General features: G+C 55.0%; 10 protein-coding genes across 10 annotated transcripts in view; 6 read left to right on the forward strand and 4 right to left on the reverse strand.

Annotated features, from left to right (window-relative positions):
* Positions 1-479, forward strand: part of VOLCADRAFT_85853 (uncharacterized protein) — a gene marked incomplete at both ends in the record, with an annotated part of 2,817 nt that extends 2,338 nt beyond the window's left edge. Inside the window, one exon of the mRNA XM_002945614.1 lies at positions 1-479. This exon is cut by the window's left edge and continues 142 nt beyond it. Coding sequence (XP_002945660.1) covers positions 1-479 — 479 coding nt within the window.
* A 5,709-nt stretch (positions 480-6,188) lies between these two features.
* On the reverse strand, positions 6,189-9,083 carry VOLCADRAFT_55531 (uncharacterized protein; the record flags this gene model as incomplete). Its single annotated transcript, XM_002945973.1, has 7 exons — positions 6,189-6,326; positions 6,564-7,115; positions 7,225-7,515; positions 8,053-8,208; positions 8,571-8,720; positions 8,803-8,910; positions 8,988-9,083. Coding segments are annotated over 7 exons (1,491 nt in total), but the record flags the coding sequence as incomplete, so codon positions are not given.
* A 1,583-nt stretch (positions 9,084-10,666) lies between these two features.
* VOLCADRAFT_108821 (uncharacterized protein) lies at positions 10,667-12,233 on the reverse strand (the record flags this gene model as incomplete). The annotated part of the gene is made up of 5 exons (XM_002945974.1): positions 10,667-11,140; positions 11,293-11,459; positions 11,877-11,961; positions 12,032-12,059; positions 12,140-12,233. The coding sequence occupies 5 exons, from the start codon at positions 12,231-12,233 to the stop codon at positions 11,101-11,103; spliced, it is 414 nt and encodes a 137-aa protein (XP_002946020.1). The 3' UTR covers positions 10,667-11,100.
* Positions 12,234-12,609: 376 nt separating this feature from the next.
* On the forward strand, positions 12,610-25,141 carry VOLCADRAFT_115608 (uncharacterized protein; the record flags this gene model as incomplete). Its single annotated transcript, XM_002945615.1, has 27 exons — positions 12,610-12,684; positions 12,909-13,016; positions 13,131-13,174; positions 13,930-13,996; positions 14,345-14,384; positions 14,779-15,015; positions 15,387-15,436; positions 15,583-15,758; positions 16,051-16,169; positions 16,344-16,639; positions 17,017-17,046; positions 17,585-17,737; positions 18,139-18,206; positions 18,831-19,035; positions 19,463-19,554; positions 19,949-20,051; positions 20,638-20,802; positions 21,457-21,533; positions 22,189-22,249; positions 22,421-22,480; positions 22,802-22,943; positions 23,250-23,392; positions 23,811-23,857; positions 24,163-24,217; positions 24,493-24,531; positions 24,755-24,808; positions 25,040-25,141. 27 exons carry the CDS (start codon positions 12,610-12,612, stop codon positions 25,139-25,141), a joined length of 2,808 nt encoding a protein of 935 aa, XP_002945661.1.
* A 1,033-nt stretch (positions 25,142-26,174) lies between these two features.
* Positions 26,175-27,873, reverse strand: VOLCADRAFT_102635 (uncharacterized protein; the record flags this gene model as incomplete). The annotated part of the gene is made up of 3 exons (XM_002945975.1): positions 27,677-27,873; positions 27,447-27,598; positions 26,175-27,347 (listed from the first exon to the last, which is right to left on the reverse strand). Exons 1-3 carry the CDS (start codon positions 27,708-27,710, stop codon positions 26,175-26,177), a joined length of 1,359 nt encoding a protein of 452 aa, XP_002946021.1. The 5' UTR covers positions 27,711-27,873.
* Positions 27,874-29,250: 1,377 nt separating this feature from the next.
* Positions 29,251-40,526, forward strand: VOLCADRAFT_78635 (uncharacterized protein; the record flags this gene model as incomplete). The annotated part of the gene is made up of 22 exons (XM_002945616.1): positions 29,251-29,294; positions 29,400-29,517; positions 30,000-30,065; positions 30,382-30,483; positions 31,213-31,286; positions 31,738-31,825; positions 32,493-32,594; positions 33,791-33,922; positions 34,289-34,381; positions 34,795-34,916; positions 35,236-35,347; positions 35,812-35,963; positions 36,416-36,493; positions 36,874-36,984; positions 37,172-37,326; positions 37,669-37,835; positions 38,138-38,275; positions 38,550-38,599; positions 38,925-39,042; positions 39,135-39,196; positions 39,665-39,791; positions 40,213-40,526. 22 exons carry the CDS (start codon positions 29,251-29,253, stop codon positions 40,339-40,341), a joined length of 2,340 nt encoding a protein of 779 aa, XP_002945662.1. The 3' UTR covers positions 40,342-40,526.
* A 1,911-nt stretch (positions 40,527-42,437) lies between these two features.
* VOLCADRAFT_120146 (uncharacterized protein) lies at positions 42,438-49,049 on the forward strand. The gene is made up of 7 exons (XM_002945617.1): positions 42,438-42,941; positions 44,966-45,523; positions 45,715-45,834; positions 46,297-46,392; positions 46,639-46,794; positions 47,046-47,132; positions 48,206-49,049. The coding sequence occupies exons 1-7, from the start codon at positions 42,675-42,677 to the stop codon at positions 48,299-48,301; spliced, it is 1,380 nt and encodes a 459-aa protein (XP_002945663.1). The 5' UTR covers positions 42,438-42,674; the 3' UTR covers positions 48,302-49,049.
* VOLCADRAFT_115610 (uncharacterized protein) lies at positions 49,002-50,847 on the reverse strand (the record flags this gene model as incomplete). The annotated part of the gene is made up of 4 exons (XM_002945976.1): positions 49,002-49,112; positions 50,101-50,196; positions 50,325-50,490; positions 50,546-50,847. The coding sequence occupies 4 exons, from the start codon at positions 50,845-50,847 to the stop codon at positions 49,002-49,004; spliced, it is 675 nt and encodes a 224-aa protein (XP_002946022.1).
* A 731-nt stretch (positions 50,848-51,578) lies between these two features.
* VOLCADRAFT_85860 (uncharacterized protein) lies at positions 51,579-58,463 on the forward strand (the record flags this gene model as incomplete). Its single annotated transcript, XM_002945618.1, has 8 exons — positions 51,579-51,632; positions 52,421-52,636; positions 52,925-53,068; positions 53,988-54,338; positions 54,711-55,055; positions 55,751-55,903; positions 56,344-56,568; positions 57,075-58,463. The coding sequence occupies 8 exons, from the start codon at positions 51,579-51,581 to the stop codon at positions 58,461-58,463; spliced, it is 2,877 nt and encodes a 958-aa protein (XP_002945664.1).
* A 6,749-nt stretch (positions 58,464-65,212) lies between these two features.
* The window catches only part of VOLCADRAFT_85861 (uncharacterized protein), a gene marked incomplete at both ends in the record, with an annotated part of 6,292 nt that continues 3,398 nt past the window's right edge, over positions 65,213-68,106 (forward strand). Inside the window, 6 exons of the mRNA XM_002945619.1 lie at positions 65,213-65,436; positions 66,067-66,164; positions 66,711-66,741; positions 66,814-66,931; positions 67,718-67,823; positions 68,038-68,106. The exon at positions 68,038-68,106 is cut by the window's right edge and continues 119 nt beyond it. Coding sequence (XP_002945665.1) covers positions 65,213-65,436; positions 66,067-66,164; positions 66,711-66,741; positions 66,814-66,931; positions 67,718-67,823; positions 68,038-68,106 — 646 coding nt within the window. The remainder of the gene's footprint in view (positions 65,437-66,066; positions 66,165-66,710; positions 66,742-66,813; positions 66,932-67,717; positions 67,824-68,037) is intronic.

Here is a 68,106-nt window from a genome sequence, read left to right on the forward strand (position 1 = left end):
CGCCACCACCATCCCCGCCACCGCCACCCCCTCCGCCGTCCCCGCCACCCAAGCCGCCACCACCATCCCCCCTGACAAAATCGCCACCACCGTCCCCGCCACCCAAATCGCCACCACCATCCCCGCTGACCAAATCGCCACCACCATCCCCGCCACCCAAATCGCCACCACCATCCCCACTGACAAAATCGCCGTCCCCTCCGCCGCCCAAAGCCACGTCCCCTCCCCCGCCACCCCTCGCGACGCCTCCTCCTGTTGTCAACTCCCCGCCACCTACAAGCACGGCTCAGAAGTCCCCACCACCGCTTAAAGCCCCGCCCCCTTCACCGCCCCCTTCACCGCCGCCCCCCAAGCCGTCCTCACCACCGCCGCCGCTGCTCAAACCACCACCGCTCAAGGCACCGCCGTCCCCAGGGAAACTTAAGTCGCCCAAATTAGAGCCGCCGCCCACTCCTGATTCTCCAGAACTGGGTGATTAGTTAAGCGACGGCTTCCGTGCCATATTCGAACTTCTCCGCCATTTAAATAGCTTTGAGGACTGCAGAAATGACGAACTGTTGTACACTTCTCGCGGGGTCGTACAGCGTGGATGCATTTCGCCACGTGATTGATTATGCATACGCGCGTATGTGCGCGAGGGAACCTTTTCGCAAGTTCTGGTCCCCAAAGGAGCACCAAAGTCTTCCCCGTTGTCTTCCCCTAGCTGATGGCGGTAACATTTTTGGTTTGCAAGCGAAGTGCATGGCAGGAGCATTACTTGAGGTCGGATGTGCTGTGACACTGAACACGGCCTCGGGCCGTTGCGCGATTGTTTGTAGATTTTTGGTCTTTTTGTTCATTATGCGCGTGAGCTGTACCTCTCGTGCGAATGATATCCAACCAGGTAGTAGGTATTTTACAGCGAGAGCCCCCCAGATAGACCCCAAGGGAATATGTACCCCAGCAATAGGGTGGTAAGGCTGTTGGAAGTCGCGAGCCACAACGGACCGTGCACTGCATTGCTCTGCCCTGCATTGGGAACCTACGACAGAAAGAAAACAACCGTGAGGACATGTGGCCGAGGCATTTGGCAGTACGGAGCTGTACGGAAGCTTTGTAGCTTTGACAGTGCTGCTCCTTGGACATGGATAAATAAATAGATCAGTTGCGAGTCCGCGTCGTACTCCCGTACAAAGCACGTGCTTAAATAGCTAGCTAGTTGAGCAGCATCGTCGCACTTTGTACGGCGGCATGTCACATCATCTATCCGTACAGTCACGTCACATTTTTTCATCATCACCGTAGATGTATCACAGGTGCTTGCATGGAAGCTTCCATCCCGGCCCACGCCCGCATTATCGTACGTACGCCCTGGGATTTCGGGTGTCGCGCTGGTGGTGGTGGGTATAGAAGTAAAGCGGAGAGACAAGAATTCCGTATGTTCATCAATTTGTGCATTGGTTTAAAGAGGCATGGAGATAAGCAATTGCATCGGATCGATACCTCTAGTAACTGGTAGCGGAAAGTAGTGTTTGTAGTGTGGTGGTTACAGTGTTTTTGTAGTGTTTGTGATTTTGAGTCTTAAAATGAAATCTCCATCCGAATTCACCAGTCGCGTATTGGGGTTCCGTCGTGTAGATGCTCCGAAGCTTTATGGCCTGCGATGACTGCTCCTATTCCAAGGTTGGCCGTGGATTGGGTGGGGTGGCAGCTGTGGTATGCATTTGTACCGGGCATCGTCTGTAGCTATCTGGTCATTACCAGTAAGTAGATATCCAGTTTTTACCTTGTCGTTATCGTTGTCTTGGCAGTTGGGAACGCGGTCCGTGTACGACAAGTTTTTACCCTGTGGCGCCAGTTACGTCGATGGTTGCAGAGGCAGCTTTGACGTTGGGGCTTAAAATGCGATAGTTACACGTGTAAAGGTATCGCCGTTGTGCCGTCACTAGTACGGCCATGTAAGACAACGTCTGTAGTACGACCATGTAAAACGTCAGGAGTACGAAAATGTACGACAATGTTAAATCCCTCGCCTGATAATCCTGACAGATTTCTGTTACCTGTGTTACCTTCATATTTTATGTGCTGTTGCGTACGGCTTGCTGTGGCTTACGTACTCCGTACAGGCTGGCTCCGATAGAGAAATTGCGCCCCACCGTCAGACAGGCTGGGAAAGTGTGTAGACAGGTAGCCCTTGCTGACATCTGCAAAACTTAGCGATCTCGGCAAAGGAACGGTCGGCATTGCAAGTTGAAGCCTCGTCGAGGTTGTGCCTGGTAAACAACCCTTAAGGTGCTGCTTGCCATGGCAGTCGCCTTTGAACGATGGATGACAAAGGAAGCCATAAGTCTACCTTTCTGGCAAAGCAGAGGACTGGCTGCACTTGGCAGAGCTTGCTCGTCCACGTCGGCGCCTGAAGGACCCACATGGGGATGCTTGCGGGTGTACGGCTGTGATTCCTTTGGGAGGACATAATTGAATAGAGGGTTTGGCACCATTGGTAAGGCGCGACCATTGCCCCCGGGAGATCCCGGGATCAATACCCGTTAGGGTCAAAAGTCCTTCCGGTGGTGGAAGGCATTGCGCCCCTAGTTGATGGACGGTGGTGACCTGGGATAAAGTTAACCTGCGAGCCGACCAGGAACGGGGTTGCGCCGCTGTCGACCCGGCAGATTCCGTTGGATGCTGGTGGTGGGTGCGGAACCTGAGCGATCCACTGAGAAGTTGACTAGGGTGACTGGATGAGGGTGCCCCGAAATACCGGGGAAGGCAGGGTTTCGCAGGGTAGCTGCCACGGGCGAAGATACACCCCCCTGTTTCACACATCATAATTGAAGGCATAGGTTCAACGGCTTCCACGCCGTGCATTTAATGTAGATATTTCGGCCATTTCGCCTCCTGTCTGGCTGTCTGATGTGTCTAGCATGCAGCCTGCTGGGTCGAAATTAATTGCGGGTGCCATGTACGGCATTGATATTCGGGTCTTTCCACCTGGCCAACTCGACAGCGTGGGCCCCCGGGGCTAACGCAAGAGGCAGAGAACAGCTAAGTGAGAGGATCTGGTGCTCGGTCAGCTGCCCTAGGCTTTGGGTTCGCACGGGACCAAGGGTCGGGGTTTCGAGTTCCTGGTTTCGCTGCAGGACATACGAGTGCCCTTGTCGTCTCTTAACCACACGCCATAAAGTATATATGATGTAACTTTTTGTATCGTGTTTAAAGAACATAATTGATTTCCTCTACTTATGTCGGCTTGATTCGATCCGTCATCGCCGAGGTGCACACTGTAAGGGAAGACTCTCACCGACTTCCTTTGTTTTCAATTGCATTTACCATAGCGTAGGTAGATCATGAATTGATTGGACGACCTCCTGCAACCGTTAGCAAATGGCGCCCAAGCGGCAACAAAAAAGCAAGGTTGAGGACCTTGTCAACCCTGTAGCTTACAAATCAAATTTACAAGCGCTCGGCTTTCTGTAAGGACAGCTTCCTAAGCTCGCGAGCCGCCTGGTGCAAGCAGTGTATGTTTCAATTCTCCCTATATAACTGACTTCACAGGCGAAACTTTGTGGCCGTCATATCGGGCATTGTCGTCGGGATCTGTGGAGTTGTGGGCTGGCATGGCTTTATCTACCATTTTATGGCGCAATTAGCGGTGAGGAAGTCCTCATAAGACAGCATAGCTAGTGATGGTTCCTCATATGCCCAGAAAGTTTTATTTGCTTCGTGGAAGCATGCTTCAGCCGATTTCGACCCGTGGTACTGTCCCTCCCGTTGGCTCCCACACAGTGTGTCGCAGCTATGTTTCTGAAGGGCTGCACCAATGCACCGAACTACTTCGTATCCTGGTACGTGTGTAAGAGCTCACCCCACGACGGGCCTGGCCTGGCCGCCTCTTAGATCACAGGGGGATCAAGCTTGTACTCCGTGCAATAGTGTTACTGGGGCTCTTTCGAAAGACAAAAAGCATCTGGTAACTTGGGCATGCCCCGTATGACTCGGTATGTAGGTTATGTAGTTGACTATGGATTTGGAATGTGCAGGGTATGGCCTGCGCATTCCATATACCCTGACAGACACCCTATGTGGTTCGTTTACCCTCTGCGTTCTGTTCGAGCTGCCTGGGCAGCTGGCACAATGTTTAAGGGGCTGCCTGGACTCTTAAGGGAGAGGGACCTGGTGTGTCTCTCTGACTTGGTTCTTGTGCCCTCCCCTTGCTGGTCTTGCGTCAACATGTTTTCATCTAGCTTCATCTCATCCTCGCCACTCAGCATGCTTGGGTTCAGTGGTGGTGTGAAAAAGTGAAGCAGCCCTTGCTGCTTCCATCCCTGCTTTTGCCGCTACCAACACTTGCTGAGGAGTTCTTGCCTGTGTTTGCTATGCGCTGCCTGGGCGAAGTAAAGCTCGTGGTTACATATTGGCGTTAACGGCTGCGAATGCGAATGCTGATGCTGACCTGCAGGAACACGTTGCTCTTTTTCGGAGTCTTTTCATCAACTACGTTGCTGTCGTACATCCTCTTCTGGATGATTTTCTATAACATATGTCACGTGTTCTAACGCGTACGCGACGCAAGTGATATACTACGGTTGGAGCGGACGACCGAGGCGATGTACGACGTACGGCGATGTGTCCGGGGGTTCCACCACACGGCGCCAGCTTTCCTTATCGCGTTTACAATGGCTGCCAATGTTCACTGGCATGTAACAGACGTGGCTATCGTGGCTGGTTGACTGATGTAGCTTTTGGTTAGGAAGTTGGCTCATAAGCCGTCCTGACTACCGAACACAGGGACTACACGCAAATCACGTGTAAATAAAAAGCCAGCGCTGCTTAAAGGCCTGGGATTGGGGAAACTGTGCTGTTGTATAAGCAGCTTGCCAACCACATCGCCATTTGCTGCTGCTTTTGCTCATCGCCGTGGCAAATGCCGCCTAGGAATACAGCATAAGCGACGTACCACACCCGCACAGCGGAAACAGTTGGCTTTCGCTGTTGGCTTTCGCTAGATGCCGTAATGGTTTGGATTGGGTTATGGATTTCCGTCCTAACTTAAAACAAGCGTATCTCATGTGCAGCTTCTTTAACAGTGCGATTATGGAGCTATGGCGATGATTAGGGGTAGACACAGATTTTCAGCGCGTCCAGCGCGCGCTTATGTACCTACATGTACGACATATATGCGACACATTTAATACCTTACAGGGCCTTAAGAACGAATCCCGGCGGGGGAATCCGGCACAACCGCCAGGGTAATTTTCATGCACGACATATTGGCACGACCGTGCACATACTAAACCAACCGAACGAGCTCTGTGCCCAATGCGAACACGGTACACGCCTCCGTAGGATGTGACACATAAGTGACGCCGAACAATAGAGCCAACGAAACGAACAGCACAAAGGAATGGCCTTTTGCACACAACCTCCTGCAACCACGTGAAAGAAGGCGAAAACCGTGTGAAACGGTACATACGACATCCTAGATGACTAACGGAGCTCCAGGCTACCAGCTCGCCATCTTGGGCCACATCGCAACCGTCCGAACGAAACCCGTCGTGCGTTCAAGGCGCATCAAACACCCGTGATGCGAATACGTCATAGCACATACCTTAGGCCGGCTCGCAGTATCCGCCCACGTTACCTGTCCAACGTGTCGTCCTAACCTTTTACGGTCAAATGCACACATCCGGCATACCATAAAATTATGTATACCTCTATGTACTGGCTGCCTGCAAACAGCCTGTCCAAAAACTAACTCAAAAAGTGGGTACAAGCCCTCAAGCATAACACCGTCAAGTCGGGAGCCTAACTGAGTAAAAACTACCCACTGAGCCTAACCACCATAACGGAAAACAGTGAATCCTATCGTATATCGCTTGCTCTTAACGGTGCAGAGGTGTCAGACCTGGCAGCGCCGACCGCGTTCTCGGCAATAAGGACTGGACCTCTTTCCATATTCCTCCCAAACCCATTACCATCCCCGGTTCCAGCCAACAGGCATGAGCCAAATAACTTCTACACCAAGCAATACATTCGCCAAAATGCCATGCGATCCAAGGCCCCATGAGATCCACCTAAAATCCACAACCCCCAACGGCATAATTGAAGCCGCCAACGGTCAACGAGCGCTGAACACCGGCCACCCTCCCTTGCGACCGGACGACGGCACCATCGCTGCCGTCGACCGCGTCGCTGCCTTCAACACGAAATTACCAGGGCCGCTTCTCGTAGGCGACCATGTCGTGCACATTGCCTTCGGCTTGTGCGGCGTTCGTACGAGCCTCCATTCGCATGGAACCGTTGTACAACATCTCGCGTGCCGTGGAGATCGAATTGGCGCCGAGATCCTGCAGACGGGATCGGAACACGGGAGTGGAGACCAGCAGCAAGGAAGAGTCGAAAAAGAAATCAGTTGGACGCTAAGGATACCTAAACATAACGACCTGAACCGAACAGAACATCCACTACTCCCTGGCTGCGGCATACCGCTACGGATTCACCACTACAGCTCAGTAGTCCGATGACGAAATGCCTGCGCGCGGCCTTGACCCAACTACCAAGCAGCCCTCACTGCAAAACCTCACCTGGAAGCCCTGCTTGACCGCCTGCGCCAGGAACGGCACCGTACGCCGAATGCTGCCCTTATCCTTGACCGCTCCAGACACGCCCTGGGCAATCTTAAGGCTTTGCGTGTCGCTGTGGTACCGTGTCTCGCTGCCTTTGGCCATCGCCTCCAGCGAGCCCATGCCACGGTACTTCTTCACGCGCTGCCCGTTCAATGTAAAGTACTCCCCAGGCGCTTCCGTCGTACCCGCAAAGAGCGACCCGCACATGACGGCACTGGCTCCCAGTGCAAGTGCCTTGGTGATGTGACCCGAGTTTTGGATGCCGCCATCGGCAATGATCGGCACACCGAGCTGGTTGGCAACGCGGGCGACGTGGTAGACGGCGGTGGCCTGCCCGCGACCCACTGCGCAGACCTCCTGGGTAGTGCAAATGGACCCAGAGCCCATGCCAACACGGAGACCGTCTGCACCGGCCTCAATGAGGCGGCGCGCTTGGGCGCCCGTGACGACGTTGCCGGCGACGACGTCCAGACCAGGATGGGCGGCCTTGATGTGCTTGATCATGGCCACCTGCGCGAGTCGTAATCGATCCGGGAAGGCAAAACCAATTCAAGGTTTATCCGCCACAGCTGCTGTGCAACAGCAGCAGCAGCAGCAGCAACATCCCGTTTTCACGTACCTGGTAAGTCGAGTCACCCTGGGAAGAGTCCAGAATGACGGCATCCACCTTGGCAGCCTCCCACAACAACTTCACACGCTCCTTATCGCTGTCACGCGTACCCACAGCAGCACCCACGCGCAGCTTGCCGTTGCCGTCCACAGAGGGCGCACCTGGGGCCGGGAAGCTGCGTGCGTCTTTAAAGTAGCCACGTGTGGCGAGGGCGACGAGCTCCCCGGCGGCGTTCACAATCGGCAGCTTGTTCTTTTTGTGCTTCTTCAAGACAGCTGCGGCGTCCTCAGGGGTGATGCCCTGTGGGTGATTAGGTGGGGAATTGGTAGTTAGTTGAATGCGGTTGCCTGATTAGTTGTAGTTGCAATTAGAGATAGTGGACTGGGGTCGAGGAGCGTTGCGGCAAGGGAAATGTGTACAGGAGCAAGGGGGAGCAGTCGATCGGGACATGATCGCTGCATGAAGTCGGCTTTGGACGGTGAAATATACTCAAACCCTCAGTCACAACGCTGTCAGTCAAATTGCAATGTACACGGGGTTGTGTACTGGGGGCCTCCAGCAGAAGCGGATTTATTTCGGATTTCATCACGAGCATTTCGGAATTTTCATAAGGAGCACATCCAGCGTCAGGCGCCGGGTTGGCCTGGGCTTAGCGGTCTAGAAACCTGGCTGGCGGACGATGGTCCCAGAGGTAACCCGGGAGTTTATGCGTGCTGCTTTTGCCCCTGTCCCTAATCTTACCTCACACCCTAGCTTCCACACTTTTCTCTTCTCAAACATCGGAGCATCTGGAAAACAACTTTAGCTGAAAGAACCCTCTTAACAGCCGCAACCCACCTCCGGCGCCGTGATGAGGTCCGTGGTCATGATCTCGCTGAGGGGTGTCAACCTGTCGTTGATGAAGTCAATATCGCGCGTGGTCACCACGCCAAGCAGCTTGCCGTGCAGCGCGCCGGTATCTGTCACGCAGACGCTGGAGAAGCCGCGTGTGTTCTGCAGGGTGTTGTGTTGGCCCAGAAAACACAGACACGTGTGTACCACCGTCGCCATTTTCCCCCCATCGCGGCTCAGATCATTAAAATACGCACATACACACACAAGCGCGCGCGATGTGGGACGTGGCCCAGACAAAGCAATTGGCGAAAGGAAAATCTTCCAAATGTGTGGCCGTGATACGATGCTGGTATACGGAGACATTCTGAAGTTTGCAGATGCGGATACGTTATTAGGAGACATTGACAAGGCTGTAGTGCGTGCGACTAGGTGAAGGGAGCTTTCAGCTCATGCGTCACGAGAGCATGTGCCATGCTATGCCTGCTGACCTGACGACACGCGTGTCCTGAAATCGGACCCACCTTTAGCTCATATAGCTTGTTGACCGTATCGCTTGGGCTAGCGACCGCAGGGGTGACAATGAACCCGGGGACGTGTGACTTAGCCTTGAGGACCTGCGCCAGCTGCTCCTCCGCGGTGTTGTTGTAATGGATAAATCCCATACCACCCAGCTGCAGAGCCGCAAAAATAGACAGTTAGGATGGAGCTTTCGTGGAGAGGTGTTGCATGACGGTCAAAAAGAGGAATGCGTACCGATGCCATGGTTATTGCCATTTCTGCCTCCGTCACAGTGTCCATTGGCGAGCTGACAATTGGGACGCGAAGGGATATGTTTTTTGTGACGTTGCTGGAAAGGTCGACCTGAATGCAAGATCGTGAGTTATGCTTGCGCACTCTGAAAGGCAATGTCGGGGAAAACGTGCCCCACAACTTCGCACCTCGTGGGCGGCAAAGAAAATATGACCCGGGTGGAAGATAACATCGTCATATGTATAGCAAACGCCCTGGTTAAACAGCTGGGAGGAACTGAAGCCTGCGAAATGAAGACGAAGCCCGTCAGGCAGCGTTGCCGAAAGTTTCGATCAGTACGCAAGCCGGAGACGCTCACCATCATAAATTGCGTCTGAGTAGCCGTTCTGCATTGTGATGATTTCTGTCGCTGGGCAAATTGCAAACTAGGTGAACACCTTTCCACACAGTGGCGGCCCTTACAACAAGTCTTTGAGCACTGCGTAAATTAATAATCATCCACGACACTAAGGCTGGACGATGATAATTGCGAATTGTGCACACGTTAATTAGGGCATTTGCATCACATGTTGGTTAGGGTCGTTAGCGTGAGGGCGTCGTACTCCACGCGGCCGTACAAGCAAGGCGTTTTGCGGCAAGGCTTGGCACAGTGTAGACATCGCTCGGAAAGTGCCCAAGAAAACCTGATTATTATAAAATGCCTGCCTCAACTGAAGCGGCCTTTACTTCAGGGCAACACCGAGGTAGGACGTGGATGGCTTTGTTTGACAACTTATCCTACTGCATCATTGTGGTGTCTGCTCTATAAGGCCAGAAGTGTTATCAGTACACGTCTTCAGCCATAGGTGGAATGCGTGATGGTGTCGGGTTGTCTTCTTCTAAAAGGCATCTTCCGGCAAGCTTGTCGCACATCACTATAGACGGAGATTTTTTCCTTACAGATAGATAGAACAGAAGCATTGAAAATGTCTCAACATGACTGCAGAATTGAGTGTTACATTCTACTCGTACTGCAAGTTTTGCAGTTGGCTTGCAACCGGAGTGCTCGCCAGTCGTTCGATCAGAACGAGCGAATCAGGTCCTACTCTTCATGAGCCTGTGACTAAGAATGTTTGATGAGGAACTCTTATCCCGGCCTGCCTGCGCATCAGCAGGTGAACAGCATCACAAGAATCCTTACCTAAGGGACCTGCTCAGGTTTTCCATAACCCACATTCCCCACACGGTAAGGCTGCAACTAAACTGTTGCTTTACTTACGCTTTACGTCCTCGGAGGCATCTGCTGTCGGCACACATTCTGCAAGATCATAGATCCCCCACGCTATGCCCTTGCCAGTTGAACAGCGCAAACAGCCAGTTGACCTGCGCAAAACCTCTTGCGGCGCAACTCCAAATCGATGACCACCTCCTTTCTCGATGCCTCAACCCAACGATACACAAACGCCGGCTTGTTGACCACACTGCCCAAACCAGACACAGCGAGACAGCATGTGGTGCATGTAGGGCCCAAGCTCTACGAAAAGCACCACTCCTTGCCTACACCTGACACCTTACGGCCTTGCATCTAAGTTTGCACCTCGCACACTGTTAGTATGAGGACGAATGGCCGCGGGGCTCAACAGCCTTGGGTGCTGATTGCAACGGCAATCAATTCGCGTCCGCCGTAACCAGCGTATATCAAACTGTCAAAAGAAGCCCAGCTGCTGTTAGACCAACGGCGGTTTCCAGTATAAAAAAACAATTATGTGCAGCTCACTGGTTGCAACCGCTGATACGTGATTCAAATGCTGTCGACTTCACCTAAATTTCCCTAGGAACTCATCTTCGACCCCGTCCACGACAATCGAACAAAACCAATTGATTGACGACATAGAAGCGGCCTTCAATGAACACAGCAACCCCAGTCGACCATGAAGCCATGGCCGTGCCAAATGCTGGGAGAACACTCACGGAACTAACACCCCACGCCGCGGGAACAACAACACAGAACCTGTTAATCAAAGTGTATACAGTGAAACGGGGCCAAACCTTCCCAAAGGAAGATGCCGACCTAATGTAACTCTCTCCATCGCCCTTTTTCAGCACTCCGAAACCTACACAGGACAACGTAGGACCATATTACACTGCACTCCGCGCCTTCATCCTGCGGTAGGACCGCATCAAGTCCCAACTAAGCGCATTCGAGCAACCAGCCACATGCTTCATCTCCCTCTCTCGTTAATTTGCTCTTCCTAGAAACCGGCACGCACCGGGGGCAAAAGCTAAGTGCGGCAGCTGCAACGCGCAGGGGCTACAGCCTTCTCACGCGTTGGTGTAGTCGGGCCGGTCACTTTCCAGAAGGCTGCAAGCCAATGAAACAGGGCAGGGCACGATCAAATTAAACTCGTCATAACGGGTGTTCGGATGATCCGCATCCATATCGCCTAAGGATGCCGTAAGAAGACGACGCCAGCTTTAGTCTTGCTGAGAATTCCCCAACCAGCATAATATTACCTGCGCGAATGCTTGACAATCGCGCGCCCAATCGCGTTGATCCAATCCTCTTTTTCCTTATCGGTGTCGGCAATGAAGAACATGCTCTCCGCGTGTGTCGAGATCTCAAAAGCATTTGCCTTGTTGATAGTGTCTTCCGCGCCTTTAATGGAAAGGCACTTGTTCACCTGTCGCGGGACAACCCCAACCCAAAACCCTCGATGAGGGATGCCTGTGCAGAAGGACGCGACTCCATCGCAAGCCGGATGCTAAACGTGGTTCAAAAGGCCATCAAACCATGATCGAAACATCGAATTTGCCATGAGAGGGAGTAAAGCTGCCTTCAGGGTCAACCGGGAGGGTTGAGGGCACGCTTCCGGAATGGAAGACCCTTAGCCTCCCGCATGCCAGAGGATAATTCGTAAAAAAGGAACGTGAGCTAAGGTGCTGTCGCGTGCTATCGTGATTAGCATGTTCAGCAGAAGCTGCCATGTTGGTGACGGGTCGTCAACCCAGGCTATGTAGACCAGGGCCATGCAAGAACTGTGTTTTCACGTGCACCCCGTGTGCTCCCAGGACCTTGCGAACGCTACGTAGGTTCTCACGTCAATCACACCACGGGGCACGGAGTCCGGCGTCACGACGTCGCTCTTGAACCAGAAAATCTTGCCCTGCTTCATTACGAACCACCTGGGCAAAGCCATACCCGGGAATTTAAGGTAGCCAGGACGGCCATGCAATGATACAAGTATTATCTTACCTTCGTCGCCAAGTTTTGATGTATTCGCCTGAGAGATGCAAATAGGAAAATATTTAGCAAGGGCTTTCACGCAATTCCGAGTACGCAATATCGGTCCCATGTTCTAACCTTGTTTTTGCATCCAACCACAACGCTCAGGAGTATGCCAAAACTCCACTCCACCATATGTCTCCTTGGGGCCCCTGCCCCACAGCGCCTGCATTGCTTAGGGCCCCGGCTCGGCTAATGAGAAATTTAGAGGTTATTGTCCTTTAATAAAGACAGATAAAGGCAGACGACGAAGCCTTAAGTGTTCGAGAACGCGGCCGCTGTCAGATGGCAGCACGACCTAGAAATCAAAACACTGGGAACGAAATCCGTAAGCACAACCTACTTACTTCAACAATGGCTGCGCGTGCGTGCGTGTGTACTTGAGTAAACGCTGTGTATGAAGGTTATCCAAAGCTTGGCAATCCTCCGAAATCATATTCCGTACAAGTCCTTCGCCTGGCTTGTTTCAGTTCAGAAGCCAAATGCGATTGGACTTCCGACTCAACCTGCACCTCAACAATCCTTTCTGAACTAGCGAAAACATTAAAATGGCTCTTTCACACGCCTTCCCGGGGCCCGGCCCATCACAAGGGCACATAGTACAAGGCTTTGATTTAACACAGGTAACTTTACTTTCGTCAACAATATTCCTGAGTGCGTTGTTATTTGATGGAACAGTCAGACGGTCGATGTAACACCTGTGCATATGGGTCACTGCTGGGTCACTGTCACAGATGAGTGGCCGCTTTGGCGGTAATTAGTAGCCCCAAGCATGATGCTCTCGTCCTTAGGTTTCCAACCCCCGTAAGGGCTCCCAATATAGGACGGTTCACCTGCTTCCTGGCAGGATGACGATGGTGAGGAGGATACGATAGACGCCTTGGAGTTGGTCGGCTCCTTCCGAACCAAAGTTGTTGGCGTCCGTTACTATAATGGAGAGGCAAACAAGGACGAGGTATGTACCCGTGCACCTTTTCACTTTGCACGGCAGCGTGCTGCGCAAGCTATGCATATGCGATGCCCTGCAAACCGTGCCGATATTTGGCGTAGTATTGTGTAACATTTGCAGATGGTCCTACTGGTACGGGAGCCCAACAACCCATATGACAGATGGTGCGTTATTGGGGTACCGCAACCAATGTTGTAGCAGGAGGTGTAATTGTCTCAAGACTTTTCCAGCGTCACCAATTGTACGACGAACAGCAAATTTTTATTACTTATAAAAAGCTAAACGAGCATATTCATTACTTTTTTAGGCATGATATATTCGCTGACATGCTGGTAAGAGGAGGGAAGAGCAAGGGAGAAAGCGAGGGGAAAGAAGGGAGAGAAGGAGAAGGGGGGAAGTAAGCGAGAAGGAGAGGGGAAAGGATTAGGATATGTTGTGAAGCCCCGCCCGGAGGGGGGGTTCGCCATGCTCTTTAAAGCTGATAATGCGCCTCTCGGAGCTGTTGAAATGAGGGGCGGAAGACGAGAGGAGACTGGAAAAGAGGGAGGGAGGAAGAGTCTGCGCATGCCCCGGAACGGCCTTTATTCGCCTAGCTTCGTAGCAGTGAAAATGATGATCAGGCCAGGCCAAAACTTGAACGGTATGACCGGCGGCTTGCCATGTCCAATATTCGTTACACAGTTGCAAAACGATCTCCAGGCCATAATTGCAAGAATCATTGCAACATTTTAGGACGCCAAAATTTCTGTTACCAACTTTTACTGGTATTGCGTAATAACCATGTATGTGGGAACAAATCCCTCTCCTAAGGAGCTTAAGTTCATCTTTATTATCTGCTTTCCCATATGCCTGTAAACGAAGCGAAACGGGATATGCCAGAAAACCAAACGTCTCTCCACTACACACCTACATCTTGCAGGGCAATCAGGGTTGACAACGTGCGGGGAGAAAAGATTGGCCACATTTCCCGCGAGCAAGCAGCGGTGGTGAGTCTCTCTCGCTCCTTGTGACCTGCCTTGCTTTGACCTGGTTAGCTGCTGCCGGGGCTCGCGCCGCTGAAGCAGGTAGCTGAGCATCTACGTACACCACTGCAACAACCTCCCGACACTTGCCTGCGACTGTGTGATGCGCATGCTTTGTTAGAAGTCAAATCGTTATTATCATTATTATTATTATTATTATTATTATTATTATTATCATTATATTATTATTATGCTATATTATTATTAACATTATTATTCTTATTATTATTTTACAGTTATTATTTCTTGCTTATCATTTCTTATGTTCACCTTCATGTCTTTGACCTCAGCACGCCCCGCTGCATGCCGCAGATGTCACCCTTAATCGACCGGGGCCAGCTCCGCATTGAAGGTACGGCAGTCTTGTCCCCCGCAGAGTTATAAACTTCCCTAATCCCGATCTCCGCTCAACCATAACGCCTATGACAGCATATCCAACACAGTGTCCGACCTAAACTCTTCACTTCCTTGTAAGGGGTGGTAATTCCCCTTACAAGGAATTACATGGCCACCGGAAGAAATCCACCCGCCCAGTTACACCAAACCTGCGTAACCAGGGAGCGACAACGTATGCCCAGCACTCCCATCTGTACATCATCTGTACTTAACGACTTCGCCAGCCCTCGCCTCGCCTATTTGAATCCGGCGGCCTTGATTCATGGACGTATGCAGCCTTTTTTATCCTTTTTTGTGTCCCCTTTTCATGTTTTTTCCGTGTTGTTCCGGTGCGCGATCATGCCGGGCAGGTCTCGTGCAAGGCGCCAAAGGTGCCTTCACGATGCCCATCGACTTATTTTGTTTCACCTCGCCCGCTGACGGGGAGGCGGTCGCCAAGCGTCTGCGCGGCGGCGGCATCTTGCTGGTCAGGAGTCAAGGCGGCCGCGGCGGACCGAGCGGTGCCGGACAGGCACAAGGCAGCGCGGCAGGCACAAGGCCCATGACGCAGTCGGAGCTGGACACGTCCCTGGAGCGTATGTTCGACGGTGGGATTGGCAAAGGGTTTTGTTTTAGGAGGAGGGGTTTCGTGCTACAGGGTTGCCTGTGCGCTGTGGCCATCTCTTCAGAACCACGCAACTCCCCACAGCCAACGGAATGGTTCCACATATTGGACATTTGCAGAGTCCGTATCCCGCGCGGCATGGGTAGCTTGGTTTTAGCCTGGTTGCTTTTTTGCGGCTGACAGAGTAGAGACATTTTAGGTGATTCAGCTTCCCACACTCGCCGGTTGTTGTATCACGTCTTATCGCAGTAAAAGAACCGATCGGCGGATGTCAATCCCGTGATACCCAGGATACTACACCGGTTATCCCTGGACTGGGTACCCATGTCCTATGTCCCGTGCGTATGATTGCAGAGGTGCACACCACCGGCGCCCTCCAGCCCGCCATGGAACCTGACGGGGAGGTAGGAAAGGAGCGCGCGCCGATCTGAGTCCATTCCGCCCCGCAGTGTACAAAACAGCTTCAAAGCACCCAAACCCAACACTCAGTCCGCTTCTGGTGTGACCCGTGGGTCAGTCAAGATTGCGTTGCCCGCCGGTGTGTCGGCAGGTGCTGTCGCGTCTGTATCCTCACCAACGTGTGGCGCTGGCTTGGATGGTGACCCGCGAGAACGACTGCGGTTTGCCGCCGTTTTGGGAGGAGCAGCGGCCGCGCGGCGGCGGCGGTGTGCGCTATCTCAACACGCTGACAAACTTCTCGGTTTCGGAGAAGCCACAGCCGCTTCGGTGAGTCCTGTCCTGTCCTGTTCTGTTCCTCTGTTCCTCTGATCTGCATCCTGTGCATCCTTCCGTTCGTCCCTCAGAAAGTGTCCGCCTTAGCCAACCTTCGCTTTCATTTTATGATTCGCAACGCACATCCTCATGGCTGGGCATGTTGACAGTTTTATCAATTTTGAACTTCCGCGCGCAAGTGTCTCTCAAGTAAGACCTTCGCATCCACCGCGCTTCCTGTTCGTTCGTGTGCTCTTTTTCTTTCTCATCAAATCGTCCTTCCGACGGCTGTACGGCAACACGACAGAGGAGGCATTCTTGCGGATGACATGGGCCTGGGTATGTGGCTTGGACGGGGCCGGGTAAATATTGACGAGACCGACCGATGCCGACCTGCTGGCATGCGTGCGATTTCTGAAATTTGTGGTCCGCACGGCATTTGTATAAAATAGTGTTATGATCGTAATGTAATACCGCGATCGATATCATAGCAAGGAAAAGGACCTGGGCCTTTGCCTGGATTTTAGGGTTGTTCGGATGGTAGGATGCATGCATGTCGTCCTCACACTGTGTCGGGTGGTGTGGAAATCTCGGTCGCAGGAAAAACCCTGACCCTGATTTCGCTCATCGCGACCAATCGGCCGGGCGTGCAGCTGCCCCCTTTCCAGATGATCAGTCTTGGTGGGGAAGACAACGACGGCAGCAGCGGCGGCGGCGGCGCTGCAGCAGCCACTGCAATGGCGGTCGCGGCGGCAGCAGTGCCGCCGCCGCTGCAACAGCAGCCAGTGGCGGCGGTTGTGGCAGTAGCAGGGAAGCGGGGCAGGAACCGCAAGGCCCGCGAGGCTGCCGCAGCCGATGCTGACGAGGACGACATGCCGCAGCCGAAGCGCCGAAAGGTCAGATGACCGACGGAAGGAACGCTAACGGGCTAACGGCTAACGGTAGATGCCGTAGCTGTCCTGAACTGCAGCACTTCCAGAACTATCCACTTTCAGACTAGCGGCGTTTTGACTTTTGTCCTTTTATATCCGATCTTTCAGCCTTCCGCACTAATCCTGTCGCATCTTATTGGGATCGATTTCGCTTTGGCCAGGCTGTAGCTGGAGCGTCAACGCCAGGCGCCGCTGCTGCCGCCGCCGCGGGTCCCTCCACCCCTGGAGCTGCCGGCGGCCACACGTTATTCGCAGCGCCACAGCAGCCGCCGCGCCCCGACGGGCCGCGCTGCACCTTGATTGTGTGTCCCGTATCGGTGATGTCTAACTGGGTCTTGCAGATTCAGGAGCACACCGCGGGGAACCTGAAGGTGCGCCTTGCGTTGTGTGCGCTGTTTCGCGTCTTGCGTGGTTGTTACGGAGGGCTCCAAACTCGTGAAGAGTAGAGCCAGCGGGCCAGCTGGCCGTGTGCGCTGCACTGCACTGCACGGCACTGTCTTGTGATGTGACACACAAAAAAGCTGTCGCGTGATGGGTGGGGCGTTACTTCTTACGATTGTTCAGGCAGCATCCGTTCCTCCCTGCGCTGTTGGTGGGGTGTGTGTGCGTGTGTGTGCACACGCGCGAGTTTGTGAGTATGAGAGTACATATGACGCATGCCGGGAGCCTGTCTACATCACATCTCCTCCTCCTATTCCCTGCTTTGGCGCGGCCCGGCCCCATTCCTATCTCTCATCAAGCCTCCTGCTCCCGCACCTCTGTACATTAGAAGGGACCATCCCATGACTTACTTCAAAACACCACCACAAATGCGGTTGTCTGTCGCACTCCAGTCACCATGCCGCCCATTTCCTTGTTCCGCATGCGTTTGAGGCACGGTGTATATGTATCGTATATCGCATCCCGCAGGTTTATCAGTACCACGGTCCCGACCGCTCCCGCTCTCCCAGCTTCCTGGCCAGTCACGACGTGGTGCTGACCACGTACTCCGTGTTGGGAGGGGACCTGGCGGATGGCCGGGGGCTGCTCAGTGTCAAGTGGCTGCGAGTGGTGCTGGACGAGGTGCGTGACATGGCCGATGGTAGCTGGCAGCTGGCTGGCTCGGGAAGGGAGGGAGGGGATGGTAGGGAAGGGGAGGGAGGGAAGGGGAGGGAGGGAAGGGGAGGGAGGGAAGGGGAGGGAGGGGAGGGGAGGGAGGGAAGGGGAGGGAGGGAAGGGAGGGAAGGGGAGGGAGGGAACGGAGGGGAGGGGAGGGGAGAGTCCTTTCCTGAAGAGACGGACGAGCTGAAGGAACCCTAAGCCAACCTAGATCGACGCTCGCTAACTCCAAGGACAGCCCGAGCGAGAGTATTTTGAATCCCAGGAAATGGCTCCATTTAACTTCCATGACATGGAGACAATTGCACTACATCAATGGCATGGATGCCAACAACCCGGTTCTCCTCCACATAACCCGTCGACAGGCACACGCCGTCAAGAACCCGCGGGCTAAGTGGAGCCAGGCCGCTGCCAAGCTAAAGGCGGAGCGCAAGTGCGTCGCTGGCTCTTACAGTAGACGTTGTACACCCTCGTTGGACCACTGGGAGCGCATTGCAACGGTTGCTCCAGGCCGTTGGGGTGAACCTAAGCCGTTGGGTCGTTAGGGTGGTTGGGTCCCTCTTTTAAGACCTGTGGGGGGCCCCCTAGCACCCGCGGGAATGGGTCCCTATGACCTCGCCTAAGTTTCTTCCCTGGCGTGCCCTAGCTGCAACGATTTCGTATTTCCTTCACTTGATTGGAAGTGATTGGAAGTGTGGGAGGGGGCGACTTTGCCGTAGCCTCTCTGTATACGAGTGGGATTGGAGGATTTACAGATCCTCGGCCTTCGCTAAGACGCTCGTGAGCGGCCGACGACGGACGGCACAGACGGGCATATTCATGTACACAGCGAACGTGTGGGTCCGACAGAAGAAAACACCCGTTCATATGGAAAGGCAGCAGGACGATGGGGTGGCGAGCGCGAGCGTGAACGCGAACGCAAGCGCCGCGGCCGCTTGCACGTGAACTGACCACATCGTTTCATTTTGCGAGCGCAACGAATGAAACAAAACAAAACAAAACACAGCCAACCACCTGCCTGTGACCCGCACCCCTACGCTATACCCCTCCTCGTCAGGTGGGCCGTTACCGGCACCCCCATACAGAACCGCCTGCGCGACCTGCACGGGCTGGTGTGCTACCTGGGCCTGGAGCCGCTGCAGGAGCGCTCCATCTTCACTCGCGTGTTGGAGCGGCCGCTCAAGGACTGCGACCCACGGGCCGTCAAGAAGCTTCAAGTGTTGATGCGCACCATCGCCATGAGGCGGACCAAGGATCTGCAGGTGGGGGCTGCGTGCGCATGTGCATGTGTGTGGTGGTGTGTGTGTATGTATGTGCGTGTATGTGGTGGTGGGGGGGGAAATGGGAAGAAGCGGCAATACATTGGGGATGAGGGAAGATAGCGGAGACGATCGGAAGGGGATGATAAGAAAGGGGAGTGGGAGGGGAAGGAGGCAAAACGTCGACGAATAGGAGGGGATCGGAAGGAGGGAGGTCGTCAGCTAGCTCCACCTCTACGGTTGGTTCATGTCCAGTGCTACTACGGTGATGGCAGGATTCGCTACCGCACCGTTATTGCTGTTTACGACGTAGACTATGTGCCCTTGCGCCTCGCCTCACCTCACCTCACCTCACCTCACCTCACCTCACCTCACCTCACCTCACCTCACCTCACCTCACCTCACCTCACCTCACCTCACCTCACCTCAGATTAACGGCAGGCCGCTGGTGGTGCTGCCCCGCAAGACCATCAACATCGTCACGGTACACTTGACGAGAGAGGACCGTGTCAAGTACGACGCGTGAGTCCACGAATCGTCGTGCAGTTATCCTTTGGCATGCCATGTACTTCGCATGTATTTCCGTGCACCCGTGCACGAGCTGCGCCACGGCATAGGTAGGCACACACGCGTGTGTATGTGTGTGTGCGTGTGCGTGTGAAACTCAGCGCGTCGCATCGAAACGTAACGGGGTACGGCACATGTTACCCCGAGCTGGGGAGTTAGGGAGCTAGGGGTACGACTGAGGAAAGTACCGGCGTGCCTATGTGGGCCACCTGGTCTATGCGGAATCCAACACAGGCGGGGGTCGCCGCCCGGTACTGTGGCGCTGTTCACTTTTCCCGGCCGCCTTTTCCTAGCCCTCCCATCCTTGGCGCCTTTTCCGTGTCCGGCCGCTGCATGTCTCGGGCTGCAGTCTCGAGCTGCAGGGCCGTCAGGTCATTGCACACGCGCTGCAGTCCCAGACGTTGTTGGAGAACTACATGAGCGTGCTGGAGATCATCCTGCGCCTGCGCCAGGTGTGCGCCAAGTGTGCGTGTGGGTGTGCGTGTGGGTGCAAGAGTAATCACGCCATGTGCGGCGGAGGGGTGGGTGGCTGGGGGGTTGGGTGGGCAGAGGGGGGTATGTGTGAGGAATGGTAGGACTTGGAAGTATTGCCGGCATAAGCACTGCACTCCTGATTGGTGGCCCGGGAAGTATTTTGCTTTTGGACTATAATAGCTTCAATATGTTTAGTAAAATACATCCAGAATATTAATAAAATATTCAGAAATATATCCTGGGGTAAAACATCGCCAGCCAAATAAAAATGGAGGATTTGACGGTGGGCCTACGTATTACTGACGTGATGCTAAAAAAAATATTATTTTGACCATATTTTGACCATATTTTGGCCATGTATCATGTATAGCGGCGTTTTTTCTTCTTTAGGTGGCGGTCTGTCGGTCCCTGGCCCAGCCGCTGGGGCCGCTATCCCCCCATCCTAGACATCAGGAGACTCTGAAATTGCTTCTTGGAGCTACCGACCTCAAGAGACCCCAGCATGCAGTTGTATGTAACTAAACTTCCTATCCTTGTCTGGGCCCTTTTTCACGGGGACCGCAGGTGGCGGATGCGGGCTGCCTGTGCACCCGTGATCCGCTGCCCCTTACGGAGGCAGCCGCAGCCGCAGCCGCACCAGCAGCAGCCGGGGCCCGGCAGCAGGTTGGCCCAGCCCTGACGGATGCGGAGCGGCACAGCCTGGTGGAGCTCCTCACCGCGGGCCTGCAGGTTGGGACCGAGTGGGGGAGGACAAGTGCAGGGGGAGGATTGGGAGCAAGCGGGTTGGGAGCCCTTGGCTGGATGGGCAGGCAAACAAAAGTTGGAATAATAGCTTGCACCCGGGTCTGGCTTGGGCTTGGGCTTGGGTCTGGCTTGGGCCATTCTCGAATTTAAGGGCCTGGGCATAGCTGCCGGCGCTGCGGGCAATGGGGCGCCACGATTAGTCCCCCTTTCGCATGTTGGAGGGTTAGCGAGCAGGCTACTCTTATGTTTCCATGTTCACCAGCTTAATCCGAAGTTGACCCGCGAGCCGCGACGCTTGCTTCCTTCTTCGCCATCTTCGTCGGCTGGCTTCTTCTTGCTGGGGTGGCCAGTTAAGAGGAAAGGGCTGATCAGTGGCCCTAACGGGGCCTATAGTGGGTATTTGGGCTGATTGAGGAGGCCGAATAGCTAACCCTAAGCCTACCATCTAACCCCTTGGGAGGCCTTCAGGCCTTAGTGGTCCTGTTCCCATTCCTTGGAACAACCCCCCCGCTAGGGCCGTGTCCGTTTGGGTTCTTCTTATGTCGGGCCATGCCATGATTATAGTCCTTTGTCGGGCTAGCTTTATTTTTTTTCCTTGCCCCATCCCTCGTCCCCGTCCCTGCCCCGCTCTCCTCTCAGGACGATTGCCCCATCTGCATGGAGTCGTTGAATCAGACGGCCTGCATCACCCGCTGCCGCCACATCTTCTGCAAGGCGTGAGTAGCGTTAGCACACGCACCTTCACTTTTACTATCTTGAGCTTCTCTTCAGGGCGGTTAGCTGCTCGGCTGGCTGGCTGGCTGGCTGGCTGGCTGGCTGGCTGGCTAGCTGGCTGGCTGGGTGGCTGGCTGGCTGGCCGGCTGGCTAGCTAACACTACTCACTGTATTTGCGGCACCATGGGTTGCCTTTGGGACCGACTGGTAAAGCGCCGCGACGGAGGCCTTCCGCTTCAGTTCAAGGGCCTAGGGCCTAGGATCATATGAACTCCAGTTAGCACGGGGAGTTGTTGCTTGCCCAGCCTGAGCCTGTTACCTATCGACCGATGGTAGTTGCAAGTGATGGAGATTTGCGCTTCGTTTCGGTGTGTCCTCGGAGTTGTTTCGGAAGACCTTACGCTGGGACTCTGCTGCCGTCCCAATTATCACACGTCATCGGGTGGATGCTATGCCGGGTGCTGCTATGCACAAGTAACATGAACGCTTGTCTGTTTTTTCAAGAAGTAGCTTTGGCTACTATTTACCCTTGACCGGTAATTTATCTTACTTTCGAAGGGAAACCGTACATAAATTGAAAAGCAGCCACTTTCACCGCCAGCGCGAATCATAGTCTGTCCTGGCCCCCTCCGCCTCCCCCCTCTCGCGGTGCTGCAGGTGCATCGAGAACGTGATCGCACGCGCTGCCGGCCCCGGCTGCCCCATGTGTCGAACAAAGGTAAACAAAAACGTTGTTCTGTTGTCCAAAAACGTCTACCCCTCCATTCCATCGGATCCACCACACCCGGAGCTCTCATGTCGATTTCCCTTTCCTTGACTCCTTGCGCATCCCCCCTGCTTCCCCCTGCATTTACCTTGCCTACCGCCGCTGCGTTAACTTTGTTGCCAGATAACGATGCTAGATATTGTGGAGCTGCCGCCGGATGCAGCCACGGAGCAGCTGACGCAGGTGCGTACCGGCGAGGATTCTGGGGGGGGTGTTTGTCGGGTTGCGGATTGCGCAGGCTGCGCGGTTTCGGATGTCCTAGGTATAGGCTTTTAGAGGTCTCGTTGCTACAACGTGGGTCAAGGGACCAATGGGTGGTTTCGGAGCAGCATCCGAGGTGATGGATGAAGGTCTTTGACGTTTGGAAGTGGCAGCGTGTGCCGCTGGTGTCGAGTGCGCTTACTTTTTGCGTAATCCGTGCACCGTACGTTATATCATCCACTCACCACTCCGCGGCTCGCTCGTGTTTCTCGCTTCGCCCTCCCCCCCAACACCCCTATGTAGGCCGGCAGTGACGTGGCTGACCCGGAGGGTGCCTCCGCCAAGGTGGCGGCGCTCATGGCGGCACTGCGCTCAGCGGCGGCGCAGCAGCCCATGTACGGCAGCGGCGGCCCCATCAAGTCCGTGGTGTTCTCCCAGTTCACAGGTGGGGTCCAGGTGACTGACTGGGTATTGAGATTTCTAATTGCGGTAGTGCGGTATTGCGCTACTGCGGTGATGTCTAGAAGTAAATTTTCCAGGGCTGAGGCGCCTTTGCGTCCGTCTTGCTTGGCTCCTCCGAATCCCTCGTCCACGTCCTTAACTTCCCTTCTGAGCCCTTCTCGTCACTAGCAACTGCGTTTTAGCGCATTGCTCCCACGTGTATGCTGTCCGTGTTATCCGTGTTTCCCCTGTCCTCCGCCTTAACCCCATATCCCAATGTCCCACGTCCTCCACGTGCTCGCACTCACAGGCATGTTGAACCTCGTGGGTCGTGCGCTGGAGGCCGCCGGAATGCGGTACGTGCGACTGGACGGCTGCACCCCAGCCAAGGCGCGAGCGGACATGGTCCGGGACTTTGCACGCCGAGAGCCGGACAGCCCCGTTGTGTTTCTGGTAGGTGTTTTGGTGCACCACATATGTCATGTGCCTATTTTAAGTTTAAAACAGCGGCCTGCAGAAGCCCTGAGCGGAGCATCCGCAAGCATTGGTAAACCTGTAATGTGCTGTGCCGTATTATGTTTCTTGGGCTTGGTAGGCGGAAAGAGCGGGTGACAGGATGGGCGGGTTGGCTGTGGGTGAATACTAAGACAGGTGGGTGAGGCGGAAGGAAGGTGGAAGGTGGAAAGGAGCTGGCATCACCGCTGCAGGTGATGGCGCATGTCCTCGTCGTGGACATGACGCTTGCATGTCCGCCCCAATGGGGACGCCCCTCTGCTGCATCCTGGCTGTATCCGCAAGTATAGCACGGAAGACACGCATACGTTGTCTACACGTTTAGGCACGTGCGCCAACCGCCAACCGCCGCATGCAGGTGAGCCTCAAGGCCGGCGGTGTTGGAATGAACCTGACTGCAGCCAGGTACGGTCTTAAGGCTTGCTTGTGTGCAGGTGTGCAGGAGCGGCAGCGTGAAGGGGGGTTCTTAGGTATGCTGATCGCCAGGTTGGTCGTCTTCTGTGCTCTGTTCGTCATGATACAGGCACACCGTTACCACGAACACCGCAGCCAACGCAGCAAATTTCCGGAGCAAGTCGCGCTTCCCGCGCTTTGCGTATTGCTTTGTTTCCTAGTATAAATCCTTTACCCTCCTTGCCAGGGAGGGTTTTTTAGTAAACATCTGATCTAACCCTTATGTACGGCATCGTACATATTCCTGTGTACTGCAGTCACGTGCACCTGCTGGACCCCTGGTGGAATCCTTCCGTGGAGGAGCAGGCCATGGTGCGCGGGTTGTGGGGTTGGATGGGATTCGGGTGCGGGAGGGGCCCTTGCGCCGCAGTCGAGACTGCATCTTTGGCATCTTGATTAGTATTTGTAGAGGGTAGTTGTTGACTAACGATACATCACGTTGTTGTGATAACGACGCCGTGTGAACATCTGACCTGTGTGCACACACCTGCCTACTTAGTGCTGCATACGCCTTAGTGGACGGTTCTTTGTTTAGTTTTGTTGACGCACGGTTTATCTCCCTCCTCCTTTTCTCTTCCTTCGTGTAGGATCGAGTCCATCGGCTGGGCCAGACCCGTGACGTGGAGGTGAGGATTCAGGATGAAGCGGTGTGCTTTAATAAATGATCATTTGCTGCTGTCAGCCTGCAGGCCGACGCAGCCGCCTTGTAGCTCTCCGCAGTGGCTGCTGTCATTTGGCGTGAAGGCAACTTCCTTGTCAGCCCATGGTGCCCTTCCCTCCGCTCTTCCCTGCACCTCGGCCCGCAACTCCAATCGCCATCCTCGCTTCCTTGCTGCGCACCTCGCACAGGTGTTTCGCTATGTGGCGGCGGACACCATCGAGGAGCGCATGCTGCTGTTGCAGGTGCGAGCAGTCGTAACCAGCTGTGATGCGACATCTGCGCCCTATCCGGGGGAATCTGAAGATAAGCCACGCGGTGTTGTACGGAGTACATCGTGAAGTGACGCACCTAACGTAGCCTAACCTTACGTGAAGGCAATCTAGGTCCGACACGCGAGAGCAATTGACGGAAGGTACAACAGGAGAGCGGCGCAAGCCCGTTGACCCATGGGTCTATTGGTTTCCCCCTTGCAGGAACGTAAGCGCGAGCTGGCCAACGCAGCGTTCGATCGCCGGTCCGCGGAGCAGAACCGCCAGATGCGGATCGATGACGTCAAGCTGCTGATGGACCTCTGACAATTTGCACCTTGCTTCTTGGATTTTGGTTTTCGCAAGATTGTGCGAAGCCCGCGTGCCCTGTGGTGGTGTTATCTGCTTGCCCAGCACCATCCGTGCTGGTCAGTAATGCGTGGTGACCGGTGACCGCGGGCTTTGTTGGAACCGCAAATGGTTGATCCCTTAACGACCCCATGACCTGTTCGCTTGGGTTTTTGTGGGGACGTTGGCTGCAAGGAAGCCCGATGGGAGCCTTGCATTGCATGGGGGGATGGGGTACAAAAATATCGAACCCATTCGTTGCGGTATTGGAGCGGCGGATTGGGGTTGCAAGAGCAGCTTTTTGTTTCTACAAAATGGCACTGTGATGTATGCGAGTAGGGGGGTTATGAATGAGCAATACTCCATCTGCAATGCTTAGGTTTGTGACTTACCTGGATTGTGTTTTGACGCTGGCAACGTGGGAGTGTTGGACCGCACTGGACCACACTTGGTTTCTTAAAGTACAGTAAAGTGTATTGCAGTTGTCCGTTAGTCGAGGCGTGAAGAGGACGATCCTGCTTCGCGGTGGGCGAGTGTTCGTGGGGACATTGGCGATGCTAGTTTTGGCGGGCTTCGGGGGCTGGTTAGCATTGTGTTTCCTTGTTGAAGTCATGCGCTGTCACCAATATGGGAAAGGATAGTGAATCCGACCAGCAATGGAATGACGTCTTTCTTGTAAACGTAATGATATGCTTGTTAAGGTGTTTAGCAAAATCCCGAAGTAAGCTAGGTGAGGTAAGCAAGCCCGTGAACCACGTAAATACCGGCACTCTGCCGTGTAAACTGCACCCTGTCGACAAGTACCTCAAAAAACGGCATCCTGTCCTCGTGAGCGACATCCCCCCCCTTCGCCGTGCACAACACTCCCCTAAACTCTTCCTCACGCCCTGTGTCTTCATTCCCCAATCCTCACGTGCTACCCCAGTGTACGGTATCCCTAGAGGATTACTTCACTACCCACACATCCTACACTTACACCCATAAGGCATTTACAATACTACATTTCCTAGTGTCATGCCCCTGATGCCTTCGCCGCAAGCGCTGGCCCCTGCAGTTGCTGCACACCTTCCTGAGGCTCTTTCCGCTGCCCTGTAGGCGCTGGCAGGTTTACCACCCGCAGCAACCATTCTAGGAAAAAATGCTGGAAGCCCGCATGCGACTCAGACGCGTACACGGGAAACGTCACGTGGGAGGTATCCGAATGGCCATTCAGCAGCGACACCGTCGGGATCTTGCGCTCCGTCGCCTCACGTACGGCATCTCCGCCGTACGACAAATCCAGCGCCACAACCAACGCTAGACGCTCCGAATGGCCCCCGCGTCCCACCGCAGGCTGCACACCTGCTGGAAGCAGCTTTGCCTCCCTAGCCCTTGCTGCTGTCAATGCCTCCACAACCTGCTTGTGATCCCGCGCCCTCTCCCGGTCACGGCGTTGCCGCGACAGCGCCTTGCGCCCCGCCTCCAACTGCTTCATATCCGCGTCACTGAGCCTGGGCGCCGGGTGCCGCGTGTTGTACTCCAGGGAACCTGGAGGGCAGAGCGGGTTGCGTAGCGCTAACCCACGTGTGGCCATCAGCCGGCGGTTGGGCTGGCAGTAATGGGGATCCAGGACTGTTGCCATGCTCCGGTTCGTGTCGGCGAGAGCTCCAGGCTGCCAGTCTCGATACCAGAACCAGACATTGCGGTTGAGGCACAGGTGCGCGGCCTCGCGCATCAGCGGCCGCATGGCGGGATTGGGATTGACCACTAGGACGTGACCGTCGTCACGCAGAATGCGCTGGATGACGTGGAATGCGCGCATGGTGGAAGACAGAGTGTAGCTGGGGTCGAAGAACAGGGCCTCACGACCAAGCTGCACGACGGGTGCGGCTGCACCAGAAAAGAGTGCCGGGTTCAGCTTGCGACCCAGTGGCAGAGGATGCAGCAGCACGCGCAGCAGGGAGTCCATGTCTAGGCCCCTTAGTGTGGGGTCATCGTCGCCGGCGTCAGCTGAAACGATCTCGGTCTTATCGTGAGCAGTGAAAGCTTTTGGCACAGAGGCCATGGCCAAGTCCTCTGCATCCCTAGGTTGATTCATGGCTGCGGTGGGTTCAACTTGAGGGGTATCAGAAGCAGCCGGGGAACTGCTGCGCGTGGCGTAGGGCCTACGCTGCACTGCTGAATGTCGGCTTCCGGGCTGAGCGGCCTGCGGTGGATCCGGGGGATGGTCCGATGACGGCGTAACGGAAACAGCAGTTAGGGACCGATGTCAACCAGGGAGGCAGGTGAACTTGCTAAGACTTACATGCCCGCAACCCCCGTAGCTTGTGCTGGCCTCAAAACCCCCATCCCTAGAGGTCAGTAATGCGGTTGCAGAGCCTGCATTGCTTATGACGAACGAGGCGTCAAGTCCTGCGACAGCCGTTGTCCGCAACGCCACTTCCGCTGCAGCCGATACTGCAGGTGCAAGTCCAAGAAGCAATAATGTGGGGAAAGTGCTCCGCCAATCTTTGTCCAACATAGCCCATTTTGTACCTGGACGGCTGAGTGCAAGCAACCGGATCAACATTTTAACTACTGTCTCGTAACAGTTAAGCGGCGTATTGAACGCTTTCGTTGCTCAACTAGCTTATCAATATCTGGTCAGCCTTGATTCGGTCGGCCTCGATTGGACTCGTCACATTTCAGCAGGCGCGGCACAAAATATTGAATGGATTTCACCTTTGCATCTGTTTCTTCTGCGCAAAGTCATAACTTTACATGTACAACCTTTGTGTGATTACTCGGTACGGCTTCCATGCTGTACGTACATAGGTTATGCGACACCCTAGGCGCCAGGGCGCCACGAAACGGTTTCACATGGAAGATCGCGTGACATCCATCCCGTCTTGACAGTTCTTAGTGATGTTGGGATGCTTCAATTGAGGCCGCGACAGCTCACGTGCCCGTGGCACCATAGCAGCAATCTTCCCCAGCAAGGCGGAATTCCCAATAAGAGCATACTCGCTGTCCGAGCAACACTGAACGTTCTTTTAAAAAAAATGATTTCCTCCCTCTGTGATTGCCGCCATGGTCATCCTTGCAGCTAAGCGTACCCCATCATCAGGGATATATGGTGGGAGGGAAGGATGGATGGAGGGATGGATGGAGGGATGGATGGAGGGAGGGAAGGTGGGAGGGAAGGACGGATGGAGGGGGGGATGGAAGGGTAGAGGAAAGGAAGTATGGAGGGGGGAAGGGAGGGAGGGGTGGTTGATGGAGGGAAGGATGTATGAAGGGAAGTACGGAGGGAGGGATGTATGAAGAAATGAAGGGAGTGATGTATGTATGGATGGCGCCAACAAAACGTGTACGCAGATCTGGGAACCTTTCGCCGCTGTGACAAGATGCACGGCAGCGGGTGCACAGGGAACCAGCAGCGGTATCAGCTCAGCTTACAGATACGTGAAATACAGCAGACAGCTTTCAGGCTTATTGAAACATCTCAGCAGCACTGTCAACCCCGCATAGATGTGGCTTGATCTTCCACGTTAAACCTTGGGTGTTGCTGACATACCTAGAGATATAAGCATGTGATGAGGTCACATCATGGAAGGGCGCATGGAATGCCTATGATGACCTTTTGTGCGCAGGTATTCAATTCCCCGGTAGAACACCACATCCCAATAGTAGCATCGGCGTATCCAGGTATTTTGGTTGGGGAGGTTTAGGTGGGCACCTGGACGCTAGGAGAGGCACTGACACTTTTTGCCTTTACAGGACCCGACAACCATGCAATGTGATTGCCACAATAGCCAGTGGACCTGCCGGGGACCATTTTCGAATTTCGAACACTGTAACTGGCGCGATTGTGATGTACATAACTCCACATAGAGCAAACTTGTAAAGTAGCCATTCGGTTTGTACCTTGCTCGTACCGCAATTCCGAGACAAGGACAAGAGTCCCGCGACAACAACATGGCGTGTCGTCTTTTGCTTTTTCTGAGATATAGTTTCCAGTGTGACCACTGTTTTTGCTGCACTGTACCAAAGACCCGAAACCCTTATTGACGCTCGAAAGACGTGAAGCACGCAAGATGGCTAGCAAAGAGGAAATGGAGGCAGCGTGTATGTCATTATTCATGGGAATTGGTTTGGAGGAGACTGTCGCAAAGTAAGGCGTTGCGCGAATGCATCGGCCGGGAGATGTCGTCAGCGCCGACTCGCAGCTTTAGTGTTTTCCTCGGTCGCGCTTGATTTACTTTATGAATTCACGCAGAAATGCGACACGAAATGCCAAGTTTTCAAAGACCCTTGAGGAGGTGATCCATGAAGCGGGCGCAGCATCAGGCTGTCCAAAGGCGAAAGGCAATCTGCTTTACACAGTTGCCAGCAAGGTGCGCTCATAACCTCAGAGTCGTGCTCTTCACGCATATTTTGCGTTGTGCATCGGCGGCTGTCACGGCGAGACCATCGGTGGCAGGGCGCTCCCCTTAATATCCGCCTTGCTGAAAGGTCTTAGCATCGCATCATGGCTACTCATCTTGTAATGGAAACTGTCTACTTACTGGTGGCGCATGAGCGTGTGCGGACTAGCAGGACTATGGCCTGGTCTTAAACCAAGCTCTTCAGGAATAGGATTAGGACCCCCTGCTTGCTCGGGTTGACCGATCATCTTATGGGGAAAGGGTCATAGTAGGGAGTCACATGCAAAATGCAGAGGATTAGGGGAGTCCTGGGTTGCATTGCATACCTTCGGTCCCCCACCGTCGCGGTTGTTTTGGTGTTGGGTGCTCGGTCAGGAGACCCCGAACTTCCAGCCTTGTATACTGCTATTAACTTGGGTCAGTACCCTCTTTTTGCCCCCGGCTTTTTGCAGTTCCCCGCAAATGCGCTCTGTCACCGACCCATGCTTCTGGGCTACATCATGTGTGAGCACATGAAGGTGTGTCAGTCAGGGGCACACACTCAACATGCCGTCTCTTGATTGCGTCCTTTCCAACGGTCCCAACAGCCGTGCATGCCTGATCCTGATCAATGGAGGGGATAAGAGGTTCCCAGTGGGGGTTGCGGACGATGCCTCCTTTATTTTACGCATAGATTTGATCTGGGTCATGCATGTGACCAACCCAGGACCACCAATGCTGCCGCCTGAGAGGGCGCTGGAGGAACAGGATCCAAACAGGATCCATTCTCGCTGGGTTATGCCAAACCCATGCCCTATCGGCTTCCTGCCCTCCTCTTCTTTCTTCCCAACGCAGTCTAATGCCCAGCTGGATGGTGCCTTTGAGTACCTGCGAAAGGTGGGAACTACGGAGGTTGACAAGAAGGCGCTGGAGGAGGCCAGCGGGGTGGGCGTCGTGGTGAGTAATAACATGTCCGCAGGTGATGACGTACAGTTGCATTTCCTTCTTGCTTTTACCCGCCTGGGAAACGGCTATGGGCTCGGGGAATAAGGAGCCGCCCACGGCGCCCATGGATCTCCCATGTCTTGTCTTCTCCTCTGGGAGTCGAGAGGAGAGGAGAGGAGAGGCACGGATGGATGTCTTATGGGGGGGGCACCAGTGCCATACTGGTGGCAATGGAGCACGAGGCAGCTTTGTGCGGCTTTAGCTTTGCCAAGAACACTGAATTTTCAGGATGAGGTTTGCTGAATGTTTTGGAATCCTTGACCCAGTCAAGGATGTTAGGATCCAGGGGTGGCAGTGTGTGGGTAGGGTGCGGGTGCGGTAAGATTTAGGAAAGGTGGCCGCAGACCGGGCTCTCAAGACGCATGGCATAACACGGCATAACATGGCATGGCATAATGTGTGTCAGAAATTCTCTTTCATAGGATCCAAGATATATGGCAGCGAGAATTCCTTACCAGGCATCTCCACGGGGTGTTCGTTTAGGACCGGCTGGTGCCTAGTGTACACGCCTCCGTCCATATGCTCTTTCTCGGCAAAGGATCCCATGGATTTGGGGGCCCTGTTTTGCGACAGGAAGGGTAGGTCACTTAGGAACGGGATTCCGCCTGACAGGGAAGGTCGAGTTTTTCTTAGTACACCCATTTCAGATCTTTGGCGTCCTGCACAATACGCCATATGCAGGTGACGCCGGAGGAGATTAAGGCAGCTGTGGCTGAGGAGGTGGAGGCGAACAAAGAGAAGCTGCTTGCCGAGCGGTATGTATGCGGGTGGTTGTGAGGGCTTGCTGGGGCGCCAACCCCTGGATAGTGCTGCCATGCGTATCGGGGAGGTGCTGGGTGTGCAAATGAGAGCTATTTTTTCTGCGGACCTCCTCGACGAGGCCCCATGTGAACCCAAATGAGTAAGGCCTCCAGGGAGCGAGTGGCGCATCCACACACGCACACAGCTCCCAAGCAGTACACCGTTAAGAGTGTGCGTCCGGCAGGTCCTTCGTGCTGCCAATCCGGCCATTCATGTTCGGCCAGGTGCATCGTGCTGCCAATTCCTCTATTCATGTTCATGGGCTTCAAGCCGATTTCTGACTGCTATCCTATGGGATCGTTCAAACGCCGAGGGTATAGGCAAGATGTTTCCATTTCTGGGGTTTGGGTTCCGGAGCACCGCCTCGCCTTGTGAACCACCACGTTTCCTGGTTTGGTATTTCAGGTACCGGGTGAACATGAACATGCTACTGGGCGGCGTAACGCGGAAGCTGAAGTGGGCGGATGGAGCGGCGGTGCGCGCAGCCCTGGAGGTGGGGTCAGGAACGCAACTGCAGGCGTGGGCTGCAATTTGGCCGTATTGTCGTCCCTGGTCGCGGTTGATATCATGTCGTCCTTTAGCCGTACCGCCTTGTTGGGAAAGCTTATTCGGGGGTTCAGTGGAGCGTTGAACCGCAGCGAACTACATCTTACTTCCTATCAGCGAATCCTTTGGTCAACAATTGCGGGAACGAATGCGCCGCGCGCGCGCGCGCCGACGTTTAGCTAGGCCTTTTCTTCGCAGTAGCTCAGCATTTGATAAGACGAACGGCATAATTTGGTCGCTTGCAGCATAAAAACACACTTCACGTCCTCGAGTTTGTTTCCACGTGCTCTTCGCTAGAAGAGAGACATGCTTCACTCTCTTGTTAGCTTGTGTCCCCACACGCAAAGAGTATGAAGTTACCGTCATATGGGTCATTCTCATTTTGAGCCTTTAAGCAGGTTAGCAGGTTAGACCCTGTTCCTTAATTCTTCATCCCCAAACCAGAAAACCAGGATAGCCTCTGTCTTTCTACCTCTGATGTTGACCATGGGGCCTCTCTGTGGGACTAGCTGGTGGGCGCGTTGGCGATGTAATATAAGGCGGAGGTAAATTTGGTTGTTTCGGTCTTGAGGGCTGTAAATGGATCTGGGTTTTTCCTTCCTTCCCGCCTTCAGGCCGCCGTAGAAGCGCTTCTGGGCCCCAAAACGGAGGCTGACCTGGCGCCGCCGGAGCCTAAGAAGAAAGCCAAGGCGCCCGCTGCCAAGGTAGGGCCTAGGGTGTGGTCCTGGGGGGGTAGTGCACGCACCATGACCACCATGACCACCATGACGTGAAAGATAAAGGAGAGGGGCTGGCCAAGGGCGCGTGTGCCGTGGCTGTCGTACTTAATCAGGGTCTCGCAAGGTCTTACAGAGGTGGCAGTTTACATCTTTTTGGACGTGTCAACTGATATACCCATGTCTTGGTGTGTTAGCTGGATGCCGTTGTTGTTGTTGCTGCTGCTGCTGCTCTCTTAACAGAATGACGTTGCGAATCATGTATACAAGCCGCGCAGGGAGGCCTTCCTCTGTGGCACGGACCGAGAAGGAGAGCAGCCGTTGAACATTAACACGGAAATGGCGCTCGATTAACCTTCTACACGGGATTTCTGATCCCGTTGAGCTCATCTTAGGACATTTTTACCTGCGTTACCTTTTAGCAGCGCTTGAGCTGTTTCCATAACCCTACAAATTATGGGGGCCGTGGTGGTTTGCGGTGTTGTGGTTTCTTGTGGTGTGCCCTGCAGGAGGAGAAGCCGGCGGAGGTAGCCCAGGTCGCAGAGGTGGGTGTGGTGTTGCCCACCAAGCCGCACCCACTAGGGAGATGGCGTTCGGGTCCCTTGGTTGGGTTTCTGATCTGGGTCTGATCTGGGTCAACTTTGCTTACCAAGCTTAAATGCTTCGCGCCAAGCTTACTTGCCTCGTAGCTTACCAAGCTTCAAACGTTTAGCCATGCTGGTGACGTCGGCTTTAAATTAGCTCGGGGTTAGGGGGGTGGGTCGCAGGCAGTGGCTGGCACGGGAACGGGGCTTAGGTACACTTGGACGCCCGGGATTTGCGTGTGGTTGCAAGAATAAGTCTTATCCGCAGCTGCTGCATTGGTGTCGCCATCGGACTACATTGCCCCCGTGCGCGGGTTCCTTCTTGGTGTGCTTTAACCTCACCCGCGCGACCTCAATGCTGTCGCGAACACTAAACACCTCACGCGAGTAAACGACAACACAGAATTACGCAGATTCATACTGATATTAACTAAGACGAGTAGGAAATGCGGTAAAATGAACGTGGCGCTAAAATGTCGTGACACTGTCGTGGAGAAGCTACGTTTCGTCGGAGTTTTGCGTGGCCCGCGCACGTTCTTGTCTGCTTTATACCCCTTTCTTGTTTCCTTACGTCCATGTCCTTGCCTGGCTGCGTGACCTTCCTTGCTGCAGGCCACCCCTGCCGCCCCAGCCCCGTCCGACGACCCGTACTCGTTCCTTCCCGTCCCCGAAGTCAACAACGGCGTGCACACAACCGTCAACTTTTCAGACGGGCGCATCATGCGGATCGCCAACACGCCTGAGGTACGCTACCTGGTATGCGTCGGCCTTTGTTCATGCACTTGCGTGCGGGCTCCAGGAACAGGAAGGGGGGAAGAGAAAGGGACAGAGGGAAGTCGGATATGAAGTGAAGAGTTTCTTTTTGGAGGATAGAACTCATGGTAGGATTGTTAGGGATGCGCTGTCTTGTGGTCAACTGAGGATCACACCAAGATATATGACCAAGATTAGTTTTCATGGCCATATAAGTCGGTTAGCTCGCACTTACTCCTTACGATATCTTGTTCACGTACGTACGTCCTCCTTAGTCATGTGCAATAGCTGTGCATTACATTCCTCTTTCACCCCTCTCCCTCCCTCCGTCCTTCCCTATTTCATTCGCCCCTGCAGGCCCTCGCAGCCCACTTGTCTCGCACGTCTGGCAAGGTGGTCACTCGCTTCCCACCAGAGCCCAACGGCTACCTGCACATCGGACATGCCAAGGTAGGGTAGTGTAGTAGCTGGCCGCTGAAAAGGCCTCTCGAGATGCTGCTGGTCGCGCTTCGCGCGTATTTGTAGAGCCGTTCTGTGTACCAGCTACTACAGGTAGGGAGTAGGCGAGATTACAAAAATATTCAATCTCACCATTTCCCCGTGTTTGTTTGATTGGTTGGTTGGTTGGTTTCTTATTTCTTTCCTGTTTTCTTCATATAATCCCCTCCTTTGTGGATTACCCCCTTTTGTGGTTCGTCTTTCTCCCCATAATGTGGGATGAGAGGAGGAACGCGCATGTTGGGTTTGCACCGCGCAGTACGGGAGCCTTGTACGGGACCTGGAGAGTCGCGCGGGCGCTCCTCATTTGGTGGCAGTGCCTCACAGTGACGCGGATGTCCTATTGTCCTTCGCGGTGCGTGCAGGCGATGTTTGTGGACTTTGGCATGGCGAAGCAGTACGGCGGCGTGTGCTACCTGCGGTACGACGACACCAACCCGGAAGCGGAGAAGCTCGAGTACATCCAGCACATCGAGGAGATTGCTGGGTGCGTTTATGAGGGGGGGGACTTAACCTTGAGGAGAAGGGGTGCTACCCGCACTGGAGTCCTTTGGGAGGCCGCGTCTGCAGACCATCGGCGTGGCGCCTTCCTAGGTGCAAAGGTCTAGATGCGTACGGGCCAATGCGTGCCTGTAGCCACGGGTTTTACGAAGCCGAGAACACTAGGATGAAGATGGGCTTATCCATGGTGACGACGGAGGCGTGTTTGGCCTGTGACGACTTCTTGAATGGTACCCGCATCGCCCTCTCTGCCGCTCCATTACACCCGTCGTGCCGCTTTGTCCCCCTGACCGCGCTGCGTTCAGCTGGATGGGCTGGGAGCCATGGAAGATCACGTACAGCTCCGACTACTTCCAGCAGTTGTACGATTTTGCCGTACAGCTGATTAAATCGGGCCACGCTTATGTTTGTCATCAGGTTGGTGTCCCGGATTGGCGCTGCTGGTGCTGATGTGCCGACGGGGGTCGAGGGGCACTTCTTGTACGTGGGTGCCTGCCTGTCTTTTGGGGCCAGTGTTTCGCCGACCGCATTCTGGTGCTTTCGAGTGATATCAGGTGCCGCCAGCCCGCCATTACCATTACCGCACACCACTACTAACGCTTCAACAACTACCTAAGCAACCCCTGCAACTGCCACCACCACTGCACACTACTACGATCACATTGCCATGCGGCATTTGTGGACCCCAGATTCGAGATTTGTCTGTCAACCTGATCCGAGTAACATTGGTTTTACCTCTGACCTCGTGTCTGCCGATTCCTGCCAACACGTCACCCACCTACCCATCTTGCCGAATGCCTCCCTGCTGCGTCCCCTTAGCAAAACCCGGCGATAGTGCGCCCACGCCTGCTCACGCACTGATCACCGTCGTGCTTATGCAGACCAAGGAGGAGATTGAGGCCTCCCGTGAGAAGCGCGAGCCCAGCCCCTGGCGGGACCGGCCCATTGAGGAGAACCTGCGCCTGTTTGAGGACATGCGGAGGGGTCTGGTAGACGAGGGCAAGGCCACGTTGCGTATGAAGATGGACTACAAGTGGGTGCGGCGGAGGGGAGGGCGAAGGGGACGGAGTGTTGCGCTTGGGGCTCAGTGTCGGACGCCGTGCGTATCGGGCGTGTACGGCAGCTGTGGTGGTGGCGGCGTAGCGCCGCTGCCAGAGCGTGGTGATTGGGTTGGTGTGTGTGAAGGGCCTCAGGTGAGATGTTGTTCGGGTCGCTCTTGACGGTGCCTTTCCAATCTCCTCCTCCTCCGCTGGATGCCGCCCGGTGTCCGGTGCTCTTCTGTCCCCTCCCGGCCGGCTCAAGATCTGGGCCCGTCCGTCAGGACCCAACTTTGGCCTTGGGTTGAAGTCCTCACGGTTCTTATCCGGCAGAAGTCAGCTTCCTTTGGTGGTTCCGTCCTCCTCACGCTAGCAACGCTTTCCCAACCTCGAGTAATCACGCTCCCCGTCACGCGCTTCTTTTTCCTCCTCTGCTTTTAATCCACAGGAACGAGAACTTCAACATGTTTGACCTGATCGCCTACCGCATCAAGTTCGTGCCGCACCCTCACGCCGGCGACAAGTGGTAAGTCGGGGCTATATGCAAGTGTATGGGTAGATGTGCAACCCTGTGCGCCATCCCCAAATGCAACGCGCCTTCACAGAGCCTTCCATCTTCCGCAATTTCACCAGATCCCCCCCCTGCTGTGATGCTGTAGGCCAAGGCCAGCTGATGGCATCGCAGTTTGTCTTCAACAACATGCATTGTTTTCCTTAGCTGCCAACTGCCCATTTGGTCTGGGATGCCGTAATTTCCGATCTGTCTTCTCTCATCTCATCCCTCCCGGCTTGGTCGGGATGCATGTTGCTTGCCTAGCCAACTCCTTTCCTGCTCAAATGTCGTACCTTTTTCTATCCCTACCATTTACCCAAAGTTCTTCCCGCCCATATAAAACACTTGCGAAGGTGCATTTACCCGTCGTACGACTACACGCACTGTCTGGTGGACTCCCTGGAGGATATCACCCACTCGCTCTGCACGCTCGAGTTTGAGACGCGGCGGGCATCGTACTACTGGTACGGCATCTGCTGTTGTACGCCTCGGCCTTGTACACATTGAGCTTATGTGTTAGAAGGGAGGTCCATAGCAAGCAGTCTGTTCTGGTCAGCTCCATGCTCCCACTAAGTCTGTACATTTATTTGCTCAAATTTTTTGTATTCTTTTGATTTTTGTTTTCCGTTGGGGTCCTTGGCCTCGCTCCAGGTTGCTCGAGGTGCTGGATTTGTACAAGCCGGTGGTTTGGGAGTACTCGCGCCTCAACATCACCAACAACGTCATGTCGAAACGCAAGCTCAACAAGCTTGTCATGGGCGGATTCGTTAACGGCTGGGATGACCCGCGGCTGCTCACACTTGCAGGTGGGTGTCGTACGGGACACGGAACGCCGCTGCTGTACATGCTCTTGGTCCCTGTCCAATTTTGACCGTCATTCTTGTCCAAGCCAGCGACGGGCTTTCCTTCCTATGTTCTATCATCCTACAACCTGCAACGGCAGCGCGAGTCGCAACCTTGTGGGAAAACTTCGGTCACGACGCAACAGGAAAGTGTCGATTGATTAACCCAGACTCGGGCGTAGCGTCGTAGAAGCCGAGACGTGAACACGCGACATTAAAGCATTTGTGGATAATTAAGCAGATGCGCAGTGGTGGAGGTCTTGACGTATTCTTGCATATATATGTATATCGTGTGTTCTGCTGCAGGCCTGCGGCGTCGTGGCGTGAACCCCACCGCAATCAACGCCTTCTGCCGTGATATCGGCATCACCCGCAATGAGAACATCATCCACATGCACCGCTTGGAGCACTTCATCCGGGCGGACTTAGACGCCAACTCGCCGCGGGCGCTGGCTGTGCTGCGGCCGCTGAAGGTGGGAGTGCAATAGGCCGGGGGGCCTTGCTGAAGGCTGGAAGGTGATCGACCATTTGTATTACACATTTTACCAGACTACTTGCTTGGCCTCTGTCTTAGAGAGGCAATTTGTTTTATTGTCCAAGCTATAATACAGTAATTTTTATGTTGTGTTTGTATGATTATTTTAATAATTTTAACAACTGAGCTTTCTCCTTAGTCACAGAACCGTGTTCCTTCTTATCACAACTGAGTTGTTCTTCCGCCGTTTTGTTCTTCGTGACGCAAGTCTATTTCTGTACTGCTGAAACTCTCATGTAGGTGGTTATCACCAACATGCCCGAGGGACACTTCGAGGAGGTGGAGGCCAAGACCTTCCCTGGTCGCGACAACAGCGAGTCGTACAAAGTGCCGCTCACGCGTGTGGTGTACATTGAGGCCACTGACTTTAGGCTCAAGGTACCGCGGAAAGTACTAAGTTATGCGTGGGATGTGTGTGAGCTGAGAGTGGTGGGGACGTATACACCTGCTACTTGGTAGTGGTGGTGGTGGTGGTGGTGGTCGTAGTGATTATCATGGCTATCAACCTATCTTCGTGATTGAGTATGCAGTATCTTTACACTTGCTGCCTTTTTTTCCTGCGTAGCAAAGTTAAATGAGTGAGTAGCATGAGCAAGAGGAATGATCAGGATTGTTTACCTACCTTTCCCTCCCGTTTTTGCGTGTCGTACAGGACGAGAAGGATTACTACGGGCTGGCGCCCGGCAAATCGGTGATGCTGAGGTGAGCTGGGTGAAGACCAACTCTCTGTGCGTCAGACAGGGGCGGGTGGGATCCTAATCCTACAGGACCACATCCTCCAACGTCATATGCGGATACGTGGCAGAAGAGAACCATGCGACAGCTATACGACATGACAACCAAGTGGCCGCTGATGCTGTTGTGGAGACGGTATGTGTTGCATAAGACGCCACCGCCATCAAAGGACATACAGCACCCCATCGTCCACCCAGCCAACAAACACGGCGTCATGTGCGTATGAACTAACTTTACTCACCCTCCCACGCCAAACCCGGCATCTTTTGTACTCCTGTACGGCACCCTCCAGGTACGCATACCCCATCACGTGCACGTCGTACACCCAGGACCCCTCTACGGGCGAGGTTTCGGAGCTGGCGGCTACGTACGATCCGGAGCATTACACGGCTGGCCGCAAGCCTCCCAAGGTGCGCTGCTACTTCGCTCCCATGTGACGGGTACATTCGTAATTACCGTGTATCGTCTCTCACGCGGCTTTTCTCCGCCCCCAATCCTTCAGGGAGTGCTCAACTGGGTGTCGCAGCCCGCGCCAGGCCAGGAGCCACACAAGTTCGAGGCCAGGTGGGGGATGTTTCTTGCGCTTATGCTGATTTGTTGAAAGATCCGTGATGTTGCCCGAGGCGGGCGCAAAAATGACGGAAGCGGGCTTCAGAGGACTTGCAGGGCCGGGGGAAAGTAGTCTTTGGCATTTGGCGCGTTGGAAGCGGGGGCGGTTTTACGAGTGCAACCGAACCGTTGCCAGGGCGGCAGTTTCCTGGAAGCTTTCTCAAGCTCCTCTGCCTCCGCAGCGAAGCTACGCTCAGGGAACTTGGGATTCAACGGGGCCATATGGGATGGGAGTTTAGGTAATTTGGGTCGCATGCATGTTTCACAGCAACGGGTGTGTATGGCGTGGTGCTCGGCACTGGCCTCCAGGACCCACTGCTCCGGCGCCTTTGGGGTTTTTGTTCGGAACCGCTGCCAATCACCAGCGCCGCCAGCAGCCGCTTGGCTGGCTATTGACCACCTAGCCTTGCGGATGTACGGCAGGTTGTACGAGACGCTGTTCAAGAGCGAGGATCCAGGGTCCATGGAGAACTGGCTCGAGGATCTTAACCCGCAAAGCCTGGTCAAGCTGAGCGGCTGTGTGATGACGCCACGGCTGGCGGGTGCCAAGGTAGGTGGGATGGTGGGTGGTGTGGGTGCGCGGATCAAGCGGGACCTGGCGAAACGCAGCTGTGGAAGCGGAGACACGGATCAGCCTTGTAGTTCTCCCAAATGGCCTGTAGGTGGCGGCACTGGCATTTCTAGCTGCCATCCGCAGCATTGTATACACGTTCAATCTTGCTGCTTTTTCGTTTGACTACGGGCGTCTGCTTGAATCCGCGCATTCCCCTGGGGTGCTCACTTTGCCTGGCCTGCCTGGACCTCCCCCATCATCCTGGTGTTTTCCCCTGGACTTGATCATCGACACAACCTGCATGTCTGCTACACACATTCCCCTGCTTGGCGTGGTATCTGAGGGGCAATTATACAGTGCCCTCCGCGTGTATGTTCCTTACCTTAGTAACACTCCCTTCTTTTTCCTATGTATGCAGGTTGGCGACCGCTTCCAGTTTGAGCGGTTGGGCTACTTCGCAGTGGACCCAGACTCTACAGCGGAGACCCTCGTGTTCAACCGCACGGTGACGCTCAAGGAGTCCAAGCCCGTGTCACTCAAGAAATGAGCCGGTTGCAACGTAGCGGGCGCCATGCCCTTCCTTCCGCAACCACTCCACCCGTCCATCTTGCTTTCAGAAGACTTCCTCCCTGGTATTATAACTCTAGTGGTCAGCCCGCAGGTGGGCGGAGAACACAGCAGCTCCTAAGCGGCACGGGTGCTGCTGTCCTTCCGCCTTTCGCTCTTTCAGCCCTAGAGCGCTAAACTCTAGGACGGATGGAGTGTGCCACCGAGATGTACCAGAAGGGCACCTGTGAACACGAGCCCCTGCGACGGCCGTTTCCGCTGTGTTCCGAAACCAAATCGACGATGGTCATGGCTGCTCTGATGTTCTTGGTTGGTTGGCTGGCTGGCTGGCTTGCCGGCTGGCTTGGCTGCCCGGGGTGGGGTGGTGTCGAGTAGGGACCGGTCGGTTGATTTTTCAGCTTTCTAGCTTGCGGCTCCCGGCTGTGTGAGCTCTACGAAGCTGCGGGGGGATGGCCAGCTGGGTGGGAGGCGATGCGTCAGGTGGAGGAGGATGCCTCTAGAGCAGGCGAGGGACAGCAGGGGCGCATTACCTTGCTCGGGTGCAAGCCGTGATGGCCGCTGCATCTTGTAGGAAAACCGGGCGCACGTGTGACCACCTAGTCAATATTAGCTGTTAAGGTAGTGCGGCTCTGCGTCTGGTGAGAGGAAGGCTGCTTCTCACGGCTGCTCTTTAGCGGACTATAAGGAGCCTGCCGGTTCTGTTCAGGGGACGCAGTCGCAACTGAAGCATTTCGGCATTGCGTTTGGTGCTTCTTGGAACTGCTTGTACACATCAGCTTGTATATCAGCTCCATATGTTATTACGATATCGTTTTTGTTTTGGTGATGGAAATGTCGGTAATGCTAGGGGCGGGCACTCGATGGGGACGGATGCGGGGCGAGGGGATGCTCATGGGGACAGCTGGAGGTAGCTGGACGTGCATCTGTGATTCGTAGGAGCGGGACTTTGTGCTGCGTGACTCCCTCCAGGAATCTTGCAGGCCCACTTGTGTACGTGAAGTCAAAGGATGTATGAAGTCAGAGGACGTGAGCGCGGCTTAGCTGCAGGAATGGGCAGTTGGTGCTGCACTCCATTCCGTGTGTAAATATGCGGGCTTTGAGAGATAAGGAGGTCCTCCTCCGCTGCGGCTGCAATCACTAGAGTTGTGGTGCCTCTGGTGGAAGCATGAAGTAGGTTGGTGTGCCAACCACCACGATGAGGCCCTGCTGTCCCAACTGTCTGAGAACACCATTACTCCCAGTTGCCATCCAGTCCCATTCTGACTGGTGACGGCTCTGAATGGGCGCAGCGCTTCATGTTGCCTGCTGATCTTCCGCAATTAGGCACGGCGTAATTGCGGTGCGTAACGAGCACCGCACGGAATTAAAGGCAAGTGGGGGGTCCGTACTGCTTTGTGCTACTCCTCGGTCGGCAGGCTCATGCGGACAGGGTAAGGAGTATTGCAATGGCGCTGTTATGGTGGAGATCTTGTAACTTGTGACCAGCTGTAGAAGTTTGGCAGAGAACTTTGGGAAGCTTTCCCGGATTATTGCCCAGAGTGACAGAATTCCGGGATAGCAGGGACATGGATTGTTGTGGGCACAGCACCGCCGCTGTGTGTTTGGCAGTGGCTTTACTGCGGGCAGAACTTAACAGGGGAGCACCATGCTCTTAGACCTTAGGGCTGTTATATAATCACCAACGTTGTACAGTTGGTAGGACAGACGCAGTGCGACACAGTGCCTCGGTTTGCATATGTGCTCTGTACTCGCTTTTTGCTAATTACAAATTTTCCCCGCCTCGGATATGTTGAATTACAAAGACTAGCACTGACATGCTCCAGTCACAAATTCGCACTGCGGACCAGACATCGGCAGCTCTTAGGCGCACCCTCGGATCGTACCAATATTCCCAAGACCGTAAAAAAGCTCCCAAATCTCGCAGCCAGCCAGCCAGCAAAACTGCCGACGTCTGCTTGATGCGCCAACTCCGCGCTTCCGTTACAGGCCATAACCGAATTGAGCAACCACCCAGCGACCGTTGAGTTTTGCGTGGTCATTTTGAACTCGTTATCACAAAATTTGTGCTCGACCAATAAAAAACATGTTAATTAGACGGATCAAGAAGGTTAGCTACGGCATAGCACTCTCAGATTTTTGCACGATTCCACATAAGGTCCCTTTTTCCTTTCTGCACTTCTACTTCATACGTAACAAGAAAGCGTGAAGCCTTGAGGCATTGCTACTATACATTAATCCATAGTTTCTTGTTTCCTTGCAATTTGCTTACACGGTTAAGGCGCGCTGACCTTGTGGGCTGGACGATTCTAGAAGATGTCCCAACTAAAGGAGATTCAGGAGTTCTTGGCTGGGCCTCAAGGGCCCATGGCGGTTGCAGCTCTGGTGTTTGCACTGGGTCTCATTGTGATTGCAAAGTATCTGCTCCGGGCAGGCGGTGTTGGCACGTCCAAGCGTGCCGCAGCCAAACGGAAACAACCACAGCCAGTATCGGTGTCGTCGGGTGTACCAGCAAAGGCGGTACCTTCGGCTGCAAAGGGTACAGCGCCGGCGGAGGACGACGAGGATGGATCTGACAACAAAGTCACGCGACGGACACGGCGTTATGCTTAACAGCAATGACTAGTACAATTTGAATGTTTAGTCTGCTTCTCGCACAGTTTGATGATTGCATGATTTATGCTGCTGAGCCCCGCCGTTAGAGATATCGTGCGGTGATTTGTTTGGCGACGACCTCTGAACTTTTTCCGGCTGTTGAGTGTCATGCTTAAGAATGATGAAATTTTACTTAAGAGGGCTGTACGTAGGAGATTATGGTAAGTCAACGCACTTGTGTGGGCAGTCGCCTGCACATCCCTGCACAGTCAACGATCGAGGTACGGGTGCACCCAGTAGTCAACATGGGGTACAAGCCAACCCTTGGGAGCCAGCTTGGGCCGACGGAACACAGGGGAGGTTTACACGTGTTGCGCTGTGCGTCCTGCGCCTTGCTTCAAGCGGCCGCACTTTCTGTAGGACTTGGTAACCAGATACGTCGTGGCCCATAATCTCGCCGATGGACGGTTCGATAATGTGTTTGCGCGTATGCATGTCTTGTGTGCTCGTGCTCCAGATTATACCTATTTCCTCGTACGTAACTCCTCGATTATGGTGGAGTGGCGGCTGGTCACCGCCTAGGAGGGCCATTTCGTAAGGCAATAATGGTCTGGTTTGCCGGCTTGTTTAGACCTTCGCCGCATGGTCTGGTTTGTGCTCTCGCCTGGTAGCCACACCACGTGGTAACCATCATTGTCAATCATTCTATCATTACCACACGCGGTTACAATGGAGGGCTGCGACCGGCAATGGAATAGGTGCGTGGAGTGCGGAGTGCGCTTTGAGAGGGGCATAGTCAGACCAAGGCAGATGCAGTGAGAGGCCTTTTTCCGCGACTGTGGGTCATGACCTTGACCATCGCTCACGGGTAGTCCCAGGATGATATACCCACATCTTGAACTCAGCTGTTATCGGGGCTGCGGTTGTAGTAACAACCTGCTGCCGGCAGGAGCAGTGGAAGGCAGGCAGGCCCCTGCAGGCGCCCAGCCTTTGTGCAACGCAAGAGATAAGCTAATGGTGGTTTTCATGGTAGGTTGGATAGATGTGGATGGATGGACGGTCGTTTCCAACGATGTGGCGGAGGGGTGCAGGGATGCAGGGGTGCAGTGCAACGTATGAGATGTCAGGGGCCCCATTTAACAAGCTTAACGGCGTATGTAACGTCGTGTCATTTAGTCCTCCAGCACCTGACGTACAAAGGAGCCACACAATCTGCTTATCTTGGCAAGGGTCAGTAAATTCCTGAAAACGAAAAGCTGCAGATATGGCGTTAAGTACTATTTGAGTTGTCGCAACTGTTCAGCTGTGGGTTATTGGGGGGGTAAGCTTTTAGAGCCGCGCTCTTTAATGGGTTTGTGAAAGACAGTGGGTGGAAGGGTCCTGTCTGGTCCTGCCGGGCAGTCTGGGTTTGCTTAGGCGCATCTGCCGGTGCAAGCAGGTAGAGCCCAAATCGTGACAACTCGTTGCTGCAGACCTCCCTGGCGGTTATAGTGCATATGTGAACCAGTAATTGTGCTTCTGCACCTGAACACTTACAGGGTCCGACCAACGGGTCAGATAGCTGGCAAGGTGAAACGAGCTGAATGCTGACACGCAGCTGGATAAATAATGTGCTGTCAAGCTCAATCACATTGAATGTTTATGCGGGTTCAAAAACGGGTTGAACCGTACTTGTGTTCTTACCCTTTTCATACATCATGCCTGCGGCCCAGTTTGCGCAGACATGCTTGGTTCTTAAAGCTGTGTGATTAGGATTATTCCAAAAAAATTTACATTGAACCATTGAACCCAAGTTTGAACACGTGAATCGTGGATAGTCCAACTCGCCGGAGCCAAGCCGCAGAGAATGCTGCTTAGCACATCCTAAGCTTTGACGAGAGGTAGACGTATGAACTAGTGTGGAGTAGATTTACAGCGATGCAACAGGTGGGCAGGATACGGCCTGGTCGTCCACGACCGTTTCTCCTTCCGCTTGACGATGTGCTTGCTCCTCCTGTTGTGCCCCTGGCCAGGGAATGGGTAGCATCGTTGGCGGATGTTCTACGGACCTTAAATGCCGGCCATCGTCACGCTCTAGCTCCCATGCAACACCATGGCCGGTCCGTGCGACAACATACGCGCTTGACTCACAGGCGCATCAGCGCAATACTTCCGAAATCCCTGTACGCCAAGCCTATGGCCGAACGTCGCCGAGCACTGCCTCAAGGCCAACGGCATGGTGCTCGGCCACTGTGCCAAGCCAGGCCTGCTGGTTCAACCCACCTCTGGACACTGCCTGCTGCCGGCATGACGCTGTCTCCATAGCGCCCACGTCCGCGTCCTCGCAGCCTCGCTGGGGTGGGGTGATAACGGCAGCGGCGAAGGCAGCCAGGCGCGACGGACGCCACAGGGCTAGGAGAATCCTGCCGCTACCAGCGGCAGCACCAGCATCGGCGGCGGCAGCCGCGGCGGATCCTAATGCAGAAGTATCGTACACCTCAAACAACGGCTTGGTACTCATGGTACGGAAAATACGCACGCTGGACGAGCTCCGCCAAGTTGCCACGTTGCGCGCGGATGCTTACTACGCGGTAAGAATGACTGGCGGACTCTTTGGGGGTCTAGATTCCACGTCCGTGCTTGGTCAGCGCACAGCACAGAAGCAAGTTTTTGATCCGAACATTTATTTCCCTGTCGCATTCCTGTTGGGCTCATCCTTGTTTGGTTCATCCCCCCCCCTTTCCGTCGCATTTTATCTCTCACATATTGTTTCCTTCGTCAGGAAAATCAGTCACGTTTCGTGGGATCCCTTAAGAAAAAGTTCGTGGAGCAAGAGGTGGAGTCCTTGCAGCAGCGCACCACCATCCTGTCGCGGCAGGGAAAGCCCTACTCGGAGTGCCTGGTGGGTGAAGAATCTGCGGGGAGGGCGCACTGGGATTGGATGGGTGGAAAGAGGCGGGCGTGTGCGACTCTAATCGACCTAGCGTGTGGGGATGTGACCTGTGGGTATGTGTGGCCAGATGTACATAAACAGATGGATGGATGACTTGATGGGTGAATGAATGGATGGATAGATGGATGGGTTAATGGTTTCGCGTAATCGTACGTAATCGTTCGCGTAATCGTTCGCGTAATCGTTCGCGTAATCGTTCGCGTAATCGTTCGCGTAACCGTGCGGCGGGGCGGGTGGGCTCAAAGTCTGGGCACTTCAAGGGTTCTACCTTTCTAACTGCTTTTTCGGTCTTTTCTTAACAAATCCTCCGTTTCCCTCCGTTTCCACTTACCTCGTCCAACTCCCGTGGTCCCTCATGCTGCGGTACCTGGCGTCGTGCGCTTCTCCTTGGAGGAGTTCTACCATCCGTAGGTTGCCATAGACTCCGCCTCGGGTGCCGTACTAGCCTGCATCGACATGCGCCTTCCGGCGGCTCTCAATGGCACACATCCCCACGGTGTACCGCAGGTACGACAAAGGGGACTCTCCTGCCCTTAGTCCCCGCGCTCTCCTCTTCGCAACGATTTCACCAGATGCCTTCCCAACTCCCCCCCTCCCCTCTTTCCCTATTCAACCCTGTTCTCTCCTAGCCATCCCAGTTTCCTCGGTTTTGTCAAAATTGTTTATTGGAATGTATGTTTTTTTAATCTTGTTCTTTTCCCTCTATCGCGCTACAACACCCCGAGCCCGTCCTCGCACCATCACCCCACGCAGGACGACCCCTCCGGCTGCTACCTTCTCAACGTGGTGGTGCGAGAGGACGTGCGGGGCCAGGGATTGGGCCGCGGCATCATGCAAGCTGCTATGGTGCGCGCCGTGCAGCTCTGGGGCGCAGGGGCGCTGTACACACACGTGGAGGCAGATAACGAGGTCAGCAGGGCGGGAGAAGGGGCCCGGGGCTGGGGCTAGGAGGAGAGGAATTTTAGCACCGCCCAATTGCACAAGTACACCTAGCTACATGGAAAAACGCCCTGAGGAAAAACTACATCTTACAGTGCTGTCAGTAAGTATTTAGGCTTTAGGTCCGCAGCGTAGCATCCATGTTCAAGGTTGAGGTTATCGCCGTCGTTATTGTCGACGTCGTTCTGAACGTTTCTGGGATTGTTTTTGCTGCCGTACAGGTGGCGTACAAGTTGTACCATAGCTGCGGGTTCGAGCGGCACAGCGCGGACTCCAAGTACGAGGCCGCGTCGAAGTTGGGCCAGACGGTGTTGTTGCGGGCACCGGCATCAGCAGCAGCGGAGGCAGCAGGACCGTAGCGTGTAAGGGGAGGTCTGCCGGCATCGGCAACAGCAGCACGAGGAGCAGGCGCTGACGCCGGTGGCCCGGTGGGTCCGCTACCTCCATGAGCACTGCTGCTGTGATCCTTATGGGGGGAGAAAGGGGGAAAGGAATGGACCGCGTGGTCATGGACCGCAAACAGTAGTCCACTGCAGGTTTTAGAAGCCAAGACGTTATTATAGCGGTAGATGCTAGTGGCGACGCTGGAAAGAGTCGAGTAGACCTTTGTTGGGTGATGATATTTGTTGTTGTTGATATTGTTGTTGAATGCGAGATATTTTTTACTGCAGAGGAGCTCGAAGGCTTTTTAGGAGTCTTTCTTGGTCGCACGATGCGTATCGGGAGTTGGGAGCCGCCCCTTAAAAATGGTCGTCATGTGGTGTGATAGTTGTGATTGATCATTAATTGATCATGGTAAATGATAAAGCAACCGGACGGATGTTGTGCTTAGGGGCCGAATAACGGGGTGGGACGGTAGGAATGCGGGACAGCAGGGAAGGGGGAGATTGAAAGCATCCAGGGTGCAGGGAGGGAGGGGCGATGAAACTGGACTGGCCCTTCACAGGAAGAGAATTCATCACGCACCAGTCTGGTGGTTCGAGGATCGGGACAAAAAAGACATCTGTCATTGACCGATTTTGACGGTTTCGGAGGGTGAGGTGCCGCATTCGGAAGAGAAGATTGTTATCATGGAATGGAACAGCCGCGTGTTCTCAGGGGACGTGCGACCCGGGACCAAGGGCTGCCAGTGGCTGGTCGTTACACCGCGCGATGTCGTACGGTTAATTGTGTCACTGTTTGAGCCAAAGAATACGACTACCAATCGAAAATCGAAATCTGTATTTCCTATTTTTTGCAGATCTATGATGCCCCTTAGTTGGCTGTTTACTGCACCCGCATCCCTGTATGCGCTCGTCTTTAAGACGCCGTAACTTCATTTTTCACCAACACCATCTGACACGCGAAAACAATGACCCGTGGGTCCATGTCCACGACACAGGTTTCCTTCACTTTCGAGCACCATATGGCTTTGACGAACGAAACAAATGCTATCGCGGATACCACAGTTCTGCAACTTAATTGCAGGGGATCTTAACTCTTAATAAAGAGGAGTTCATATCTCACAATAACACCACGAACTTAAAAACACCGCAAAGAAAATATTCAAATTATAATCGCCACGGCATAGGCGCGTGTATTTGCTTAGTGTCATACCCACCCTCCCACTGTGAAATCTCTTCACGCCAAAGCTTATATGTCAAGGGACCTAATCTGCTCAAGGACCCTGTACGACAAGCATCTAACCATGCGCACGCGCGTAAGGCTCAGGTCCGGTGCCACCTGGCCCCCAGTTGAAAGCAGTCTCACGCAGCAGCACCGCAAACGAAAACAAGTACATAACAGAAAACAAGACACATGAACATACCATTACACAAAAAGGAAAGCAACAGCACAAAGTATTGGGCACCATAAGGCGTCTTAACGTGTACGACACTTGCGTCAGTGCGGCTGTAAAGAGCTATACGCTGCGAGAAAAAAAACACCAGTAAGGCACAATCTGCAAAAACTGAAAACACGACTCCAAAACGTATTTATATCCCTCTGCAAAAGATGCCCTAGGCATCAGCAAACAGTGAATCAATAGCTGAGATGGAAGCGACACCCGGCGCGACACGCGGGCAACACGCCGGCCGGCTGCAGACAAAAGCAGCACCGCACACGGCAAAGCACCGTACAGCACAATTCGAGGTCATGAGCGCAAAAGTAACCCGAAGCAAATGACTAACAGACTCCGCTCATGGCAACGAGAAGCCGCCCATACAGAGCCCCATCGCCAGCGCCCCCTCCTCCTCCGCCCGCTCCTTCTCCTTCGTCAGCAGCGCCCTGAGCTTCCGTTCCACCTCCAACTGCAAAGGTTCACATTGTGGAGGAACACCAATCAGCAGGCCCCAGTGGGGACGCGATGCGGCCGGCATGAAAAGATCAGGTGAAGGTAAAACACCACAACGCCGCAAAGAGAAACTTCAGTTAGAGGTAGGACAGCGGACAAAAGCCCGCGGGGGCGGGAGGAGAGAGACGGAAGAAGGAGAAGACGGACGGCGATAAATCGCAGGAGGTAGCTACCTGATTGAAGTGAAAGGTTTGCAATCCGAAAGGGCCTGGGCAAAGGTTGGGGCGTTTACGGGGCAAGGCCTGCTGCCCGGCGGGAGGGTTCTTTGGTCCGTGTCCGGATGTGGGTCGAATATAAATCAGTTCCGGGTTCGGTCCTGCTGCTGCTGCTGCTCCGGCTGTGCTGCTGCTGCTTCTGGGCCCCAGTACCACGTATGTGTTGAACACACCCACCCACCCATCCACACGCTATTGGAGCGGCTTTACGCGACAAGTGAGTGAACATCTTCTGGCGCGAAGACCATTGACCAATTCCTAACCTACCTACCAACCGATCTAGCAGAGAACCAGATGGGCTTTGGTACCAGCCGTGCTTCAGCCTCACACGGCACAACCCAAATGGGCGCTGACGTCAGCAAGCAAAGCTCCCTCCTCCAAAGCTTCCCTTTCCGGACAGCATCGGGTCCCCAACCGGCCCCCTCACCCCATGCACTGCGAAGTGGGATGTTAGACTAATCGGTCTTCCAGGTTTCCGATAAACCCATGACCAGACGCGTCAGAAGACCCCCGTAGCATCCATCACACGAGCCTCTTCGTCTCCACTTGCCCTGTCGCCCGCCACCAGTACACCAGGGCACCCGCCTCCCGTCACCCGGCTGGTTGGCATCTAAACCGAATCCAGCTCGGGTCCGATCGCCAGCTCATGATACTGTGCCGGTCTCCCTCGAGGGTGATCCAAAAAATCTGGTCATCTCCGCACCCTCAGAACCAACTTCCGTGCCGCACCTCTTCCGTCAGGACAGCCAGAGTCTGCTCCTTAGCCAGCAGCGCCTTCTCCTTCTCCAGTAGAGCCAGCTCCTTTTCCGCAAGCTCCATGCGGATCTGCATGTAATTCCGTCGGATGTCCCGGCAGGCTTTCGGCAGGGATCCGGAAGATGCTCAGCAATGATAGCGACGTCAACAAGTCTTCAGCAACAGTTTGCAGTTATGATGGGTGTTCAGGTCCGCACCTCCTCAAGCTCCTTGAGTCGCCCCTGTGACTTTTTCCGACGTCGTCGCCGCTCCTCCTCTTCCAACAATAACCGCCTGGCTGCTTCGTCTGTTAGTGAGGCGTCGTCTAGCGTTGTAATCCGGTTAGTTGTCGTCGTTGTGGTTGTCGTTATGGAGGTTGATGTGCTAGAAGAGGAGGAAGCCGAGCCGCCGTTGGGAAAAGCAGATCCGTTTCCGTTACCTCCGTTGCCGTTGGCGCTTGGCGTGCCTGGCGATGTGCTGGGCGGCCCAGCCGCGTCGGGTGGCGATGATGCCGGAGAAGCTCCTAGTGGCGTGCTGGGCTGTGCGGATGCTTCGGAGTTGGTACTCGTTGTTGAAGTTTCCGCAAAAGCTGGTTGCGAGAGTAGAGGCCCAAAGGTTGCCAGGGAGCCTGCGGAGTGGGTGGGTAGAGGCTGATTCGGGTTGTAACGGTAAGCCAAGAAACGTCCATGGCCTGGTCAGCTGCAAATGTTGCAGCTGCGTTTTGACGGATCTGCTTCGCATAAAACATGTGCACGATTGTTAAAAGCCTACACACGGAAGACAGCGCTGGTAAATACAGTCAGGTTCCTGCCTTACCAAGCAAGCTGAGAAGCATCTCACGTCGGCCGATCCTTGCATTATGCTTAATATGGTCGAAGGGTGCTGCGCGTAGGGCCACAGAGGATCTCTGCGTCTGCTGTGACGGACGACAGCGTGACGACGGCCCAAACACAAGCCTCCCTGCTAAAAGCACCATATCTAAATGAGGAATCAGATGAGATGTACTAGACTTTAGCCGATATGATAGATACCATGCCAAAGCAGTAAGCTTCAAGCGAAGAGTAATAAGCTGTCTACTGTTCACAAAGGCAATCTGTTAAGGACTGAGCACACGGAAAAAGAAATTTAAAGCAGCATACCTCTATGCCTAGTAAACCATTTCGTTATAGCAATAAACGATAAGTACGACCCAACATGGCTGGACTCTTTCCAGGGCATTTGGGTAAATGCCGAATTGCAGATTAACTCCAAGAAGTTGTTGTTGAACGATCAAGCATACGAATACAACTTATGATAACGAAGCTTACCTCAATTGCGGCGGAAGCCTTGTATCACGGTCAGAACAGGTACCACCAGACATTGTGCCAAGTCTCCAGCGAATACTAGGATAGCTTTGGTAGGCTGTGAAGCTGGGGACGAGGGGCGGTCATGAGCTCCTGGGTCCCCTTGCGCACGGCGCCTTCAGAACCGCTATGCTTGCCGTCAACAAGCTACGCGGCCGCCAGCAAGTCGACATGCGTTGCTTGGTAAGAGGATAGGCTCTGGGAGGCTTTGGGAAGCTGAAGTGTTGGACGACAGGATAGGGTCTATTCCAACGCCTGCTGGCGCAGGTCGAGGGTGCGGCGCAACGGAGGCCAATTATGCCGCGGAAAATCGCTGCAACGAATCTGTTGCCGCGCATTAGAGGTGAATTGGCTGAGTCGTAAGGCGAGCAATTCCGTTCGCCGGCTGCTATTACGCTGGACAGTGCTTCCAAAGTTTTCGCACTGTTGTTTTACCACTTCGTCCACATTGAATTTCGGGGCAGGCCGATCAGCGCCCAACCCCTCGCCCGTCAACTTGCATGCACGTCGACAACTGTGTACACACAACCCTTTCACTGCACATGCCTCCGCAGGCCCTGCAAAGCTATCATAATACGTATAAACTGATCCACCAACCTGGCCGGACGCTAGAGAGATCGCCGCCCCCCGATGCCGCCTCCTCCCAGCAGCGACATAAAGCCCGGTCTCGAGCGCAGCCAAAGACCTCAGGGCCCCGCACGCCTTCGCCTTCACCGTCCCCCCTTCCGGGTCCCCAGGACGCGCCACTGCACACGCTCCTTCCAGCGAACTCAGCCGCTGCGCCCTCGCTTCCCAACCCCTCGAACCCCTCCACCACCACTTCCCCTAGCTCCTACCCCTCCCTCAACCGCGCCAGCAGTAGCAGCAGCACCAGTAGCAGTAGCAGCAGTCCAACATTGGAGATTTCCGACCCGGAGGCTGAAGATCTTCGGCCGTACACACCTCACACCGTCCACTTACCGCACTGGCAGCCTCCGCCCACTAGCCTCCAGCACCGCACCGCCTTGACGCGAGCCATCACCAGCTGCCCCACCTACACTCGCCTGCACCAGCTCATCTTGGAAAACGCAGCCGACTTCAACTGCTACCACACCTGTGCCGCGCTGAGCCGAGTTTTGGCGCTCCATGGCGCTGGGTTGACTCCCCGGGAGTCGCGGCTATTCAAAGAGGGTTGCTCGATGTTGCAGGTGCGTGTGGAGGCAGCCTAGGCGGGTGCTAAGGTGGTGGCGCCAGCAACGGCCTGAAAGGAGAGGAGGAGGAAGGAAGGACGCGACTTACCCGTGAAGGGAGAGAGGAGGGGATGAACCGTGTATGGGTGGAGATGGGGAAAGGGCGCTTTTCGCCCCTCGGTAACTGATCTTTGATCCGCGTCCTCGGCCCCGGCCCCGGCCCCGCTGGTGGATGGGTCCCCTTTCCCCACCCTCTGTCTCACGAATTGTTTCCCTTCACGCCTGCCCTTGCGCCTCTCTCCACAGACCATTCTTCGGCGGCAGGTTTCGGAGCTGCAGCCCCGGGCTCTGGTGGTGGCGGCCTACAGCCTAGCACGGCTGGAGTTGCCTGATCGGGAGCTGCTGGGGGGCCTGGCGGCAGCGGTGGAACCACACCTGAGCGCGCTGCAGGTAAGGTTGCGATACGCCTCTGGCCTTGGAGGGAGGGATGTGCCTGTTAGTTAGAAAACACGCGGCAGGGAGGCTTAACGGGAAAGCACGAAGGAAGGCATCGCATTAGAGTAGCAAGGGGAGACTTCTATGTAGCAAAGTCAAGAAGGGGGAAAACAATCGCAGCCGACACGTCCAAAGCCGCGAAGTGCCGTTGGGGGGTGTCCAGAGCAGCGGTGTGTCCCGCAGCTGTCTAGCAGGGGACCGGAGGCCCAGGCGGCCCGCACGGCTGCCCAACAGCAGGCCATGATAGGCCACTACAGGGACTGTTGCACCGTGTGATGTACGGGTGATGTACCGTGTGACGTATGGGTGATGCACCGGGTGACGTACGGGTGATGTACCGGGTGACGTACGGGTGATGACCCGATGACGTACGGGTGATGGGGCCCAGCTGAGCTCTGTCTGGGCCGTTGTTATTGTGACACATCTTCTGTGTGAGCCGATAGGACATGGACGTGGGCCGATAGGAAACGTCCCCAGGGCAAGGCGAGAGATGAAGAGAGGGATGGGTGTTCGTGGGAACCCCCCGTCCCCCTTTGGTTGGCTCTTTCTCCGGGGCCTCCCGGGCCGTTGCTTGGACTCCTGCTGTGGCCTCGTCGCTGACTCTCGGCTTGAGTCCGCCTGGCTCTATTTCCTTCCCTCCCTCCCTCCCTCCCTCCCTCCCGTCCCCTCGCGTCATTGCCTTGTACTCCAGTAGTTAGTTTTTTGTTTTCTGAACGTCGTGCGGACTCCTGTGCTTTCTCAACGTGACTCCGCACACTCCCTCCCTTCCTCAACCTTACGTCTTCCTGCCGCACCTCCTGCTTCCCTTCCCATTCCCTTCCCTGCCCCCCCCCTCCGTGTGTGGTTCGTCTTGCCCCCCCCCCTCCCCACACAGCCCCAAGGTCTGTCCTCCCTGCTGTGGGCCTTTGCCCGCCAGAGCCACCAGCCCTCCCCCAAGTGGATGGATGCGCTGCTGTCCGCGGCCGCCGCCGACCTGGCGACCTTCAGCCCCCGCGACATGGCCACCCTGCTGTGGGCCCTGGCGAGACTGCATTACAAGGTGGCACCTGCGCGGCTGAAGCAGCTGCTGGAGCACGCCCAGAACACCATGGGGTCCTACAGCGGCCGCAGCCTCTCCAACGTGGTGTACTCTCTAGCGCTGAGTCAGCAGCACCCCGGGGAGCCCTGGCTGGAGGCGGCGCAGCGCAGGGCGGTGGAGCTGGGGCCGGAGGCCTTCACACCGCAGGTGGCGCTGCGGACTGGCTGGGTCTAGGGAGGGTACTGGGAGGGTACTGGGAGGACCGCAGGCCCGTGGCCCCGCGTGGGGGTGGGGGTGTGGGGGGGGGTGGGGATTAAAAAACTGGGGCTTGACTGGGAGTGGCGGAGTCGCAGCGGTTAACACCACGTTTCGGAAACCTTCCCAAACTTTTCCCCTCCGCCCTGAGGTTGCAGTGGAGTGCAATCGCAGCACGTACACGGGGCTTCTTCGCACAGTTCTCTGCCATTGCCCATTGCATGGATCTGATTCGTTTGGGTTGTGACATATCTTATTTGCCTTTGGCTCTGGACTAGCCCAACCGTATCGCTCCCAACCTTTACCTCTTCCTTGCACTCACAGGGCATCACACAGATGGCCTGGGGCATTGCCAAATTAGGCTCCCCGCCCAGCCCCGCCTTCCTGGAGCTTGTGTTGGAGCACGCCTCGCAGCGGCTGCCGCTGTCGCCGCAAGAGCGGCAAGAGAAGGAGATACTGCAGCAGCAGGAGGGGCGAGAAGGGGCAGATGATGGCGGCAGTAGCGACGTGGGGGCAGCCCGTAGCAGTAGCGGTGGCTCACATCTCCAGCAACGGCGACGGCGGGAGCGATATAGCGGTCTGGACCTGGCCACGCTGCTGTACTCGTTGGCTAGTCTGGGGGCTCAGCCGCGGGCGGACCTGGGCAGGCGGCTGCTGGCAGCGGTGCAGGTGGGTACCGGGTAAAGGGGGGAAAGGGTAGTGGTAGCGCAGCAGCGGCAGCAGTACAAACAGTGACGGCGGCAGCAGCAACAGGAGAAGGATGAGCAGGGGCTGTAGCAGCAACAAGAGTAGAAACAGCAGCGGGAGGGGTAAGGAGCCAGCTTGGGGTCGTGGTAACGGGAGATTTAGTGGGGGAGGGGATTCGCCACAGGGGCCGGAATTCAGACGGCGTTTTGTCTGGCAAGGACGGAAAGAGAGCCCCTGTGTGTGGGGGGGGAGGGGAAGAGAGATGAGGGGTTGAGAGGAAAGTGGGGGTTTGGGGGGATTTGGTTTCGGAGTTTTGAGGGTCCTCGAGGATGGGGTTGAGGGCGGAGGTGTGGAGGGAGATGGAGGAGGTGGCCTGTCTAGGCCCCCGGACATGGAAAGATCAGGTGCAGATTCAGGCGGTGGCGACTACTGGTGGTTCTACTCCCCCGTTGCTTTGCGGATTACCGTTTGTTTGTATGTATGTCGTGGAAATTGTATGTATGCTTGGAAAACGGCCTGGCAACTTCGACCGACTAGGCCTGTGTGTAATACGCTGGCAACCCAGACCTCCCTGAAGCTTTATTTATAAGTGGCGAAGTAACCGAAGTAATTAACTGGCCAAAGAACTGATAGCGTCTACCAACGGTCGTAGCTTCTCCCTTTCTGCGTTGTTGTAGTGGGAGCTACCCACCCTGGAGGCGAACGGAATGTGCAACTGCCTCTGGGCGTGTGCTCGCCTGCGGATCTTCCCAACCAAGATGTGGCTGTCCGCATTCTTCGATGCGTCGTACAGACAGCTGCCGTACTTCAAGCCTGTGGACCTCTCCCAGGTGGGTCCCCCTCTGTACGGCAGAAGAATGTCCCCCTCATCCCCCTCATCCCGCGGCTCCCACTTCTGCCGCTGTATGTGGAGCCCCTGAAGCACTTCTCCTCCCTCTTTCCCTGTACGGACGACAGGGGTTGGGCCGGGGGGCCCCCACGGCCTGGATATCCCGCTGAAGTTAAACCAGCTTAGACCAAACTCCGCAGTGCCTTTGGTGACCTCGCCTCCACCTCACCTCATTTCACAAGGGACGTTACTTAGCTTACCGGCGTGCCGAGCAGCAGCCGTCACGCCATGTGTCAGCGGGCCCATGGCCAATTTCCCTCCTCCTTCCCTCCGCACCGCACTTCCCTTACCCTTCTCTTCCTTTCCACCCTCCTTAACACTTCCCCCGGCCCCTCTCCCTTTCCCCCTTCCCTCACCCCACCCCACCCCGCACCCCCTCAGACGCTGTGGGCCCTGGCCCGGCTCCAGGCCGCCCCTCCCCCCGCCTGGGTCGCCTCCGTGATGGTCCGGCTGCAGCACTCCGCCACCATGTTCAGCCCGGTGGAGGTGGCCACCACCATGTGGGCCCTGGCCAAGCTGGGGGTGAGGGGGAGGCAGATGCCGGGGGAGGTGCTGGCGCTGTTCTTCATCGCGACGGACCGCCGACTCAGCAGCTTCAAACCGCAGGTCGGTGCTGCGCGGCGCGTCGCGTTGCGTTGCGTGGGGGTGCATTGCATGCGGGTGTGCACAGCTCTGGTATTGCGAAAGCAAGAGAAATGAGAGATGTGGGAAGAAGAACTCAAGGGGATTGGGAACCGAAGGTTATCGTCCCCTTTAGTTCTTGTGCATGTGCGTTTGCATATATGTGTGTGTACGTATACGTGTGCGTGTAGATGCACGGAGTAGGCGGGGTCATCGAGGTCCCTGACCACCTTCCCCCCTCTTTCTCTTTCGCAGCTTCACGCGTTCGTAGTTCCTCTTTCCTCCTCTTCCTCTCTCTTTCTCTACCCTATTTCAGTGAAACCCGGGTTTGCATTGCGTCACGGTGGTAGAAGAGCTGAACCGTATCGCAATCCTCCAGACATCCAATTCCAGTACCTTCCGACCTTTTCCAATACCTTTTCCGACCTTTTCCGACCAATACCGGTACTGTCCTTCCTTCCTTTGCTCACTACCCCCCAACCCCCCCTCAGGAGCTGTGTTCCATGATCTTGGCCCTGGCGCACATGCGGCGGCGACCCGACAAGGAGTGGGCTGCGGAGTTCCTCAAGGTCACGTACCACCGACTGGCCTCCATGAGCGGCTGGTGCCTGGCCACTGTGGCCTGGTCCCTGGCGGAGCTGTCCCTCATGCCGCCGCCGGCGTGGATCTACAGCTACGTAAATGCGGCGCGCGCGTTGCTGAACGTGCCTGCACCGCCGCCGCCGGTGGAGGCGGGGGCGGCGCCGCAGGGCGAAGATACGGAGTCCGTGGCGGGGACGGCCGTGGCGAGTTTGTCTGCGATGGATCTGGGACAGATCATCACCGCGTTGCGGCGGCTCAATGGTGGCGGCGGGGGCGGTGGGCTGGCGAAGGTGGACGAGTTCCTGCGTGAGGCTGAGGAGCGGTTGGCTGCGATGGAGGCGGGCAGTGGGGCTTATGCGCGGCAGCAGCTCGGGGCCTTCCTGGCCATGTCGCCCGAGCAGGCGAGTCAGTCGGGAACAGCGGGAGCGAGGGTGTTGGTCCCGCCTATGGTTTCAGAGCTGGGCGATGGTAGTGGTGGCGGCGGTGTTGGCAGCGACCTCGGGGGCCGCGAGCCGGCGACGGCGGCGGGAGTTTCCGACGGCGGTGGTGGTGGTGGTAGTGGTGGCGGTGGAAGAGCGGGGTTGAAGGGTCCGCGGGTGAAGCGCCGGAGGCAGCGGCTGGCGGCCGCTCTGGATCCGGATCAATCGCAGCTGTTGCATCACGGGGAGCGGAGACGGCGGGGAGGGCTGAGTGGCCCGAGGGGGAAGAAGCGCGTGGCGGCAGCAGCCGCAACGGTGGGGAGAGCCGGCGGCGAGGTCGCAGGTGGTGACGACGCGAGTGGTCGGGAAGCGGTCCTGCTAACAGCTGGGGCGTCATCTGATCTCCGGTCCGAGTTTGGTATCGGTGTTGCGGCCGCCGAGGGTGCTGTTGCATCCGCCATGGCAGCACCACCCTCGGCGGCGGCGGCGGCGGCTCTATCCGCGCATGGCCGATCGTCGTCATCATCACCGCGTCAGGCGACACGAGTGCGGAGTGGGGGCCCCGCGGCCCGTGTGACGTTGGCGGCGCCGCCGCCCGATGTTCACGTGGACTTGGGGGGTGAACTGAACGTTGAGCTGTCCGTGTCTCCGTCGGGGCCGGCGTTGTGGCGTTCCTCCTCCGCCGCCACTGCAGCACCGAGGATGGCGGGCCTTGTAGGTGCTGCGGGGGGCCCGAACGGGGATGGAAACGGCCCTGGAAATGGAAGTGGAAATGGCGTCAGCGGCAGCCGAAGCAGCAGCAGCAGTGACGAATGTGAAATAGCGGACGGGGGCGGCATGAGCATGGCGGAGATTAAGCGGCGGCTTTTGGCTGTCTGAAGGCTTTTAAAATAGGAAAGATAAACGTCGGGGTGGCGATGGGCGGTTAACAATGAGTCCCAAACTATGTGCAACGCGCTTTATAAGGTCCGGTCAGGTGTTTGAGTGAACGGTTCAGGGGGATGGCATGAACCATGACCTGCATAGGGATAGGCAGAGGGGACTCACAATGGGAGGGCTCATTATCGCACCTAACATCCGTTGTTAACATGGCGCAGCGCACCCGAAAGGATGGTCGGTGGGGGGAAAGACGAACCACGAACGAGTGAAGCTGCTGCCAAGGAAAGAGTGAGTCGGTGGGGGGACGGGGGAAAAGGGAAGAAGGGAGCTCACTGTGGGGGTGAGGGTTGGAGGTTGTTGGCCATGACGATGGACATGATGCCGGTCTGGTGGTGGTGGTGGTGGTGGTGATGGTGTGGAGTCTAGGGCTTTAGGTTCAGGCAGGCTGGGCAGGGGACGGGGAGAGAGGCTTTCTGTGAGGGGCTACCACATGAATTGAATTAAATTGAGTGAACGTGAGCAGGCTATGGACCGTCTTATGGTGCCGTACAGTGTGGTGCAATGTACCATATGGTTGAGCTGATTGGACTGATGGGCGTGCAGGGTCCTAAAGGCCCTATGCGCTTAGGGTTCTTGAAACCTCGCGTGCATGTGTGTGGGGGGGAGCGGGCGGGGGGGGTGAGGAAGGTGAGGGGAAGGCATGTTTAGGCGGTGCATGCATGCAGCAGGACGCTCTCCTTGTTGACAGTATCCGAACTGTGCTCGCTGTCACGTCCCATGATGGTGGGTGCATCCCAGCGGCCGAGAGGACCAGACAGCCAGAGGAGAAGAAGAACGGGATTACAGAAAAGTAGGACGGTGAGCGGCGGCAGTGTGTAGGTCCCGCCTAGGCGGAATCGTTGAAGCGGGTGAGAGTGAGAGTGTGAGCGGACTGAGGCTTATGTGTTGTTCATGTTACAGCGGCAAGGTACCAAGCTTCTATGCCTGAAAGCAAAAAAGCTTGACAAGACAGAGGGCACATCACCAGACACTCCTTATGTGATGATGTGTTTTTGCGAGGCGTTGCGATGTTAGAATCGGTGAGCTTTTCCTTTTTCCTTTCTCAATTCCAGGAGGGACAGTTTTCCAGAAGGGCGTTTTGCACCCTCGGGTAGTTTTGGTGGTTGCAGCAGCAGTTTTGGTGGTTGCAGTGTGTTAGTTAGGCACAGTAAGTTGGTTGCAAGGGGCCGCAAGGAGGTGGAGGGGGTGGAGGGGGCCATGGTTAGGAGGACCTCCAGGTGGCCAAACGTAGAAAAGAGAGAAGAAACTGATAACTCCCCCAAATGGTGCTGCAATGGCCCTCTGTTACTTTGTTGTTGTTACAGAGTGGAAGGCTTCTGGGGCACTTGAAGAAAGTGTCCTTTATTTCTACGATTAATCACCCTACAGCGCCATCCACCATTAACACACGGTACTACGCCATACAAACTGCAAGTGCAAGGCAGTTGATCCTGCCTTCTAGAATCACAAATCCAGCATGCGAATCCGCATCAGTCAACTGTGAATATGAACTCCACATCACTAACAGCTAGCCACAATCTCACGCTCCCGACAATGTCGGGGTCTCTCCAGGAATCGAACCCACAAACGTAAACTGCATCAGGCAGTAGAGTCACCAGACCAGACCCTCTGTTACAGCACCCTCATCGTACATTCCTCTCTAAACACATATGTATACATACGTACAGACTTACACAGCAGGAGAAGGAACACATTCTCGTGGAGAACTATGAGGCAGCGGCGGCGGCAGCGGAATAGTGAACGAAACAGACATATGTGCACATACACAACTCAGACAAAGAATGGCCCAGGGTAAAGGGTGAAGAGCGGGACCCCCATGTGGTGGTGGTGGTGGTGATGATGGTGGGGAAATACCCTTTTCAAGGGGAAACCCTCTCTTACAGGATTGACGGAATAATTTGAAATACGTTATTCATGGATACTCGTTATGGGCGGTGCCTCAAAGATTTGCTGTACTTTTGAGAGCTGTGAGTGGGAAGGGGTGTCTCGCTGCCCGCTGCTTAAAGGATGCAGGCACGGCTGGGAAAAGTGCTAATCCAACCTCCGGGGCCTCCTCAAGGGCTGCCTCACATCTCAAGTGTGGCTAGGCTTAGTCGAGGCCGAAGATAAGCTTCTGGCCTAAGTGAAAAGGCTTCACACAAACCTCTAACAAGACCGTGGTGTGAGCCCTGCGGTAAGGTCCCTTGGACCCTCAAGCATGGGCTGTACTATTATTGACCTGACTGCCAAGTTGAGGATGACTTGCCATCGCACGCTATGTGCATACCCACTTCTGCTCCTGCTGCTCCTGCTGCTGCTGTTTTCCGGCCATGAGTACGCCACTACTACTCTTCCTTCTGGGCCCTGTGGGATACCCCTACATTTAAAGGTAGCTGTTTCTGTTTGGGGAATCCCGTCTGGGGATTTCTTTTTTTTCTCGTGCGAGGGCTTTCTCACTCTTACTTTGCGTGCTAATCCTGTTAAAATGGTATGAAATTGAGAAAGAAATCAACACCAACTCGCGGGGTTCATCGAGGTCAGCACTCTGTAGCACCATCCTATACCCAAGACCGTGTAGGATTCACAGGGCCAAACCGTGCCAGGTCATATGAGCAGTATGGAGTCCTCACCACACGCGCCGTGCGAGGGTACTGGGTTCGATCCCATGACTCTTCTCTTAATGACGGTTCAGCTGGAGTGGAATAGTAGGTGGACTGGGAGGTATCCGAAGGTAACCTAAGGTTTAGCAAGGCCCCTATCACAAAACTCAGTTGGCAGGATGGTCTTCGGAAGCTAGCTTCGTCTGTAACAGAGGAAGCGGCTAGCGCCGTGGCACTGTGATTAGGGGACCAGCAGCATGGCCGGGTTGTGCCTTCGGCCAGGTTTGTAGAGTGCTGAGTACCTCTTGACTAGAGGTATGGCTGCATCCTCAAGCCGTGGGGGCCTCTGCCGTTGGTGAGGTCCGGTGTCTGGCATTCCAGCCACTTGGTGTGGCACAAACACAAAGCCCTGTGGTCGACCTCCGGGTATCAGGGCAACCGGCGTAATTAGCGTCGGCAAAGCCCTGCAGGCCACCGTTCCCTTCGAACACCAAACCTAGATCGCGCGTACCAGCCAGATACCGCAAAACACCCTTAGCGTCAAAAGGTGGCCTTTGGTGGGTTTCGACATATGACGTGCGAGCGCTCCCACGGCCTGAGAAATGTCCGGCCTAGTGCAGGACGAAAGGTACATAAGTCCGCCCACTAGCTCGCGATACTCGTTGCCCACAGACTCATCCTCCTCTTCAGCAGCACGAAGCTGAACTCCAGGCGAAAGCGGTGTAGCGCGACCGTTGGCATCAGCAAGGCCAAATTTCGTCAACAGGCCTTCTGTGTACTTCCGCTGCGACAGCTTCAGCCACTTTTTGGGCGGGGCCCCAGCGCGAAGCGCCCAGGGGGGCCCCCGACCTGTAGGATTGCCCATGTCCGTGTGTGTGTGTGTGTGTGTGTGCGTGTGCGTGTGCGTGTGCGTGTGCGTGTGCGTGTGCGTGTGCGTGTGCGTGTGCGTGTGCGTGTGCGTGTGCGTGTGCGTGTGCGTGTGTCTTCACCTTTCGTTTTTGTGGTGTTCTCTACGAGATGAACGCCCTGCCTATGGGGTGGCTAAATAGCCTGTATTGGTTTACCAAAATCATGCGCAATGTGGTGCGTTTTTGGCGGGAATCCTTTGGCTGCGGTGGGTAAAGGTCGCAAGCGTCTCTCTCCCCCGCTCCCGCCCCACCAGTTTTTTCCCGTTTCCCGGACAGGGCGTCCTTCTCGTCCGGGTGCGCGAGTGATGCCGTAATTGGATGACTTCCTCTTCGTGTTTACTTCTGAGGAGCAAGCGCATCTTGGTGTGCGCTGGGTGCGTGAGAGTATAGAGTTCTTGGGGTTGTCGTGTCACCCAACCAAGTGCCAGTGGGAGCCGTCGCAGTCAGTGTACCATTTAGGCATTACGATCAATACGGCAGCTGGTGTGTTTGAGGTGCCTAAGCAGAAGCTCGCCAAATTGCGGCGGCTGGCGATTGGGTTGCGGATCACGGCGGAGAAAAATCGGCGTCTGGTCCAGAAGCGTGAGCTGGCTAAGTTTTGTGGTTTTGCGCAGAGTGTCAAGTTGGCCCTTACCCCAGCTCCTTTGTTTCTCCGCAATTTTTACGACGGCATTAAAGCAACCGGTTGGCTGGTCCGGTCGCGTTCGCTTGTCCCGTGGGTCATTATGTGACTTAGATTGGTGGGCAGACTACCCACCACTGCTCGGCGACTATTCACTAGGGTCCTGCTGCAGTTGACCTTTGCAGTATGCTAGGTTTCATGGGATTTCGATCTGCTGATCGGTTCTTATCTGCAAAATGATGTGATACAACACTTTGGTAGTAATTAGATAGCCCAATACCAACCCGGGTTCGATTCTTCTATCGACCTGCTGCCGCTGGTAATCTGGGGATGCTGACATTTCACAGGTGTCCTGAGATAGACGAACAGTCGAGATCGACTTCCATGCTGGAGGGTTGATAAATGTAGTTGGCGGTTGACCTTGTGTTCCTGCCGTCCAATACGGAGCTGTTTGCACCGGGCGAGCACCTATCTACCACCCCCTTCCTGACAGGTCGTGGCAGTGCGGGTGCAGTCGTAGTGTGGGCGCTTTGCATAGCACTCGGTCGTTCAGTGAGGCGCTGCAAAGTCGGTTTGTGTGCCCCGCTAGGAGCACTTTCCTAGCATTTCACCCTCACCCTGGGGCGCGTTATATGTTGTAGGGGCAGTGGGACCGCCTTTGAGGTAACGCCGTAGTTGCTTATAGCGCAGGGGAGCAGTTATGCAGTTCTGTGGAGCGAATAGGAAGGGATTTGTTGTTTTAAGTTGTGTCCGCTGTCCTTGATGCTGGGGTACCGTTTGGAGGTTTTGAGGCGTATGGCTTGAGGAGCTCCATTTCGTGTCGGTGTGTGTGCCTGTCTGGCAGCTCTCGCGTCCTGTGTCCCTCTAGCGGCCAGTCGCGTTGCGCCGTTTTGGTGCTCAGTTTTTTCAACCGCTAGAGGGGGTATCTTCTCCTTTGGCATTTACCTATGGAACAACAACTAATGCGAGCTTGCGTTAAGCAAGCTGGGTTAGTTGGGCGTAAGGCCCAATGCGTAACTGTTAGACTAACTGTTTCGCAATGGCACGTGTCCTCAGGGCCGTCATTTATTGCGCGCATTAAGCTGGTTAGCTTATCTTGTTTTTGTTGTTCAGCGCGCGCCCGCCCGCCCGCCCGCCCGCCCGTTCATGGCGCAGCCCGCGTTAGTTCAGTTGCGGTGTCTCTTTCTCCGTTCGTAAGGCCCGTTTCCTTCGGGCCTCTCAGTCCTTTTCTCTCTTTGATTATATGTAACAGAAAAATGGCATTTACCTATGGAGCAACAACTAATTCACTTTTATCACCATGGACACCTTCTCGTACGCTTTTCTCAGAGCGTCTAGCGTCTAGCAGGTACCCTATCAAAGGCCTTCTCAAAGTCAATTTGTACTAGCATCAACGGCGGCTGCCCCGCGCTCTGATGTCGCCTGACCAGGTGTTGCTTTATAAAGAGGTGATGAGCGGTACCGAAACCCCCGCCTGAAACCCACTTGGCTAAATAAGCAATGGGCCTTCCGCAATCGCGCAAGGAACATCACCAAGCTTTGTCATTTCACATTGTAAGGCTTCCAGGAGTAATCTGTAACTCAAGTGGCGAACGTTGAGCGGCGACGACCGAAAGAACAGGACTTGAAGCTCTTCGATGCGACATTCTGAAACGGAGGCTAGTTGCGGGATTTACACTAAAATTCAGCTGGACATATTCACTATAATAATGTAAATGTGCCTAAATACCTTCACAATGTGCAGGCCAGTAGGTGCCAATGAGCGCCGATCAGCTATTTGCATTTTCTGGAATTAGCATGGGAATAATCAACCCACAACAAGCTCGACCGGAACCTTTTTTTTGATAACTGAATGTTTGCCATAGTGCCGGGAATGGACCAATGGGTCGCCTCCTTACGATTTCATTGGCAGAAGAATATATAGGCAGAAGAATATATGACATTACATTTTTTGTAACATGATATTGTACGCTGGCGCATTACGAACCGTACGCGCCAGCCAAAGCCAGGAAGATGTGATGAAGTGGAAAAAGCCAACTACCTCGCTCGGCGGGCTATCTCGAGTAGGTCACTTGCGCAATTACTGAGTATAAACCTTACGATTGATTATATCATAAGAAACCTAGCCGTATATACACAGTTCATCCAAATACACTCGCGCCATGGAGTTCACCTTACCTTCTTATCGCTCGACGCCGCAATGGCTGCTCTATACAATTCCTGTGGCTTGCGTGTCGACAACCTACTTAATTTATTCGCATCGGAGGTAGGATGAGGACCGGCTGACCTCAGCTATTAGCTCAAGAATGGGTGCCTTGTTGGCTGGTAACACTTAAAATTTATAGGAGGGAAACTTTGACGATAAAGTAACATAATATATTTGACGTGCTTAATACGCGTTTGGGCCACTCAATCGTAACTGCAGCCCTAACGCGTTCGGCAGCAGCGCTGCTTGTTCCAACTTGGCAATGCAAACATAATTTTACGCTCATATATCATTTTCAGCCGCACATACTACTCAGCGAGTGTTGGGGTTACACTCGCTGCACATCTTTTGGCATCCACTGAGATGCTTTTAACATGTCTGTTTCCAGGACCCTCTTCAGCTGGGCTTACGGTCTCATAGCGAAAGTACCGCGCCCGCCTGGAAAGGCCTACCTCCAGGGCAACTTTGGTCCTGTCGAGGACGAGAAGGAGCTCGAGGAGCTTGAAGTGGTGGAGGGCAAGCTGCCGGACGGCTTGGAAGGCTGCTATGTCCGTAACGGCCCTAACCCCTTCTACAAACCCGTCGCTGGATACCATTGGTAAGCAGTCCTGGTTCCTGGCTCAGCTTGCTGCGGTCCTCAACATTTTTGGAGCTCCCGGGAACCGTCGGCATGCATCCAGGCCTGACAGAATTGCAGCGAAAAGCATATTGAGTAACTCTACATACATATCCGGTGTTTCCCAGCTAGGCCGGGGCTCCCATGTCCATGGGCTTTTCAAAGACTCACTGTAACAGTTTGGCGAAGACCCAATGCCGGCAGCCGCATTTTAGACCGGAGCTGTCGATGTCGGCGTAGCAACTTGCACGTCAGGTATCACCCGGCAGATAGATACCATCACCAGATTCCATCAGGCCTTTGAGTATTAGGCTTATTTCCCGTGCTGGTGCTCACGGTGCTGTGGGCCTCCAGCATTCCCATCTTCTCGCCTCGGGGACTGTGGGATTCATGTGCGAATCTCCTCAAGGCCTCGAGCAACAAAGCCGCATTCACATGCACGCGGTCATGCACGTGGTCCCCCGCTGCATGGAGGAAAATCGCGGCGGAGGCACGCCGCCTTGCAAGTTACCCCCACCTGGTGTGGGATCCACCGCGCGCATGTGTGATGCTGGTTTAAGCGGCGGGTCATGCCTTGCATTGCCATGCCTGGCCCCAAACGCTTGCATGCAGGTTTGACGGGGATGGTATGCTGCACTTGGTACGGCTGAAGGACGGCAAGGCCTCGTACTGCAACCGTTACGTGGCTACGGAGCGCCTAAAGCAGGTAGGTGTACGGATGAACCGCAAGCGTTATCCGCTTACTTAGGGTTCGTGGAATGATTAAATCAGTCCAGTACGAACGTATGGTCTTGGTAAGTCTGTTATTGCCTTACTTATGCCCTTGCTTTTGCTGCTACCGAAACTGCCACTGCTGTTGTTGCTGCTGTTGCTGCTGTTGCTGCTGTTGCTGCTGTTGCTACTGCTGCTTCTGCAGGAGCGCGAAGCAGGTCGCCCGTTGTTACTTCGTTATGGTGACTTGGCTGGCGTTCGGGGCCTGGCGCTCTCGCTCCTTTGCATGTAAACGCAGCGCAGCGTTACCTAGAAGCAACGATCCACAAACTAACCGACCATGCCCATGCCTAGCTAGGTTGAAGAGCATGAATGCCCTGGGATCACGGGCTTCTTCTAGAACAGGAAGGAGGAAAGCATTGCGCACGCCTACAAAGCTGGAGGCCTCGTTCTATGCCCGCTTATTTTAATTGTTATTAAGCACAAGATAGCGGATATATAGGCAACATACGCCTTCTACACATCGCCCGTTCTTAGCTTCCCAGCCCCCCCGCTACCGCCCACTAGGCGTTTCAGGTCAGTTAGCTCTTCTTTTACCTTGTCAAATCGTAGCGCTCTGCACGCTTGTGGCTTTTGCTCTGCCTGCAGGCTTGCCCGGATTTTTGGGCCGTTGGATAATTCCAAGGGCTCGGGTAACGCGAACACAGCCCTCACATACCACGCCGGACGCCTGCTAGCTCTAAATGAGGCCGATTTGCCGTACGCGGTACGTAGGGCAATACGGCAGGCATAGATACCTTACTAGGCCGGTCAGTTTCGGGATAGATTGTTGTACGCCTAACTACCCGAACTAAGGGGTGTGTGCATGAGGTGGCCGGTGGCGGGCTTACAAGTTTCCCCCTTGTGACCTTTACACCTCCCGCCACCCCATTGGGGGATAGTTACAATGGTTGTGCTCATTGGTGTATATCCAAAAGTGCATCTATATGCAGTGATTTGCCCTTGCCACTACCTGCGCGCATCCTTGATGGCTTGCGCATGGTTGCGGGTTCCCTTCCCTTGGCAGACTGCTGCATGAACGTGTTTTTCATGTCGCACTCTCCACGTAGTCTCAACCAGTTAGGTGCTGCAAAGAGACAGGGCAGGGTTAACGAGGAGGAGTTACCGGCCTTTAACCTACCGAAGGGTTACCCTGCCGACGGGTCACCCTACCAATTGGCTACCATACCAATCAGTTACCGGGCGGGACAAAACCCGGTTGACTGTAATGGAATGTAATGGAAAGTGGCTAACCGTGCAATCTTGTCGTCCTTAGTCGCGATGTGGCGGCAGGATCGGATCTGCGGTTCTATGTTGTATCCTAAATAGGCTCACACGCGCCCATCAAGTGGTAATTAGGCAACGCAAGGCAGGCCGCCCCCTTATTACTTAACGAGATTTTTTCAGCACTTATGATCCTTATAGAACAGAGGCACCGCCTGGTTCCACTGCCCCCCTACACCCCTTTCCTACACCCCCTTCCCAAACCCCCTTCCCAAACCCCTCACCACAGGTGCGGATTCTATGCAGTGGCCTTGTCGAGACCATGGGCCGGCTGCAGCTGGGGAAGTCCTGGCGTAACAACTTCACAGCCCACCCCAAGAGAGACCCCCAGAACGGTGCGTGACTGCGTGCCAACGTACCGTTGCCGTGACGTTCAGTTAAGGTGCGCCAGTGAGGCTACCTGCGGTCGACTGTGTCCCTGGGACTTCCCCGACCCTTTACCGCCAACACTAGTACTCCACCTTCCTCGCATCACTTCCCAGGTCGATCGCATACCTCCTCCTGCAATACCTCCTCCTGTTTATTGCCCCCTGCGCCACCAACGTACAGGTGAGCTGATGTTCATCGGCTACCAGATGGACGCCAAGCCGTACGTCTCGGCCGGCATTCTGGATAAGC

This window comes from Volvox carteri, assembly GCF_000143455.1.
Source record: "Volvox carteri f. nagariensis unplaced genomic scaffold VOLCAscaffold_1, whole genome shotgun sequence".
Lineage (NCBI taxonomy): Eukaryota > Viridiplantae > Chlorophyta > Chlorophyceae > Chlamydomonadales > Volvocaceae > Volvox > Volvox carteri.

Excerpts from the sequence above, each read along its gene's own strand:
- VOLCADRAFT_120146 (XM_002945617.1), top strand. The coding sequence starts at position 42,675 with ATGTCCCAACTAAAGGAGATTCAGGAGTTCTTGGCTGGGCCTCAAGGG. Across the intron at positions 42,942-44,965 it reads AGGATGGATCTGACAACAAA|GGAATGGGTAGCATCGTTGG; the intron begins GTCACGCGACGG and ends GCCCCTGGCCAG. Across the intron at positions 46,795-47,045 it reads ACGTGGAGGCAGATAACGAG|GTGGCGTACAAGTTGTACCA; the intron begins GTCAGCAGGGCG and ends GCTGCCGTACAG.